Source organism: Nicotiana tabacum, chromosome 15 (assembly GCF_000715075.1).
Source record: "Nicotiana tabacum cultivar K326 chromosome 15, ASM71507v2, whole genome shotgun sequence".
Taxonomy (NCBI): domain Eukaryota; kingdom Viridiplantae; phylum Streptophyta; class Magnoliopsida; order Solanales; family Solanaceae; genus Nicotiana; species Nicotiana tabacum.
Window position 1 is genome coordinate 11,318,721 of NC_134094.1, and position 60,948 is coordinate 11,379,668.

A 60,948-nucleotide genomic window follows, 5' to 3' on the forward strand; every position below is an offset into this window, starting at 1 on the left:
GCTTATATGGAAAATTTAAAAAGTATGTCATGTTTATACTATATTTGAAGTTTAAGGAAGTCCTTAGCACAAGAATAATGGAAAGTTTATGTGGGCCCACGTTTAAAGGGGTAAAATTTATGAGGTATAGATGAATAAGATTATGTGAATTCTAAATAAAGTGGGGCCCACCTTATAAGAGAATTGATAGACTTGCTGATAAATTGAGCACGTGCATGCAAAATGTGGGTGGAGGCCCCACTTTCTCATCAAGTTTCCAGGCATAAATACAGAGGATACTAAAAGACTTAAATGCCATTGTGAAACGGGCATGTTGACGGTGAGCGTTTTTAGGTTTGAGAAATTGGAAGTCCACGCGTTGGCCAATGGCAGAAAGAGTCAGCAGTTGATGTATAAATTAATGAAAGTACAAAAATACCCCTAGACAAAGTAGAAAATTCAAGATAAAACACAGTTGACCGAGAGGTGCTTGTGTTCCCTCTTCTAATAAGTAGGAATATAAAGTTGGCTTCATTAAAAATGACTTGACACCTCTGATGAACCAAGAAACCTATTTATTTTTTCTATTTTTTTTAAGATTTTCCTTCATTTTATAACTGTTTTATCAAAGCATCTGCATGCGTTTTATTGAAGTGTAACAGTTTGTCTTTTAATTTAGGAAGTGCAAAAGCTTGTCTATTCAACCCCTTAAATAATCTATCTATCTATACTATATAAAAAGTACGGAGATAATATCGAAATTTCATTCACCTTTTTTTACCCTTTAAAAATTAATTTTATATTAAACAAAATAACCATTTATTTAAAGAGTCCGAATATTTAGGACTTAGAAAATTAATTAAGATGTTGGTAATAGGAAAATTTTTGTAAATCGCCACTACTACAGAGTTCATTATTATTTGTAATGGATTCTAATTATGCAAATGTATTGAAGGCAAAAAAAATAGGATTGTTAGTGAGAGAGTGTCTGACTTGTCTCTAAAAACTCCTTATTATCCAAACACATAATCCTCAAACCATGGTCACTTCCCCAAATGTCTCAAAAGAACCCCATGGAAGCGATTCCCCCAAAACCTCCATACATTCTCCAATGATGCTACTAATCCAATAATGGCTAACTCTAAGCTTTCTTTTAAAGAAAAGGTATTAACTTTTAATATTCCCACACAGGATCTCTACCAACCAACGAATACTACACCATTATTTACGAAGGAAAATCCAAGAATTATGGAAACCTACAGAGAATTTTCCACTGATTGATCTTGGAGCATACTATTTTATAGTCAAATTCACTAAAGACGAAAATATGGTAAAAGCTTTGCAAAATGGTCCTTGGTTTATTTTTGGATACTTTCTATCGGTACAAAGATGGGAGCCAAATTTCGTGGCCTCCGAAGCAAAGCAAATGCACACAGCTGTCTGGATAATCCTTCCACAACTCCAACAGAATTATACGATATATGGAATTATCCTCCAAAAAATAGGAAATATGGTGGGAAGATTGCTAAAGATCGACGCATGCACATCTGCTACTTTAAGGGGATGCTATGCTAGACTATGCGTAGAGCTTCCTCTTGATCAACCTGATATACTTATTGGATCCCACAGACAACAAATTCTATACGAATTGAAGGAGAAAGTTTTTTTTGCAAATCTTGTGGTAGGTTGGGTAACTCAATTCGTCAAGCTCAGGAAGGACAATGGCAATGGCAGATCGACACTATCTTTCTTCAAGCGAAGGAGCGGCAAGTCAAATTCCTAAGTAAAGGAAGCACCATCAAGATCAGAAGCAAACACAGGTATTAATGTCAAAATCTTTGATGCCATGACAGGTAAGTATCTAAACACGCAGGTACTAAAATACAAAATCCGTGATTCTATTACTTTGTTTGACAAGCACAAAAAGGATGTGCATCCAATATCTGATGCTAGGAAATCTTCATCTCAAGAAAATCTGGTTTTAGAAAACCATTTTCTGTCCTTAGATAATCAGCCCAAGGTTTTGGATAGTTCTATTATTTATCCGAAAAATGGATAACAATTGAATTTATACACGACTTTAAGGATACGTGATATAACTTGGTACAAACTTAGAAACTATATATGTTAATACTGAAATTAACTATAAAAGAGATAAATGCAAACCAAATGAATCAATTTGCTTTAACCAAATGAATCAATTAGTCTTGTCCCTCAAGTTCAATACCCTCGAAACAAGTGAAGATTCTGCTAATGTATGAACAGAATAACAAAAGAATGAAGCTTAAAGAAGGTAATGTGTTGTTTATTATACCTTTCGCTCGGGCCAGTGCTCGATTATATGACTTTCTCTAGCTCCTTGATTGTTGATTTGGTGGCGTCAGAGTCATCGGGAATCATGAAAGATCGAAGAACCCTTTGATCATCATCCTCTTCGATCTTCTGGTTATCTGGCTGGGTCGAAGCCGATATCTGTGATTGCTATTTGGTGTCCCGTTCTCCTTCTGAGCCCGATCCCTTTATCGGTGAAGGTGAGGATATTGGTTTAGCTTCCTCGACGACGAATATTTCCTTCGCGGTTGGTTGCTCTCCGTACACCGTTTTGACACCTCCTGATGTCGGGAATTTGAGGGCCTGGTGTAGGGTCGAAGGTACAGCTCTCATGTTGTGGATCCATGGCCTTCCGAAAATGGCGTTGTATCTCATATCGCCTTCGATCACGTGAAACTTTGTTTCCTGGACGGTTCCGGCCATCTTTATTGGTAGGATTATCTCGCCTTTGGTGGTTTCACATACTATATTGAACCCGTTTAGAACCAGAGTTGCGGGTATGATCCGGTCCTGTAGGCTGAGCTGTTCTATGACCTTCAATCGGATGATGTTGGCCGAACTACCTTTATCGATTAACAGACGCTTAATTTTAATTATATTCGTGAGTACGAATATTACCAGTGCATCGTTATGAGGTTGGATGACCCCCTCACCCCTTCTGCATCTTCATCATCGAAGGACAATGTCCCTATGAGTGCGTAATCTTGAGTCCGAGATCGTTTTTCCCTCATAACCGATGTTTTAGTGCGTTTAAGCACCAGTCCCTGAGGGGTATCGATGCCGCCGATGATCATGTGAATGACGTGTTGTGGTTATTCTTGCTCGTTTTGCTTGCTGGAATCCCTGTTTTTAAGATGGTTCTTCGCCCTCTCACTCAGAAATTCCCGAAGGTGCCCTTTGTTAAATAAGCGGGTTATTTTCTCTCTTAATTGCCTGCGATCTTCCGTTATGTGGCCATGGGTACCATGATATTCGCACGTTTGATTGAGATTTCTTTGGGCAGGATCGGTCTGCATGGGTCGAGGCCATTTAGTGTCTTTGATGCGTTCGATAGCCGACACGATAGCGGATGTACCAACGCTAAAGTTATATTCTAATAGTCGAGGTGCTTCTATGGGATCAACATATTTATCAAAGTCGTTCTTACTCATAAGTCCCCGAGAATTTTGCCCTCGATCAATCATTCGATTGTTCTGAACTATATTGCGTGCTGAACCGTTGTTCACCCGATCTGCGTCGTACGGTCGATATCGGTCTCTATTTGAACTTTGTTCTCTGTCGATCTCCTTTTGATTTTTGGTAGTTCTCTTGTTCCGAAGCTCGGTTCCACACGGAGCTCCCAGCTGATCATCCTCGACCCTAATTTTCGATTGGTATCGGTTGTGTACATCAGCCCACGTTATTGCTGGATACTCGACCAAATTTTGTTTCAGCCGATGTGATGATGTTGAACTTAGCTCGTTCAACCCTTGGGTGAAAGCTTGTATGGCCCAATCGTCTGTGACCGGTGGTAATTCCATGCGTTCCATTTGAAATAGGGATACGAATTCCCTCAGCATTTCGTTCCCCCTTTGCTTTACTTTGAAGAGGTCTGATTTCCTTGTTGCAACCTTTATGGCACCAGCATGTGCCTTTACGAACGAATCTGCTAACACGACAAAAGAATCGATGGAATTTGGAGGTAAATTGTGATACCATATCATTGCTCCCTTCGAGAGGGTCTCCCCGAATTTTTTCAACAACATGGATTCGATCTCATCGTCCTCCAAATCGCTACCTTTGATGGCACATGTGTAAGAGGTGACATGTTCGTTAGGATCTGTGGTACCGTTATATTTGGAAATTTCGGGCATACAGAATTTTTTGGGGATTGGTTTCGGTGCTGCACTTGAGGGAAAAGACTTTTGTGTGAATTTTTTCGAATCAAGCCCTTTTATTATTGGTGGAGCCTCCGGGATTTGATCGACCCTGGCATTGTATGTTTTCACCTTCTTGTCGTTGGCTTTGACTCGTTTTGTGAGTTCCTCGAGCAATTTAGTAATTTCGGGAGCAGTCCTCGATTCTTGATCATTTGATTTAATTACGGCGGGCTCTGTTCTGGGGTGATTTCTCGAAGTGGATTGGGAACCAGCCTTCTTTGTGCGTGAGTTTGGCTCTACAACTGAGCTATCGCTACTTGTTGGGCTTGTAACATCTCGAAGATCATACGTAAGCTGGCCCTGATTTTCCCCGCATTTTGGGTGTCTTGGGCTAGGGATCGAGTACCGTCCTGAATGCTTCTTTCCGGTTCGGAACGCTGATTCGCCTCCAAAGCTATTTGTGATTTGACGTCCAGTGGTACTTAGGCTCGAATTTTGGGTACTTCGATTCGTGCCTCGGTACTATTGTTAAGTGGCCTTCCGGCACCGGGTGCCAAGTTATTGGTTTCATCTTGAAGGCCGACTTCGTGGTCGATAGGTAAAGCCATTGCTGATTTGAAGTTGCAAGCTAGCGTGTACTTTCGATTTATATCAAACGATCGTTGTTGCCCTTAGCCCCACGGTGGGCGCCAAACTGTTTACCGAAAAAATCGGATAACGTTAGATTTTGTGTATGATTTTAAGGGTATGTGATACAACTTAAATAAATCGTGGAGAGAAGTAGAAATAATTAGATTCTTAGCTTATGAGAATGCAAATAGTAGGGAATGAGAATGAATGAGATAAAGCAAAGTAACACAAAGGGATGTCTTTCAATCTGAGAAGTGATTTTTTTTGTGTCTGCCTTTAACTTACTAGGATTCCCCCTTTTATAGAAAATGGTCATTACAAAAAAGACAATAAAATAAGGCATGTAGTGGAAGACCCATGATGACTTATCTCTTCCTTGATTCCTGCCAAGATTCTCTCTTTTGGTGCGGTCGCAGGGACTTTTGTCTGTGGGCTCGATACTGGCTCGAACTCATTACTGGGTCGGGTCCTTCGGTCTTGACTCGAGTTCGACCTTCGAGATAGGCGTCGTACATTTCCGACTTCGAAGCAGTGCCTTGCGGATCGATTCGGTTACGGGCTCGATAGAGCTATCAAACTAACTCCTTGAGCGACCTTCGGGCTCGAGGCTCGATAATACCGAACTCGGAGCTAACTCCAAAAAAAATCTCGTTCCTACTCATTCCGACTCTTTAACACTCGAACTTGATCGAACGTAGAAATGCCGAAATCTATTTTGACCGTATACATTTCTATAGCGTGGTTTTTGTTCTAGGTTGCGATGCGTTCATTGTGCCACAACCTTTGCTAAGTTTTTACGTGTAATACCATATATGTGTGAATGTGTGGGGTGGTGGGGGGAGGGTACTTTGGGAACTTGAAATTTTGTGTCAAAGGTAAATATTTCTTTTTTTAAATGTACGAGTTGAAGTGTTTTGACATACTTTCGAATAGTAGCAGAAGTTAGAAAAACGTTTTTCCCCATAAACATGGTCAAAGTGCTTCTAAGCATGGATTTATTCCTAGAATTTAACTTTATCAGTACATTTGTATTTTTTGATGAAGTATCTTTTTATTTAAATGACCATTGTGTCTATCTCTACATCAATTGCTATTACACATAATTTATTTTTATTCAATATTTTATTGATAGATGCAGAATACAGAATCACCGTTCTTTGACACAAAGTACCCAACAGGGACACCTCAAGAAGCAATTGTGCTCAACAAAGTAATGAGGAGAATTAAAAAGAAAGTTTATTTGTTGGACATTATTACTCTCTCACACTATAGGAAAGATGCACATTTAGGATTTTATAGTGATTATGCATCAGGCAACCAATTGAGAAGAAGCTGTACAAGTTAGGCAGATAAAGTTGTACAACAGTATCTGAGTACAAGTAAAACTTCAAACTCTTCAATTAGTAATCCACAAGCGAATTGAATAAGCTCTTTAATTAGTAATCTGTAAACTGCATTCACTTCCAAGATATTAATTGAATAAGTTCCCCAATTAGTAATCAATAAACTACACCCTTCTAGAAAAGTGTACTATCAAGAACAATACGACGATTAGCAGCATGATTCCCACTAGAAACTTTTAGACCGTAAAAACCAAGAACAAAAAATGAGATTTTTTAAAGAAAATTACAACTCAAAAAATGAAAAACAAGTTACGAGTTTTTAAGCAAAATTGTCACTCCTCGCTACCGGGAAGAACGTTCTAGAATAAGCTTCATATGTCTCGTAATTTTTTGAACCACTTTGTAAGAGTTCGATCCCTTGAAGTGAACCATTGTAAAATTTCAAGCTTCATTTTGAGCTCGACCCCTTAGGGTTTGCTTTATTAGTTTCCTAAATGGAGAATCCAACATAAATTAGGATTTAGTTGCCTCTTTATATATATCTATGTTGCTATAACAGTTTTAATAGCTCTAATTTTCTCTTTCATTCTACGATCTCTTTTTCTATCTTTGATAGTCAAAAGAGAGTTTGTAGTGCAATCTTATGGTATCTAAAAAGAATGGCATCACTGTATGTGCCTCCTATTTGCTGTCAAATTCATCTTCTAATCGGTCCTGGAAGTGCAATTATTTGCCATATTCAATCAACAAAAATTTAATAGAGTAGTGCTACACCTATTTTCATCAGTTGGTCGTTTCTTCCGTTAGGGTTTATCAAGATCAACTCATACTATGTAGTTTTATGCTTAATTCATGACTAAACAGAGTTTGTAGGTGTTACTCGAGATTAAAGAATAAAGATGTCTCAATAAAACTTATGGCCTAAAGCCAAATTTTAATAATGGACTTTTTTTCTGGGTCTTTAATGTAAATTTTAATAAGGGGCTTTATTCCCCGGACCTCATTTTGTGGGATTTCAATGGATTGTTGTTGTTGTTATTGTTGTTGTTGTTGTTGTTGTAATGTAGTAATCTTACAAAATATAGTATTAATATTTATGTAGGTTTCTTTTTTCGTTCTTTTTGTTATCTTATAAAATATAATATTAATATCACATTGAAATTCAAGTTAATTAGATGTTAGCCACGTATTTAATTACAATGTGTTATCTTAGATCTTGCTGTAAAAATATTATTTACCAATATGAAGATTTGAGTATCTTAATTTAAATTTCTAAAATAGTGCTATTATTAAAAAAATAGATAGTCTTTCTTTCTACTTTTATAAGGATTTTATATGTTTTACTATAAAGTTCAATATTATCTAAGCGAAAATAAGATTAAAAATTCATAACTAAAAATATTTTTGGGCTCCCGAAATTTAGGGGGCCTTAAAGCAAAGGCCTTTGAGCCGCCCCTGTAAAGGAAAGTAGATATGAGGATTTTGTGGACGACTTAACATGAGAGCGATAACAAGTCTTACACCAGAGTTGTGGGCTATACATGGCGAGTTAACTCTACCAAAAAATTACAACTTGAAAAGAGGTAATAATCGAAACTGACTTGAGTGATGCCCTAATGTGGCTAACTGTGGAAGGTAATATCGTTGAAAGTCACCCCAATCAAGTTGTGATGGACGAATGTAGGAGCCTCGTATCTAAACTTGGAATAACTCTAATCCATACTTTGAAGCAAGGAAATACGTGTGCAGACCACTTAGTGAAGTTGGGGAGAACGCAAAAAGGAAACTTGGTAAGATTGCACCGTCCACCACATTCGATGTAACAATTGTTTCCAGCGGACATGGTTCCATGTAACCTAGCGACAGAGGCGGAGCCAGGATTTAAAGTTTATGGGTTCGGAATTCTAATTTTTTTAAGTTACTGGGTTCTATAATAATATTTTATACATATTTCATGAATTTTTCAAGACAAATACAGAGTCTGCACAAAAGTTACTGGGTTCGGCCGAACCCGTAAGTAGAAGGCTAGCTCCGCCCCTGCCTAGCGAGAGGGGTAGGGCAAAAATATTGTGAAGTTGTAGCATTTCGTAAAAAGCAAAAAGAAAATAACAAACATTGAAAGATTTTTTTTTTGAATGTCTAAGATCATTACGAGTAATCTCTAATTATCTTTTTTCGGTTTTTTTCGACACTTTCTTTAAATTGTATTAGTCATTGCTAACATTTTCTGATCATTTCAAAAAAAGAGTAAAGGGTATAAACCAGTATGTCAAAATTTACTCAGACTTCGTAGTCCGCAGAGGTCATTGGGATGGATCGTTAAATATTTTCTTATTTCTTCGAACGACTTGTGTGTTGATATATGATTGAGTTGTTGAGATGCTAAATTGTGAAAATATTTAATGATCCATGTCATCATGAAAGAATAAAATCATTTGATACAAAATAATTTTCTGGTCCCTCATGAGTTCATACTTTTTGACTCATCCTCTGATAAGATTTGCACTTATTTCATTGATCATTATACCACACTCATAGTGTTCAAAGTGTAAATATGTGTGTGTATACATAGTTAGTCAGGTGCTCGCGTCTGATTAGCTAGTTGGTAAGAAAATAACTTACTAAAGTGATGATCAATAGCCATTCACCCAATCATGTGCTGCGGTAAAAAAATTCTCACGTATGGATGTTCCAATGGATGATGTGTTCAATTCATTCATACTTGTTATGGGTTGATATGGGCAACTGTCCACAACGTGGGTTGAGTCACAAATATCTGATTGGACATATTGTTTAATTTTTTTGTCGAAATACATTGATTTTATATATATATATATATATATCGGCTATATCGGTTGATTCTGTTTAAAAAGATCTTGTTTATATGTGAGACAAAAATTGTAGAAATATGATCCTTTTTGGGGTGATCTTTAACTTTTGACCCCCGCTTGCCCTATGGACAGAACTTCAAGGTTAAAAGTTGTGTTGGCCATGGGGCAAGCGAGAGGCGATACTTGTTAAATTTGAAGTTCTGCATATGGGGCAAGCAGTGAAAAAAATTGAGAAAACTATGCTCTATAGCCCCTCAAAATTTTAATAGCCCATGTTTTTTTTCACTCACACAAAATGGCCCTTCGGCCCAAACTTATTGCATCTAATAGCCCGAAATATCTATTTTGTATATTTTTTATATAGTGACAGTTTATTTTATATATTTTTTGTATATTGACAGTCTATTTTGTATATTTTTGTATAATAACAGTCTTTTTAGTATATATTTTGTATAGTGATAGTCTATTGTATATATATTGTATAGTGACAGTCTATTTAGTATATATTTGTATAGTGACAGTTTATTTTGTATATATTTTCTATAGTGAAATTCTATTTAGTATATGTTTTGTATAATGACAATTTATTTTTGTATATGTTTTGTATAGTGACAGTCTATTGTATACAAATTGTATAGTGACGGTCTATTTTGTATAATTTTTATATAGTGACAATCTATTTTGTATATATTAAAAAGATATCTTTTCTGATTATTCTCTTTCTACAACCAAAAACCCTAATCCTTATTACAAAGGTTCTTCTTCTTTGCTGTTTGATTTTTTCACGCTGTTTTTGGCTGCTGAAGTAAACTGAAATTTTATTTATTCTCCATTTTCAACAATTTTGCTTACTATTTTCAGGTTTGACTATGGCGGATGAAAACATTACCAACGTCGAGGTTTATGACAATGTGCCGGTGGAGATCGCCGTTGACGAAACATCTGATGTTGCGTCGAAAATCTCTGCACTGAAACAGAAGATAGCGGCACTGGAGCAAGAGAAATCCTAGCTTCTTCACGAGAACGATGCGAACAAACAGAGAATCGAGAAACTGAAGAGCTCAATCGAGGAATCTCAGAACGAAAAATTCGAATTGCTGAAGAAAGAAGCAGAAAGCAGTACTTTTGGGCTAGTCACTAGAATTACTTTTGGGCTATAAAATGTGTATTATAATTTTGGGCTACCGGATGTTATAGGTTTGGCCCGAATGGCTATAAATGATATTTGCTCATAAAAATTCAAGCTATTTGTGAGACGAGTTGGCCCATCTTGACTAAGTCTTGATTGTAGGGCAGGCTTTTGGAGCAGATATGTTGGCCCAATTCTAGCTGAACTAGATTTTGGTCCAAATCCAAAAATGGGCTCTTACTAAATTGGATTAGCTCTTTGGACAAGCCTAGAATGTAAGTTCATTTGCTTTCACCAATACAAGTGTAAACCCCAACGCTTATTCAAAATATTATGGCATAAGGAAGGGTAAAATATGACAGCCCGATGCATAAAACATTCCGTATTTATGTTAGGTTCGGGGAAGATACCGCAACCTAAGGAGTGTGATGTAGACAACCTACCCTAATACGAATATTAGTGGTTATTTTCACGGCGCAAACCCGTGACTATAAGTTACACAGAGATAACTTTACCGTTGCTCCAAGACTTTCGTTCTGGCATATGGAAGAGTAACCGAGCTATTTAACCTAGTCTAGGCCTGTCCTCTCCATCTCCATTTATTTGCATTTCCGTAAGTATAGATATCAGAAGCAGCACTTTTATTTGTATAAAAATTTAAAAAACAACTAATCCAATATTTGGTCTATAAATATTACGGTACTTCTTTACTAGCTTTTTTTTTTTTCCTTGAGAGGTCCTCTTACGCAGTTTTCGAATTTAAAGTTTATCGTTTCTGTAACGATCTTAAGTTAATATATATTAATAATTTGGTCCACAAATAAATATTTATAGATATTTAGTAAATTTGTATATATTAACTTAAGTTCTTCATTTTTTTTTACTAAACCAAGTTAAATTAATTTATAACATCATTAAAAATAAGATATGGTAACATAATTCATAGTCACACAGGAATAGTAATTGAGAGAGCCCACCTTGAATGCTGAGCAGACAAAGACAGCACAGCCCTCTGAGAAAGGACAGAGATGAAGCTGTTGTATTAAGTAGTATGGTCTCTATCAGAGACCAGAGCCATTGCCTCCTCTTATTTTAACAAAGATAACACGCTAAAATTTCATAAGTGGGGTACGTGGAAGGTACGCAGAACTTACCCCTACCTCGAAAGAGTGGAGAGGCGGCTTCCGAAAGTCCATTGGCTCAAGAAGACGAAAATGGATAATATACTCAGTGACAGCAATAGAAGTCAGAAAAATAATATCAGCATCGTAAAAGACAGAAAATAGATTAAAAAGCAATAACAATAACCAGTAATCCTCCTCTTATATCATATCAAGGAAATTAATTTGAGCCCCACGTACCCTATACTGCTAATCTATGTAAAATTAAAATACTTCACACGAATGCTTGCAAATTTAATTTATACATACATACAAGTATATACCTATATGTAGTGGCGGAGCTAGGGGACGAAAAGAGGGTTCATTCGTCGGGAAGTTACACTATATATGTAAGGTTAATTATTTTATTATATGTACATATATAAGATGTTTAATCCTTTTGACTTCTTCACATATTAGCTTTTTTTGTTTTTTGTACTCCTTGGTGAAAACCTTAACTCCGTCACTGTTTATATGCTGCAAAGGGGCATGGATGCAGCATCATGGCACTGAGTTTATCTAAACTAAGTACTTTCGATGCATAATGTAAATCTATATATAAAAATCCACTAAAATTATCACAAACAGTAAATATGAACATAGATTTTAAAAAATACAATGAATTGAATATAAAAATCGATTATAAAATTTATATCTTAAATCCGCCTTTAATATACTATACTATACACACAAATGAACAAAAATGAATGAAATGGGTCAGAGACAGAGGCGGAGCAAGCCTTATAGGTGCGGGTTCGGCCGAACCCAGTCACTTTTGCTTAAACACTGTATTTCTATTAAGAAATTTATTAAATATGTACAAATATTTAATTACGAACCCAGTAACTAAGACGATCTATGGGTCTGAGACAAATTTATATCTTGAATCCACTTCGCTATACACAAATATGTGTGGGGTGGGGTGGGGTTAAGGGGCAGTGAAGGTGTAGGGGTAGCTAGGTTTGGTGAAAAGTGGACAGAGAGAGGTGTCAATGATAAAGCAATAGATTGCTAAATCATTGAATGATTTTTGGGCCCTTCTAAGTTCTGAGCCTTCTCTTAAATCAATAATTAGATATATTGAGACAAAGAGAGTTAACAGTATATTCAAAATCCCATTCTTTGGTATATATTCAGACTTATGAGCAATAATGTAGACAGGACTTCAATTTGCATAGATTGTATACATTAGGGGTGTACAAATGAAACCGACAAATCGCATCAACTCGATAATCCGAGTTAAACCGAGAAAAAAAATCCGACTATGGTTTGGTTTGGTTTTAATTTAAAAAGTCAAACCAAAACCAAACCAACCCGACATTATATGTATAGAAGTTTTAAATATATTTAATACATAAAAATATTTATTGTAGTGTAGTTTATAATTATTTCTTAAGCTTTTTCATAGTTTTATCTTTTAACGTATTATTTCAAGGTTGAACTTATAATTTTTGGACGTTCCAATAAGTTTTATAGTCCATAAATGTTAGTAACTCAAATAAATCCTAAAACAAAATCAAATCAATACTAAGGCTAATAAAAGACATTCAATTCAATTGTACTATGAATGAAAATAGTGTTGGATATCTATTTTTCAATTTTTTCATGGTTTAGATAAAATGCATAACTTATTTTTCTTTTAATAGTTAGTCATGTAAATAATAGTACTTATTAGTCGTAATTTTAAATTATGTTTGTTTTCATTATGACTTATTAATAATATTTATTTTATGCGATTTTATTATATTTATTGTTGAATATTTTAGTATAATGTTATGACACATCTCATATTTATGTAATTTTATTGAAAAATACCTTATATAGTTCTGTCTTACTAGGATTAAAGAAATATTTGGAGCACAAATTTTATGTTTTGTGCTATGAAGACTTTATGAAAAATAACCCGAAAATTCAAAAAATCCGAGAAATAATGAGATTAAAAAACCCCGACTTTTATTGGTTTGGTTTGATATTTAGATTTAATAACCTGATACAATTGGTTTGGTTTGATAATTAAAAAATCCGAACCAACCCGACCTATGTACCCCTAGTATACATACTATGTGCATTAGTTGTTTTCTTTAACCATTCATTGTTCAAAATTAATGACTTGGTTAATTTAGATTCATATAAGATAAATTCATTTAAAAGGGTAAATGAATTTCAATAATTTCAAGATTTTTTATTTCTAAAACTCAAACTCGATACTTTTGATTAACAATATCAGAGAAAATTATCATGTTCTACTCCGGAGTTGCAAGGCAGAGTTAGAGTTCAGGTTACACATTCGGTTGAGTCCATTAGCTTTGACTTAAATCATATATTTGCCTTAAAAAATTTATTGAATTATGTACAAATTATTTATTTTTAAGCCAGTAATCTAAAAGGACTAAAATCTCAAACTCATAAATTTTAAATTATAACTCTACCTCTATGCAGTGATATGTGCTAATACATGTGCATTACTTATCATTTAATATACATGACCCCCTTTTGACTGTATTTGATCTTTTAATTATGGAAAAAAGATCAAATATACCCCTCTATTTTAGTATAATGTTCACACCTATCCTCCGTTATACTATCGGGACATATCTACTTTTACCGTTAACCAAACTTTTTAAAAATGCCCTCCACCTAACGGAAAGCCACCAAATGAAAAAAAAAATACCTTTTTTTTAAAACCCATTAATAACCCGTTAAATCCCTTTTATTTACTGTACTTCTTCCTTACGTATTAGTCATCTCTTTCGTAGTCACTTGTTGAACTCAAAAAGTGAAAGACATAAAAATACCCACAACTATATATTCATTTATACATTGAGTCTCAATTCTTTTAATATCCTTATTGTATGTTTATTATATTCTGCCTTTTCTAATTTCTTTTTTTTCCATCTAGCTTCTCTCTTTATTTGTTTTCACCATGTCGGATTATACCAAGTATTCATCATGATTTTCTTTGCACCATGGCTTGAATGTTTATAGCATCTTATTAGGTTGGCAGTTCTGAAGTCTTAAGGCAACTACCGAAGTATTTCTTCCTTCAACTGTGAGCCTTTATTGATGAGTATTCACGCACCATAATTTTCTTATTCTGCTTTAAGCATTTGGGCAACAAGTAACTATCGTTAAATCACCCCTTAAGAACCAAAGTTAGATTCCAAGATATAGGATGAGATACTCATAATTCTTAGTAATAACTGAACTTATAATGCACAAAAATTAGAAAATAATTAGAGAAGATTCAATTTAATATCAAACTATAGTCTGAGGAATTCATCAAGAATGAAAGAAAGTATACCAACAAGTTGAAAAGCAACTTAACAACCTAAGTACACTAACTTATTGTATTAACCAAACACAAGTATTATTAAAGTATATATCAGTTGTTACCAACATACAAACTAACTGTCAAGTGTGTATTACATTAGACAAAGGGATGCCATATTATAACCACACAAAAAAAAAAACGAAAGTAATAACATGACATCCTAATGCCACCATGAACAACTAATAACCGAAAATATAAATTCTTACTAATCTTACTTCCACCATCATTCCCGGTTTCTCTCTAAATGAATAAAATGTGTTAAGATGTCTCATAAATCTAGGTTCTGTATTTTTAAATAATGGGTTTAACGAGTTTGGGTTAATGAATTTTTTTAAAATAATTATTTTATTAATATGGTGGCTTTCCGTTAGGTGGAGGGTATTTTTAAAAAGTTTGGCTAACGGTAAGGGTAAATATGGCCTTATAGTATAACGGAAGGGAGATATGAACAATATACCAAAGTAGAGGAGTATATTTGGCCTTTTTCCCTTTAATTATTTTGTTTCTCCCTTGACAAGTCCCTTACACTTATTCGTGGGCCCTATTCATATTCTCTTATTTATGTCTATTTCATTCATTTCATTTCATATGCCTTTTGCTCGGTCTTTATAGGCGTTTGGACATAAAAATTATAATTTTTGAAAAAAAAGTAATATTTGAAGTTAAGTTGAAAAATAGTATTTGGAATTTGAAATTATATTTGAACATGAATTTCACTTGTAAAAATATTGCAGTTTTATGAGGGGGGAAACAAAATTTCTGAAAATTTTGAAAAAGTGGTCAAAATCACTTTTTGATGTTTGAAAAATTCATTTTCGAAATTTTTTCAAAAACTTGCAAAATTTTATGGACAAACATGTTTTTGAAAAAAAAAAATCGAAAAAAAAACTATGGACAAACGGGTCCTTAATTTCTTTTTCCCCACCCCCACATTTAGCGGTGGAGCTACGCGATCATATATATATATATATATATATATATATATATATATATATATATTGTTGAAGATGTCAAATACAATCTAAGAATTTTTATGTTTTTTATTTTTTTATATTTTAAATTTCCTTAGTAAAAATCCAAATTTCGCCATTACCTATACCACCGTCCCAGGATATATATGCTTATGTAAGAGATTTGTTTACATTATCATGTGAATTTAACTTGTAATAGCATGTAACGGTTTATATTAAGTATAATTATGTAATGTAGAAAATAAAGTAATCAAGTTGCTATAAGAGTCAAAAATATACAAAAAATAAGAAAATCTACGTTATACTAAGAGTCGTGTGGTTTTGTATTTCTCAAGCTACCATTTTGATAGGACTAACTATTTAATGAAGTTACACAAAAACATATGCAGTTTACTACAGTTAATTAATTATGTTGAAAGTGCATTAATACTTCAAAGAATAACAGACACAAAAAGAAATGTAAGTGTATAATAAAAAATATAAGTGTATGATTCGAAAAGTTTAAGAGCAATATTAATGAAAAGGCAAAATTTTCTTTTACCAAAACTAGCTAGAAAGTAATTAAAGTAATGATTATGACAAATAAACACTATAAAACCAATGTAATTAGATGATCACTTCAATTATTGAGTGAATGTCGAAGTCTAAAAAAGCGTTCACAATAATCATATTTTCTTTGTGCGAGTAAAGGTATCAAATTGTCAACTTAAATTATTTGCACTGATAACAACGTAAGAGACAATTTTAACATGAAAAGACTTGGAAATTAAATCTAATTAACTGTGTTTTCTCTTGGATTCACAAAGAAAATTTTGGAACACAGTCAATCAGTAGTATAATTATAAAATCTACTTGGAAAGGTGGTGCCATTTTAATCAGTACTGTTAATTGTCTGTTCCTAATCTATGATTGCTCATAATCTCATTTTATCTTGGATCAAGAAACTTTTCTAACATGTTAATTTCATGTATATGGGCCTGAAACTTTACTCACTCATCAAGTGGAAAATAATACTACATTTGTTCAAATTTGTGGCACAGTTTGGATTTTGAAAGTCAAACTTATTAATTTTAATTGTAAAATCGGACCTGAAACTAAGCGAGTAATATTTATCAAAAAGATTTACTTGTGATTACCTTATTATAACTTATAAGTAATATGATTGTTTTCTATGTTAAAGTGCAAAATAGTAATTAAAATCATAAGTCTTAGGTTGCGATCAAACAATAGAAAACAATTTGGTTTATTTTGACTCCATTTTAGACTTATTTTGTTCATTTATTTTTTTGTGAGCGCATGGTTTTAGTTTTAGAAGATTCAGTTTTAGGACTCCGTCGAGAGAAATGGAGTGGGTCGGATCAAATGAAGACTCACATTCAGTGTGTTGTGTGATAAAAATGTACCACTAAGATTTAAAGATAAGTTCTACAAAATGGTCGTTAGACCGATTATATTATATGGGACACAGTACTTGCATGTCAAGAATTTTCATGTCTAGAAGATGAAAGTAGCAAAAATGAGGATGCTAAGATGGATGTGTAGGCATACTAGGAAAGATAAGATTAAAAATGCAGATATTCAGGATAAGGCGAGAGGCCTCCATGGTGGACAAGATGCGGGAATCGAGTCTGAGATGGTACGTGCATGTGAAAAGGAGATGCACATATGTCCGAGTGAGGGGGTGTGAAAGGTTGATCATGGCAGGCATGAGGGGAGGTAGAGGTAGGCCTAAGAAATATTAGGAAGAGGTTAAATATCAATAGTATTAGCATTAGTCTCATATTTTTTTATCCGCATAATTCTATTATTATAATTGTTTCTTTCGCTTATGTTAATTTTCTTATCACCTTATCTTGATTTTGTTATAACTTCATTTTCATCTTTTCTTGAGTCAAAAGTTTATTACAATTAACTTTTTTACTTTCACAAGATACAGATAAAATCTGCATACACACTAACTTTCTCATATCACACTATTTTTGTGGTTATTGTTGTTATTTGTTCTGTTCGGTTTCCAAAACAAAAACGAAGCTTGTTTTGACAAGAATATTTAAAAACCAATGCAAAATAAAGAAAAAACAAAACATTTTATTTAAAAAACAACAAGAAGACAGGCTCGAGCTCCGAGACTCTACAGATATAAGTCATATAACTGTGAAACTCCACTTAAGAAGGTCAACATCGAAGAAACTAGTGAGATTATGACAAGTATTTATACATTAATCTGTTCGTGGACCGAGTAAGAGCGAGGGAAGTAAATGAATGATAGTGTAATGATGCTTTAATAATTTGACTTTCTTGGCCTTTTCGATCCATCTATCTTACACCTAAAATATTCTACTCCCTCCGGTCCACGATAAGTGATTTTTTATTGTTTTCACATGGATTAAGAAATTCACATTTTAACATTAATTAGTAATGAAATTGACCATATTAACCTTTACCATCTCTTCACATAAACACTCCTAACACATACTCCAACACTATTTACTCGAAGGGCAATGTAGGAAAAATAATAATTAATTCATTCTTGAAATCTGAAAAAATCACTTATTTTGGACCACAAAAAAACGCTAAAAACTCACTTATTGTGTACCGGAGAAAGTATATTTTATATCACACAGATTGCGATAAGATGAATAAGATTCTCCATTTTTAATCATAGCGCGGTCGAGGCAAAATCTTTATCAATAAAAAAAAAAGTAAACACGTGATAAAACTAAAGGAATTCAACATAAAATATAATTTTTCAACAAATGAGTACCCATTCTTTCCCCTGGCTCCACCGTGGATCTCGGGTTCAAGGAAAATATTCTTATACATAGTGCTTCCTCCTTTATCAGTAAAGACAAAACATGCGGTAAAGCTAAAGGAATCGTGTGTACGGGTAAAATCGAGCTCGATGTTCGATCGAGCTTGAGAAACTGAGGGTCCAGGTCAGTACATCTGTAACATGGTAAAAATCGAAGCCCGAGGTTCGATCTGACATCCAACATGATCATCCGAGTGAGGAATATAATATTCAAGATCGGACCCAAAGTATCATCAAAATTAGCCATCGAGAAACCATCAGATATGCCCTCGAGTTTACCGAAGGCATAACCGGTCATGTTCCAACGGCCACGAAGAAAGCTTTGCCAACTCATCCGACAGGGGTCCGTAATTCTAGCCATTAACCAGTCATTATGGCAGAAATCACGGAAAAGGGAACCAAAAGTCCTTTTTGCCTTTTATAGAATAATAAAATAATATCTTAAAAGGTAGATCTCCACTAATATATAAAGGGGACATGACAATTCATAAAGGGCATTGTAACATATACTTATAAGCAATATATCCTCCGAGCTCCTATTCTTTGATATTTTTCTGTCAATAAAAGTGTATTTGACTCAATGGTGGTTGGCATTCTCAGAATTGGAATTATCCAATTCCTGTGGTTTGCAGTTATTTTATCGCTATTTATTTTTATTGCAATCTAATTTATCGCTTTGTATCAAGTTAATCCATATGTCCTTGCAACCACTAACAAATTTAATTGTTATCCGATTTTGAGGGTAAACAGTTTAGCGCCCACCATGGGGCCAAGGATAATAGTGGTTATTTGATACAAATCTTCATAACACACACTACTTTACACTTGCTCTTTGAAGTATCTTTGATTTCAGGTAAAAAATATCAAACTCTCAATTAGCACCCATACATATCGACAGCGAATTCGGTCATTAGGGTGAGAATAACAACATAGCGCTTGGTAACGTAGGGCCACCCGCTGGCCCCGTTGGAATTTCGATAGCAGATACGATTAATGTTAATTCACATATGGCGATCGACGCCAACTTGCCTACTGACCTCGAAAATAGCCTATGTGGTGGGCCCAATCGGCGACTCGAAACACATAAAACAATAAAGCTCAACAGGTGGCGATAGCTCAGTTGCACAGCTAAAGCCAGACGTCGAGCAGGCTTTAACTCGATCCGCCCCGTGAAGTCACCCGCAAGAATGAACTAATCATAATAAGGTCAAATGAACAAGAATCAGGTACTAATCCCGATATTATAAAGATGCTCGAGGAGCTGACAAAGCGGATAGAATCAGGGAAAAAGAAAATCGAGGCAAACAACAAAAAGGTAGAAACCTACAATTCCAGAGTAGATCAAATCCCAGGAGCACCTCCGATATTGAAAGTACTCCATTCCACGAAGTTCGTGCAAAAACCTTTTCCCCCGAGCGCGACTCCAAAGCTAATCCCCAAAAAATTTCGTATGTCCGAAATACCTAAGTATAACGGAACGACCGATCCAAACGAGCATGTAACTTCTTACACACGTGCCATCAAAAGGAACGACTTGGAAGACGATGAGATCGAGTCGGTTCTATTGAAAAAATTTGGGGAGACCCTGTCAAAAGGAGTTATGACATGGTATCACAACTTACCTTTTAATTCTATTGAGGTAAGTGATGAACCACATAAGCGGAAATCGTGGCTGGGCAGTGTTTGCCTGAATTAAAAGGCTAAGGTCGTTCCGAGTTAATAAAACTCAAGGGCATAAAGCATATTTGGCATTGCCCGAATTAAAAGGCTAAGGTTGTTTCGAGTTAATAAAATTCGAGGGCGTGAAGCTTATTTAGCATTTCCCAAATTAAAAGGCTAAGGCCGTTCCGAGTTAATAAAACTCGAGGGCATGAAGCTTATTTGGCAATGCCCGAATTAAAAGGCTAAGGCTATTCCGAGTTAATAAAACTCGAGGGCATGAAGTTAATTTGGCAATGCACGAATTTAAAGGTTAAGGTCGTTCCGAGTTAACAAAATCGTAGGTTGCAGAAGCATACGAAAACCTGAACAAAATTCATTCTCGGCGAGTCATATCCTAAAAAATATGAGTATTTGGGAAGAGTTCCCGGACATACCAAATCCTATGATGCTCTAGAGACAATAAAATCAAAGGCAAAGCCTGTTCGAACATGACTATTTAATGCTAAGGCATTTCAATCTTTGCAAAAATGTAAAGTGAAAAGCAAAGGAAGAACTCGAGAAATTATCAAAAATAGAGAATTTATATTTACAAAGTGTTGTCTTTACTAAGTACAAAAAGAAACAAAATCAAACAGAGCCCGCCTCGTCATCTGGATTCTCGGGGTCTTCTCCATCCTCGGATCCGCTGGATTCCTCAGAATCCTCCTCCTTGGGATAAGCCAGCTTCCTGTCTTCGAGATTCCCACTATGTATGCTCGGTTATATTTTTCGATTGGTCTTGAGCAGCTTCGGTATCAGCCTTGTACTGGGCTACCATTTCAACGGCTTTGGACATGGCCACGATGATATCCGACTTGGCCGTTTTGAGCTCCTTGACCAGATTATCTCGATCTGAGACGGCCGAACCGAGCCGAGATTGAAGCTCCTCAACTCTTTTTGTCTGAACCTCGGCCCTTTCCTTTGTCGCTCTCAGCTGAATTTCGGCCGAAGATAGTTGTTCCCAAAAAGCCTATTTTTCCGAGGCCAAGCGATCCATTTTTATCTCTCCATTCATCTGTCTCAACTTTGATTATGTCTATTTCAGCTGGGAGTTGAGTAATCCGATCGAGTTTTTGCTGGACCTGCGAATTTTGACCATCAGTCACCGAATCAAATTCATCATCAGTTACTTCGAAAACTTTTACCTGCTCGACCAAGTCAGCATGATCCTTCTGGGCCACTTCCAGCTCGGCACGGAGGTACTCAGTCTCCCCTTCGAGCTGCTCACTAAGAAGTTTAAAGGTGTCTCTCTTCTCAGTAAGCTCTTGAACTCCAATTTCGAGTTTCTTCAGGTTATCCTGGTACCTCAAAAAAATCTCGTGATGAAGCACTGAAGCCTATGAGAAAGAAAGGAAACACTAAAGCATCTACGAAATAATCTAAGTATAAATCAAAAATTCACTTAGAAAAATGTGAAGTTACCCCATTCAGCACATGTTGCGCTTCATTGAAAAGGAAGGGTGCATCCACCTCGTTCATCTTCACTTGATTATCCTTGGTCACCAAGCACCAAAGATAGCTAGTCACCGCTACGGGGGCAGAGAGAACCCGGGCATCCTCCGAAAGTGAAAAAACAATGGTGCGCTTCCGATCAGGATATGCACTCGGGCAGGGAATCGATCAACCAATTTCGGGCTGGAGGAAGGCCCGCTTGCTTCTGAGGGAGAGCTCTTCCTCGGTATCTCTAGATCGCCAAAACCAATGGCGTCCTCCATAGCCGTCGAATCCACACCGTCGAAAAAACCACGGAAAGGATCGTTCAATCTATGGACCTCCTCGAGGGGGCGTTCTTTGGCAACCTGAGCCTCGTTAAACATCGACTATGTGAAAGAGGGTGAGTCGATAATCTCTATCGGGCCGAGTGCTTCCTGTGGGGCTTTGCCAGAATTTCGGGGAGCCTCAACTCCTGCCTCCACCTCGGTCTCCCCGACGTGATGAAATTCGGCCTCGCCTCTCCCTGGTTCGGAGGCCCCTTGCCCTTCGAGTTGGGACGGCATACTGGACACAAGATCAAAAGCCTCACCTTCCCCCTAGGATTCATCCCCCAGTCGATGGAGTGAATCCGATGACAATGCTCGACCACTGGTGCTTCCCTTGGGTTTACGAGCCAATCTTTTCTTTGGCCTTTTCTTCTTAGGGCCCGGGGAACTCGGAGCCTTTGTCCTTTTCTTTTCTTTAACCTGCTTCGGAGTAGGGAGATCGGCGTATATATCGTCATCGGCTGATGGGGCCCTCATTTCGACATCTTTTGGTATACCTGCAAAAAAGAAAGTAAAACGATTTAGAGATTGATGATGTGGAAGTAAGATCAAATATAACTTAGAGGAGAAATTCTCACCATAGTTACGGGTCTCCCATCGGCCCTTCGAGAGCTCACGCCATAAGCGCTCGGAATAAGGTCTCCGTGTCACAATGCCCTCGACCTACTTCTTGAGTCGAGGAACGGCATCCAGCATCTGGGCAACAATTGCATCATTACATAACGTCAATAAGAAGGGAGGGAAAAGAAAAGCAATAAAAGAAACCTTAAAGGCAAAATTACACTTACGTTTCATATTCCATTTCTCAAGAAATGGCATATACGCGGCCGGGATTAGGTCTGAGGTCCTCACTCGAATAAATTGGCCCAACCAGCCCCGGTCGCGATCCTCGTCGATGCTCGAGAATAAGGCCTTAGTGGCTCGACGTGAGATCTTGATTAATCCCCCCCCCCGATAAAGTCGAAGGCTATATAGGTGCATGAGGTGTTCGAGGGAAAATGGACACCCTCGAGCTTGCTCACAAAGAAACGAAGCATAATAACGATCCTCCAAAACGAAGGATGGATCTGCCCAAGCGTCATCTCATACCTTTTGCAAAAAGCTACGATAACTGGGTCTAAAAGACCCAGCATAAAAGGATAAATGTAAACACTTAAAAAAACCTCCACGTAGGTGGTGATCGATTCCTCGAGGGTAGGGACCACTACGAGTTTATATTCCCACTTGCAGTCCTTTTTGACCTTATCGAGGATGTAGGCTATAATAGTACATATGTACCTCGACACCGGCTCGCACTGACCCGGTACCAAGGGGGTTTGCTCGATCTTGAAGTCGGCCCCAGTTGGGCACCCCGAAGGGACAAACGGCTTTAGAGGGGGTTCCAGTGTTGGTTCCTTAGTAGCAGCAGATGAAATATTTTCCGATGGCTTCGAGCATGAAGGGGTTTCTTTTTTAGGAATAGATTCTGAAGTCTTTGTCATTTCTTCTAAATAGAGGAGTGAAGAAGATATTAGTAAATGAGGAGTTGTAACTAGCATGTAACTTATGAAGAAATTTCAAAAAACTCGCAAGGAAGGAAGTTCTTAAGCTTAAATCCAGAAAACCAGAAGGTGAGGATAATGAAGTTCTCTTAAAACGCAAGAGTAAGAGTTGAAATGGAAAAGGTTCTAATGAATGGGTTGAAGAAAATTTATAGTGTTCCCAAACGGCAGTTCACATCACGGCAGTTCATATCCCAAGATGGCCGACCATTGACTAACACACATTTAATGCCTCGAAGATTGGACCGACGGAATGTTTCCACTATTCTTATCACTTACGTCATGAATTCGTCTTCACATCTTAAGAAGCGGAAGCTCGAATCATTTCCCATCATTTTCCCTCTAAACAATAAGGGGATTTTGACGTGATATTTTTTTCACTTGCGTCATGATATATCGAAGTGAGAATCTTAGGCTTATATCCTTTCTCGTCATCTACTCTTCGAAAAACAAGAGGACTATCTGTGTATGGGTAAAATCGAGCTCGATGTTCGATCGAGCTTGAGAAACGGAGGGCCAAGGTCAGTACATCTGTAACGGGGTAACAATCGAAGTCCGAGGTTCGATCTCACATCCAACATGATCAGCCGAAGGCGAAATATAATATTCAAGATCGGACCTAAAGTATCATCAAAACTAGCCATCGAGAAACTATCAGATATGCCCTCGAGTTTACCGAAGGCATAACCGGTCTTGTTCCAACGGCCTCGAAGAAAGCTTTGCCAACCCATTCGACAATGGTCTGTAATTATCGCCATTAATTAGTCATTATGGCAGAAATCACGGAAAGGGAATTAACGGTCCTTTTTTCCTTTTATAGAATAATAAAATAATATCTTAAAAGGTAGATCTCCTCTAATATATAAAGGGGACTTGACAATTCATAAAAGGCATTGTAACATATACTGATAAGCAATATATCCTTCAAGCTCCTACTCTTTGATATTTTTCTGTCAATAAAAGTATATTCGACTCAAGGGTGGCTGGCATTCTCAGAATTGAAATCATCCAATTCTTGTGGTTTGCAGCTATTTTATTGCTATTTATTTTTATTGCAATCTAATTTATCGCTTTGTATCAAGTTAATCCACATATCCTTATAACCACTAATAAATTCAATTGTTATACGATTTTGAGGGTAAACAAATAAATTCAATTATTATACGATTTTGAGGGTAAACAAATCGACAGACAGTATATATAATTTTTCAACAAAGGGATACCCCCTTATGCCCCCTAGCTCCACCGCTGATCTCGGGTTCGAGAAAAAATTCTTATACGTAATGCTTCCTCCTTTATCGACGATACGCAACATGAATTCATATTTATCGAGGCCTAAAAGCAAGTACGGGCACATGATAGAAAATAAGAAAAAATATAATAATATAAATTATTGGATGTGCAAATTAAGTCTCACAGATAACTGAAAGAATTGATAGCCTGCATATAAAGTGTATTAATCTCTAAATGATGTAATATCTTTTAAGAAAAACCGTGTGTCCTTGAATCAAAGCGGACAATATCACATTATATATATTCCGGTTTAACCTAACATATGCTTTATACTGCAAGCTTTTTTCTTGTGTCAATGCCTTAACTATACGTACACGCTCTTACACAGTTGGTTTCAAGGTTGCTGAGTTGGGGGTTTGGGTTTTTTTTTGTTGTTGTGGGGGGGGGGGTTTATAGTTAAACCCATAAAATTTAAATCCTGGATCCGCCTCTGATAGACTCGATGCCTTGGAAATGATATAATGCGTTTACTTAATTACTACTACTCCCTACCAATTTTTAACCTGCCGTTTTAAACTTTAGTACACTCATTTTTTTAATTATCAAAAAGGAATTATGCAACATTTTTTTTCCAAAGTTATTATTGGAGTAAAGAACTTAGGAATAGTTTGTTATATTTTCAATGAGTAAATCAAAATTAATATAATCATTAATTAATGCTAAAATGTGAATCTTTAATATGTATGAAAAGAACCAAAAAATCACTTAAAGTGGACCGCAAAGAATACTCCCTAACGATTTGTAACCTGTCATTTTAAACTTTAGTACACTCTTAAAAGAATTATTAGAAAACGATCAATACTTTCTTAATTTTGTATGTGACAAAATTTTGAACCATTTTTCTTAACTAAAGTAACAGATACAAAGACCAGAGAGTAGTGTTTTTATGTTTTCATATAGTAATTACTTTAATTTTTTTCATAAGCATCAAATAAAGGTAAGTTTAATTACGCAAAAAAACAATCTACAACTAATATTATAAAAAGGAAATAAAAATAATAGATTGATCTCTAATAATTGAGTTATATATGATCAATTATTAACTTTCCTTCTTAAGGTCAAGGTAGCTTTAGGTGGGGTATATATTAGCCTTTATGAAATCTTTGAACAAATGGAATAAAAATGAAGAATTATTTCATATTCCTAGTTGCTATAAACCCTACCTATACTTATTTTCTTTTTCTTTTTTTATGTCGTTTTCTATACCCACCCATTTCAATGCTTTATTATCTCATGTTTTATTACTATAGATAAAAAGGAAATAGTATAATGAGTTATATTTTACACGTTTTAGCACTTTTGCCTTTCCAAAGACGAAAGTCTAAAAGTAATTTCTACTCTTTCTTTAAAAGCAATCTTACACCCAAAGGGCAAGTCCTTTTTTGCAGCTGCCAAAGATGAACGTCTAAAAATACAACAAATTAGAGTCCACAGGAAGTTTTAAAAAAAAAGATGTAATGTAATTTCTCAAAAACTATGGTGAGAGTATTGAATGATTATGATGCGATGTGAACCTCAAGAATTGTAGTGGAATGGATAGGATCTCTTGACCGATAATCAAAGGTCATGGGTCGAATCATGAGAATAAAAAAATTCCAATATAAAGCGTTGCCACCTTTAATGGATCTTACATGACATGAAATCAAATTAGATGAGGCTCCAATACGAACAACAGGTAAAAAATAAAATAAAATGATTGAACGATATGTCTGCCTTTAAAAAGTAGTGTTTACCTTTAAAAACAGATAACAATTGAATTTATACGCGGTTTTAAGGATATGTGGATTATTCAATAAAAGTGATCAATGATGTTAGATTAAGCAAATAAAAGATATAATAAATGGCCAAACCAATGATAAGAGTGAGTCCGAGCTCGGTTAATGGCTTAACGGGGAGCCTGCCTTCGGTTCCGAGCTTGCACTTATAAAAAACTTATAACCAAAAACAAGAACTTTGAATAACTTTTAGAAACAGGAGAACAAAAGTATATTGCCTTAGTATGCGTGTTATAATGTCTGACGAATAATAAGTTTCCCTTTATATAGTAGGAGAGTTTTATCTTAAGTACAATTCTAAGAAAGGTAAAAATCTTCCTTTTCGTGAATTATTGATTTTCTGCCGATACGGGCCGAGATTAACGTCGTGATATCTGGTTGGGCACGGATATCACACCCCTTTGTTAGTCGTGTGGTTGTTTGGTAATGCTCTCCGAAGTCTTGGGACTCGATCCGGACTTGGACCCGGAGGACGTGGTCCCGATGCCTCCGAGGGTAGGTGTTTTGCTCGAGCCTGATACGAGGGGCTCCTCGCTCTGATTTCGATTCCTTACGGTCACGTCCCAGCTCGGCTTGCCTCACCGAAAAACCGAAGCGCTCAGTAGACTCGGTTTTACCCGTATACAAGTAGGTTGACGAAACTTTGAAAATATAATTGGAGAGAACTAAGCAATTAAAAGGATAATTATATGAAGGGGAAGGGAAAGTTTGTTAATTTTGACCAAGACTTAAAAAGATTTTCTTTCTCAAGTGGTTTAATATGATTGGGGAAAATAAGGTATAACAACATAAACTTTTTAAAAGTAGTGGAAAACAAAAAAAATAAAGTATATACTTTGGTTTTTTAAAAAGACACTATATTCAAGTAATTCAACTCATGTTTTAACCATATACATTGTCTTTATACAACAATTAACAAATAGAAAGATGAAGGAAATTGAAAATTCTTCTTAAAATTCAGGAAAAGTATATATTATGAGAATATCTTGGAAAGTCGATGTTTAACCAAAGAATTAGACTCTCAGTCAAAACCTATTTTTAGAAGTACTCGGGTTACTGATAATCAAGAAATTCAATATTCTCTCAGAAATAAGAAAGGAAATTAGAATAAGAAATGGCAAAATAATCAATAGAAAGCACGAGAAAGTAATTATATTCCCATAATAATCAGAACATGTCTGTACAAGTGACATCTCTTTCCCTTATATAGGAGTCTATAAGTACAATATCTTTTTCCTTTTATGACCGAATCATTATGAGCATTAATGATATTAATGAGACGTTATAATTGATAATCGTAACTGTTCATGAAGATTCCGTAACGTTTGTGATCATTCACGCTCATTAATTGACAATTCATGAATCTTTCCTCTTTATTGTCTTGATTCATTCCACCGATGCCTCTTCATTTAACTACTTAGACTCGAGCGACCATATCCTTTCATCTCGTGGGTGATTTGCTCGTATCTGTTATGACTCGTATATCTTTTAATGCATCTCTCCAGCTGTCATTTTTTTAGTGATCCACGTGCCTTGCCATATCAGCCACATATTTAATTCCACGTGTAATATTTATTTTTACCAATACAGATAGTCCTATCTGGTAGAATTAATCGAGGGGTCTTAAGCTGGTTCGGGCATCACTATCATAACAACAACTAACTACTATACCTTAGTCCCAAACATGTTGGGTTCGCGATATGAATCCTCAATTCTTTCATTAAAATCAATTCATATCATTATTATTACGAAAATATAATTAAGTGCAAGTAAAAAAATAAATATATAAATAATGGTAGTAGTATATAGTAATAATAACAACAATAATAATATTAGAACTTTATATTTAAGAAGGAGAACAGGTTATTGATAAAGAGAAAAGATACTCATACAAAGAGCATAAAGGGACTACTACTGATTATAGCCTTCACTTATTTTCTTGCCTTTTTCTTCTTGTTATTTTTCATTTTCTATGTCTGCATTCTTTCAGTTCTTTTATCAATAATTCTTGTTATCCATTCCTTTCCTTTCTGTCCAATTCCTTTGTTGGAAAAGTGTAAAGCATGTGACAATGCCTGGGAATAAATAGTCATTCCTCCCAAAAATTAAATAGTTAATCCTCCCAAAAATTATACTCTCTCAAGAAACATTATTTTATTATACAACACTCTCTAAATAATAGAAACTACTTCAAATGGACTATTAGAGAAAAGATAAGAGAAGAAAAATATTTTCCCCTTAAAATATTTTCCAATTTTTTTAGTGTTTGATTGCCATAAAATAACTTATTTTTTGAAAATATTTTATGTTTACCTTCGTACAAAACATATCCTCGCCTAAATATTAGTTATTTTTACTTACGGAATTTCTTTCAGAATATTCAAGATTTTAAAAGAAGAAAAACTCATTCGTCACTTGTTATCCAAATTTACCTTTATTGTTTCAAGTTTATCAGTGAAGTGTTAATTAAGTGAGATATTTAAGCAGAGATAACAATAATTTAAACACATGCTTATGCTAAAGACCATTACATATCTTTTTTTAAGAAATGTGCGAAAACCTTTAAAAGACAGATAATATAAGAAAGAGATATTATATTTCTTGCTAAAGGTAAATGATCATACAATTGTAACAAGGGAAAGAGATTTACTTCTTCCTCTCTCAACTCTCTCTCTATATAGTAACTAATCTCTTACTACTATAACAATACTAAAATCAATTAGATTTCAAATATGCTTTCTTCGTTTTTCCTCTTTTGCAGGGAAAGAAAGGAACAATGTAAAATACTGTTTGATTTGGAGGTCACAAGAATATTATAATAGGAATAATTACATGCACTTTTACTTTTCCCTTCTTTTTTTCTTTCTCTTTTTGTCGTTCTTTAGCTCACTTTTGCCTTTCCTTTCTTTCCCTTTTCTTTTTATTTTTATCTCAGTGGGAACCTGATTCTCTCTTCTTTTTTCTTTTTTCTTTTTTTTTTTGGTTCTTTTTACTACTCTCACTAGTCAAAATCAAAAAGTATATAATGATTTCAAAATGAGTAGTACTTTTGCTTTCTTTTTTAGTACTATGAAATATTAGGCCTTATTCCCAAAGTGAACTCCAAATTAGGCTTCTCTGGACTTGCTTCTGTTATAGTTGATGAGCTCACTTCTGCTGATATTCCCTCATAGCTTAAGCATTTTGCTTCAATATTATCTTTCTGCTGTATAATTGTTTTTTTTCAAATAAGAAAAAAATGAATTAGTACTAAGGAAGTATAATAATAATAAGTAGAAACAAGAGAAGTGTGTGTAAATAAAGGAATCAAAAGGACAGATTTATATTTGAGGAATATATGTAACAATGATGAAGCCTGCTTCCCTCTTACTGATACACTGCATGTGTGTATGTACTTCTATCTAAGAATTAAAATATTTTTTTAGGATAACAGCGTGTTCGGGTCAGTTTGCGCCTACCTCGACTTATTTTATGGGACGTCTGTTAACTTTCACTAATAACTCTGTTCACCAATACTAGCTTGGACAGATTAGAAGAATATTATATCCTATATATCCATGCATTAGAAGCATAATATGCATTTATAGTTTGATAAGCTTGATCTTTTCCACAAAATCAACAAGTTCATCAAAAGAAAAATAAGGAAAGAAAGAATTTTGACTATTAATTCCAGAATTTAAGTTTTATATATTGACGGAAACTGTAAAAATTATTTTAACATTATTAGTTTAACATGTGATACCAAGTCAATTACTAGTTTTACCGAGTCATCCACTAATGCTTATCATAGACAATTTAGTACTAGTACTTACCTTTATAAGATTGTGTAAATATTTTTTGTATATTATTCAATGCATAGAACTTAAAGTTTTCTAAGTTTAATTTTGATATATTGACAGTGTACAGTTTGCAAACTAGAATAATAATAATAATAATAATAATAATAACAGTACCTCTAGAGAAGGTATGTTTCCTGGATAATCTCCTTGTTTGCCATGCAACTGCCAACTTTCCCTGCTATATAACACAAATATTGCCAATTTTCAAAAGAATATTTTTTCATCAGTGGAGGCCATGCATGCAAAAGAAAGAAAAAGTGAGACTGAGAAACAGAAAGCTATCTTTTTGTATGTCTTATTTATAGCTTCATTTTATCTTTTTCTACTCTTTTCATCTTCTTATTATTTCCCCTTTTGCTAAAACAAAAATAAAATAATACACCCATGTGAAGAAAATTAAATTTCTACTCCTATATGGCCATAGGCCCTTTGCCATTGACACAAAAAAAAATAAAGGCCGATACAAAGTATTTCCTGTTCACATAAAATATTTTGCATTTGCACAAGGTCCGTGGAAGAATCATATCCTAAAGAGGTGTGATGTAGACATCCTACCCTAATACAAGCATTAGTACTTGCTTTCATGGCTCAAATCCGTGACGTATAGGTTATACGGAGACAACTTTATCAAAACAATTAAACAATTTTAATAATTTACATACAGAATTAGCTTTGACGCTAAGTTTCCTAGTAAAGGGTCTTCTTTCAAATGCTTTATCCGAGCCCACATTATCCATAGGAAAGTTATATATGCGTATCTTTTTAGGTTGATTTTTGTCATTTTGGTACCTTTCTACAGATTTAAGTTGTATACACACAGCATATATAAAGATTGTTAAACTGCCAATGCAAATTATCTGATACGTAGTAGTAACATGTTATATTTATTTTGTTTTCCAGGTTACGTTACTGATACAACTTTTGAATATGTTTGGCATAGGAAATTCACTTCTTAGGCCAATAATTGTTAACAAACTACAAATTTTCAATCTTTCTAAAACTTGAACACAAGCATTTAATTTTCACATTTTTAGTCTTTTTTTTTTTTTTTTGCAGAAATATCTAAAAAGGGAACATAGGAGTTTGTAATTCATCTTTTTTTCCCTCTGTGGTTCCAACAGATTTTTGGAGGTGTAAAAGTGATTTTGTTTTAACTGGACACGTGTAGGTTGTTCTTAATTTTCTCTCGTTATTACAACGATAACAGCAGCAACAACAATTAAGCCTCACTTTTAAGTTAGTCAGGGCGGTCTATATGAATTTTCACTAGCCATTTCACATTTGTTATTCTTTTTTAAAGCTATCCTCTCATTAGTTCTAGGGGGTTTCAAGCATAAATAGACTTCGAAAAGAAAAATGGAAAAGAAATGCCACGAGTATATAACAACTACTACGTCTTAATCAGGAATGTACGAGTATATATACAAACAACAACAACATATATACCAGTATATTTCTAACATGTGGGGTTTGGGGAGGGTAGTCTGTACGCAGACCTTACCTCTACCTAGTGAAGGTAGAGAGGTTATTTCCAATAGACCATCGGCTTAGAAAGAGTGAGAAGAGGAAAAAGACGAGGGGGAAAAATAAAAAAAAAAATTAAAAAAAAATAAAAAATAAAAATAGTTACGCTAAGACTCCCTTCACACGAGTATATATATCTATAATAATTAATTAAGTTGCATAGAGAAATGTTTACCTTGAAGAGTTACTCCAAAGACCACGATAATTATCTTTCTCTTCTAATAATTCAGACTTTCCTGAGTTTTGAATGCCAAGCACTAATTCCTCTGAATTATTATCCCCAGATGATCCATTATCAAACACCTCCGATTGGCCTAAAAACGTTCAAACGTAAAGAAAAAAAAGGACGACATATCAATTTTGCTTTACATACAAAAAATATTACTTAAGAAGTATATGAAATGAGTTTCTACAGCAATATAATCTCAAACTAATACTACAATAATAATCAGGTTCGCAATAAAAAATTTGTAGGTATTTAGTGAATATCTTAATTTATATATAGAATCAAGAAAAAACTATCGTATTCACGTGAACTTGTAACCAACACTCTAAATCCGCGCTGCTAGCTAGTACTCATACTTTATAGTAAAATTTATTCTTAAAAATACCTTGTGAACAATTAGTCATAACGAAATTAAAAAACAATCAATACTCATGTTACTCGGATTTTTCAAAAATATAGTCGGATCGTATTGGTTTCTCCAAAAAAGTATTATTTTTGGAGAATTTGATACGTATGCGGCAATATTTTTTGGAGTCCGTGCTACGTAGCTTGCTAGTACTCATGTTTTATAGTAATATTATTCTTAAAAACACCCTATAATGAACAACCAGTCTCAACGAAATAAATTATATATCAGTCATACACAAATTAGACTGTATTTTGCACCTGAAGAAGCTGCTACTGCTGCTGCTTTATCAGTTGTCTTCACCGTCCGTTACATCTGCAAATATATAAACCATCACCGTCGGATAGTATTTAACTTTTATGTACTGATAATAAAATAGAACTCTTACACTATCATATATCATTTAAATCATCACATAGTGAAAATTCCCTTTTGTTGGTTTTTTACAATTCCCAAAATCTCCTATATGTTAAAGTACAATGATATTGCGAATGTAAATTATGTAAGTTAAAATCTTAAAATATAAACACTCTTTTCTTTTATTTTGTAAAGTAACGCCAAAAATCATATACTTATCATAGAGGAGATTTTGGGAATTGTAAAAAACCAACAAAAGGGAATTTTCACTATGTGATGATAGCTGTTTGTACTTTCTTATTATTAGCCATATCTTTCCTTCAGTAAAAGATCCAGAGGAGAATAGTACATTTATAAGTGGTCCTAAATGCTGATTACTACAGTGAAAGTAAAAATAAGGATTTAAGTTATATATTATGATGTTGATAGTGTAATTGTTTTAATTATAATGTTATTAGTGTAGTAATATTTTATTGTAACAAGTATTTGTTAGATCTTCTACGTTACCAAAAATTGACTTATGCTGTGGAATTATATTATTGTAGATCAATTTAACCTAAAAAGATCATACTGTACCGATGTACATAATTCAATTATAAAAATAATGTGTCTAAATTTGTCTTATAAGCTCCCACCTCCACAAGCTGATGTAGCCTTTTGGTTATTGATTCATATATTTTCGACATGATAAAGTACAACCCGATATACTAAGCTCCCATTATACGCGGGGTTCTGAGAAGGACCGGATTACAAGAGTCTATCGTACGCAATCTTACCATATATCTATATTTTCGACATGATATAGATATATATAGATATAAAAATTTATTAAAATTACAATAATTATTATAATTAAACTTATTCAATGTCAAAAATTTTAGAGGTCGAACCCGTCAAATATCAATCCTGAGTGCACACCTCCCTCCCCCACCCCCAACACCCCCCAACCCCCAAAAAAGGCATAATGACTCTTCTCCATTCCCTGAGACTTTTGCAGTTTAAGATAATCTTTAAACTGATGTGTCTGATGTTATTATTGATGAATCATTATAAATGGGACTTTCTCCATCCACTCCCCCCCCCCTGCCCACACACACACCCCGCCAAAAATCTCTCCTTTTATTGAACTGAGTTTTTCTTCTTTTTTCTTTTCTTTTTCTTACTAGAACTCGTACTGCTACTACATCAGTCTATGGTTCGTTCTCCCAGGCGAAAAAAAGCTGCAAAAATAGGGTTGCAGATTGCAGAACCATCAGATCTACTAAGTAGAAAAAGAAGTTCTGAGAATTTTGATAGAGAAAAAAAAAACTAAAAACAAAATGTATTAAAAAGAGTCATTGGAATTTGAAATGTCTGTGGAAATAAACATCTTTCTGATGATGTAGGCTATTGTCCAAAGTAGTAAAGAAAACCATAGCCTTTTGTTAAGACTCCAAAAAGATAATTTTACTCAAACACATTACTATTGAAATTCGAAAACATTGCCTTTTGTCAAAACTCCAAAAACACATTATTTGGACATCAAAATGAAGAGAGACCCTTAGGCGTCGCTGAGTTGGTTGAGCAGGGAACTTCCCAAACGGGAGTTCTGATCTAAAGTTCGAAATCTACTTGAATTTGAGTCTATCGCACGGAACTTGCCTAATACGATTTACTCTCCTGTGTAATTTGCCGGCTGCAGCACAAGAGCGGGATTTACCCAGTGCGATCCGAAGGAAAGCGGCTACGGATTCTCTTGTTAACCAAAAACAAATGAAGAGAGAGAATGAATGAGAGGACTTTGTACAAGAATTTACCTGTAAATGGGATTTAACATGTGCCAAGGTGAGATCTTTCACGTCCATAAGCTCAAGAACTGACTTGGGTGTTGCTCCTACATTCCCAAAAAACAAAAACAAAAATGAAATTTAGTTAATTAAGCTCATAATACTAGCTTTTCTCAGAAAATCTAACTACTACACACTACCAATAACCGTCCATAAAGACTGGGATCAATAATCTGAATAATAAGATAAAAAATTTACCATAATATTTAAAATAAACAGATAACGCCAAAGATTTAAGCACTATTATATATAAGTTAAATTATTTTTTCGGTGAGTTTAACTTTTTTACACCGATATTAAAATCTGAAAAATAATTTATACAATCAAATCACTTATATAGCATTCCATAAAAATTGGGATAAGTAATGTAACCTGAAAAATAAAACAGATTACTCAGTACAACAGGTTAAAATACACAAACCATATCAAACACCGTGTATATAAGCTAAATCCATTCTCAATAATAGTGAATTAAAGATTAAATAAAACACTAAGTAGAAAAAAACCTACTTTCATGTCCACCCAAAAGCTCAACAGCATGAATAAAACGAGCATGAAGAGTACTAGTCCACCTCATTCTCGGAGCTCTCATACTTCTTTTAGCTGGAAATCTTGACATAAATCTTGATCTAATTAGCCCATTTTGATGATAATGACGGGATTGAAAATGGCTATGGCTATTTGATGAAGAGATTGTATGATTATAATTGAAAGAACTAACAGAAGATGGTATAGGTAATGTAGTTGTAGTATTAGCATTATCATATGGGAAAAAAGGGTTTTGATTATAAACTGGAACTCCTCTTATAGGGTTTAGTACTTGATTTTGATGTAAAGAGTGGATGATATTTGTGTTAGTGTTTTGGAGATGATGGAAATATTGGCTAGAGTTAGGTCTTGGATTAATATTGGATGATAAAGATAGCTCAAAACAAGAAGAATTGTTATTATTATTATTATTATTGGATGAGTTTCTTGATTCCAAAGCTCTTTTCCAAAAACCTAAATCCATTTCTTGATTTTCATTGGTACTATTACTTGTACTTCTCTTCCAAGATGATGATGATGAGGGTTTGTTGTTTGGAGGGCTAATTTGTAGGGATAAGTCCGGTTGCGCTGGGAATAACTCCATCTTTTTTCAAGAAATAAGCACATACAGAATTAGTAACCAGAAAAATAAGACAGATTACGAATAACTCATGATCTTTCTCCCTTTTCAACCTTTCTTGTTGTTGTTTCTTGTGTTTGTAAGTAGGTTATAACAAGGACTATTTATCAATAGTATATATGAGTAGTGTAAAGATAACTAGAGAGAAAATTTGGGATTTTCTTGAAATGGGGTTTGATGATGATCAATTGAAGGAGAGTGAGTAGTTGTTGGGATTTGAGATTGAGAGAGAAAGGAGAGAAAAAAGGGGAGGAGGAAATGACAAGGTGTATGAAGTGAATGGTTGTTTCTTTTGTGTGAAGTATATTTGAGAAAATGACACTTGAGGGGCTGTTTTGGAGGGGGGGCGGGGTAGGAGGGGTAGTTTGCGTGGGGGGGGGGGGGATTCTTCTGTGGACAAGGGGTAAGATGAAAAGGAAGAAAAAAGATGAGGAGAAAAAGAAAAAGTAAAATGAGTTTTGGGACTTTGTTTCCTTTTTACTCTTTTTTCCTTTTTTACTTTTTTGGTTTTTAACCTTAGCATTCTTTTGGGAAAGAAAAGGAATATTTTTGTGCAAGCTTTTATGTGTGCATTTGTCCCTCAATTATTCATATTTACCTTTTTAATAAAAGTTAGCTAGTATTTATAACTTTAGGAGTTTAAGTCAGTGCACCAATAATTTACAACTTATTTTTACACTATCAGGTAAAATTATATATATAACCACACGGTAACTAAATATAATTATTGTAATTCGGTAACCTAAAAAATATATTAAATAACCTGTAATAACTGAAAGAATTGATAGTATAAAAAGTATCCATAGTGTCATTGAATATAAGTTAAATCTTTATTTTATAATTAGAAACCAATGGTTGTTGAAGCGCCTGTATCAAGTTAATGTACATGAAAGTAATGATTAGACACAATTTTCCAAGTATTAATGACTGCTAAATCACCTAATTATAACAATTCTTCCTCATTCTGATAAACCCTAAAATAGAATATTTATTTCACTGTTTCTACGCTATCTGTTCTCTTTCCAATAAAGCTCAGAACATTTGGGACATAATAGTTAAAATGTTTCATCAGAAGCTTGAACATATAGGAAAGTTAAACTTCAAAAGGGAAAAAAACCTTCACTTTTAATCCCATTCTGTGTGTTTGGCATGACGGAAAATATTTCATAAAAAATATTCTCTGAAAAATATTTTTAGTAGAAACTTTATCTCACTATTCAACATTCTTTAAAATTTAGAAAATATTTCAACTAGACAAAAAACATAAGCCAAGAAAGTCGTTTTTCCCATTTTAACAGAAAAGATTTTTGGTACTTTGGTTGCCAAAAAGTAACTTATTTTCTCGAACGCATATGTTTTCCTTCATACCCACACAACCTTAGTTTGTAAATTGGTAACTTGTTTTAAACCTATTTTACTCGTAAAGTATTTGGCTAACTACTACTACTACATATAAGTATGCAGATACAGAATAGGATAAAGAAGAAACGATATTATGCTTCAAAAACTTGCCAAAAAGAGTTACAACAATCTTACAATTTCGAGAGGGAGACACATCAACTTATCTTTAGCAATCTTAAACCTTGTTTTTAAATGCAAAATATCCCATTTTAATTGGAATAACACGTTATTGTGACAAACCAAAAATGGTGTAAACTTGATTATTCCTGAAATATATACCAAATATTTCAGCTAGAATCTAATCCCCCCCCCCTCCCCCCTCCTTCCCCTCAACATAACATTGGTGTTCGATCGCGGTAAGTTTTTACTCACCTTGACTATTTTATTATGTATATGTTATCTCCTACTAACAAAAGTACCGGGTAATATATACTGACCACCAACAATGGTAGAGACATGATTTTTATCGAAGGGATTCAAAAAAAAGCAAACACGTGAAAAAGCCAAAGAAATTTAATTTTTAATATATATATAGCTTTTAACTTTATATACATAATGCAGTTTTCTAGCAAAGAAGGTTCGGATGAACCCTTTCTGCTCCCCTAGCTCCGTCCCTAACCACCAATAATTATGCAAATAAAAATGAATCACATAGTATTTTGTCTTTGTTGAAATTTAAATCTTAATTTTCCATAATTATCATCCAATTATTCATCCACATTGAAAATCTATTTCACTTCTTATTTTTGAAGTCAACTACTAGTTTAATCTGTTTACAATAACTCATTGTTATATTAATTAAGTGCAACTAATAATTGTAGTAGTATTTGTTACCGTTTCTTTTCAACTTGAGAAGGAAATATCGATGTTTAAAACCAAAGCAATTGAAATGTAAGTATTCTTTAAGCAATAGATTTGAAGTAAAAAAACAAAAAGCAAAACTTTTACTACCCTTTGTCATCTTCAGAAAGATAAAGAATAAACGTAAACGTAACTAGAGTTATAATTATTGCAATGACTATTTATTTGGTGCTTCACTAATGGTCCATTATATTTACTAGATATAAATGACTGGTCCTATAACTATTCAATTTATATGGAGAAAACGTAAGTCCGAATCAATCGTTTTCTCCCAATAAGCATGTTAAATTAATTCTATTAACCAATTGGAAAAAAGAAGAATAAACTTGAGAAATTAAAAGAATAGATATAAAATTGCCTAATAATGGATAAAAGAGAAGAAACCAATCTTAATTAAGTGATGTCAAAAAGGCGGATTCAGGACATGTATTGTGGGTTAATTTAACTGCGATAAACGATGTATGAATGTGCAAAAAACATTCAAAATTTAAATATAATACGGTCACGTTCGTTCTTAATCAATTGACTTTAGATCTTAAATTTGCGCCTCTTTTTTTGGGTCATATAACATTTCCAAGTCGACAGAATGTAAAATAGGTAATTGTCCCTCTTAATATCATCCCCTTGTTTCGCTAGTTGCATAATTAAAATCTAACTTTTTCACATACTGTTCTCCTCAATGTCAATTTTATGCATCTATTAAAGAAAATGGTACATGGAGTAGATAAATTCTTTTTTTAAGAATAATTATAAGGAAAATATTCTTAAATTAAAAAATTTATATTTAAAATTAGTCTTAAATGCAGTGAACCCTCTTTGTGGATAGACTTAGGTCCTCCCTCCTGAGATGAAACGTATTTAATCACGGGACATTTATATAAAATCAAGCAATTTAATCTTAAAAGAACTAAAATATTGTAAAGAGTTTGTCGGTTGTCCCTTTTTGTTTTAATTGTTTAGGAGTAAATTTTATGGGTGATCATTCAACTTTGTGTTCATTACGCAAAAGTCATTTTTCTTATTTTTGTTACGTAAAAATCATTCAAACTTTGTGTTCATTACCTAAAAATTATTTTTCTTTCTTTTGTTACACAAAAATCATTGTACTTTGTTCTATTTATCACAAAAGTACTTTGGCCAGATTTTATAATACTTTTACTTGAAAAGTCTATTATGCCCTTAACATTATAAATCTTCTCATTTATGTCTTCTATATTATATACTATATAATATATTTTTACCTAGGTATTTTCTTATAATTAAAATAACTTTAAATTATTTTATTTATTATTTTTATAATATATTCATGTATTTAATTTTTTTTCGTGGCACTCACTTTGTTTAATCGTATTTAAACATGAACATATTTTAAATATAAAAATAATAAAACAATATTTATTTTTTAATATTTATTTGAAATAATAACAAACAAATTTGTTTAACTAATGATAGTTTTTTTTATAGTCAATAAAGATTTTTAAAAAAATCAAAGATATTTGTGTTTAATATTAAGGTTTTTAAAGCTTTATCTGTTAATATTATTTATTTGAAAGTATTAATCTGATGTGTCATTGTGCTAAATGTGGGTATTTTATTTATTGGATTAATGAGTATGGCTTGGCTAATAAATCAGTAAGCTTTGATTTTATAATTTTTGTTAAAAATATTTTATTAAGCTTGGTTAAGAACATGGACTTGAGTTTTGTTCACGGTAATATTACTGACAAATTTAATAATACTACTTATGCATCTTAAAAATTAACGTTAGGAAAAAAATTAAATGTGCAAATATATTATAAAAATAGTAAATAAAATAATATAAAGTTATTTAATTATAAGTATAATACTTGGGTTAAAATATATTATATACCATATAATATAGAAGGTATTACATAAATGGGATGATTTATAATGTCAATGGCATAATAGACTTTTCAGGTGAATGATTTATAAAATCTGGTCAACATGATCATTGTGATAACTAGAGCATAGTAAAATGATTTTTGTGTAACAAAAGAAAGAAACATGACTTTTGGGTAATGAACATAAAGTTGAGTGATTTTTACGTAACAAAAGAAAGAAAAGTGACTTTTGGGTAACGAATACAAAGTTAAATGACCACCCATGAAATTTATTCATTCTTTAATAAATGATCTTCCTTTTTTTCTTTTTTTAATTTCTCTTGCAATTGATGGACCTTTATACCATGGTCTAAAGATTTTCTTTTAAGCAAACTAAAATTCTTATGGGAAAACATTCACTTTAGTCTAAAATTTTGTTAGTTATGGCAAACGTGAGACTACAATCTAATATTTTGTGTATAAGCTTAAATTTTGTATGAACAAAATTAAAATAGGGATAAAATCTTAATATTGGCCTAAAAATAGGACATTTGCGTAAATCAGCCTACCAAATTAAAGTAAGAGTATATCTTTCGCTTAACCACGATTAATTGATAAAAATGACACATCTTGGATTAATTTGTTTGATATAAAGACAGATCACGAATAATTTTTTTCTAGTACACATTTACCCTTAACCCCATTCCTCCCCCGTTCGATAAAAACTTATTTGTGTCGGGTGTTTACATCAAACAAACAGATGTGTGACACATATTTACAAATAAGTATTTTTTTCATCTAACTATAGTAGATTAATGTATAATTTTACCTTATTAAATAACCTAACCATGATAAGTTAATGTGAATTTAGTGTAAAATATAAATTTTACGTGCCCGCCCTTCAAAACCCTCTTTTTTCTCCATCATTTAAAGGACGGTCAAACTCTCAACCAACATCCTTTATTAGGCATCAATATTCAAACCCTCAATGTCCATTTTCAATAGCTAGGCCATGCTATTTGGAATTTTTTACTGCAGTGTCAAAATTGGATTATAAGGAAGTACATAAACGATATTATATAAGAGATAAATTACGAATTCTACAATATTTTAAATAATAAAAAAAAAATCAATAAACAACTAATGTCTAAGGTTAACCTCGTTACAAATTGTCATTAAATAAACTTCTTTTTCTCTCACTCAATGTTCGATGTGTAATGGAGCCTCGACTAATTTGAATTCGCGTAAATCCATGGAATAAATTTTCACATGAGAAATTGCATGTTTTAATTAGCAAAGAGTAGCTCGAGTATTGGCCATTACGTTGTGAGTCAAATATATTTTATTTAATTTAATGCAGAGACAACGTAACATAGGTACATTCTAAACTTTTAATGCAGCTAAGGTTATGGTTTTATAGAGTCTAAGGAAGGGTATTATTTGTCTCTTGCTCATGTTCAAAGGTAGACTAGAATGAAATAATTTATTTAATACACAATGCTTTTGCGTGGAAAATTTTAATTACAAAGTGATCAAATCCAACCCAGAATATTATTATATGTCTAAAACAGAAGACACGAAAAACAAAGGTTCTAAAAGACTTTCTATTTCAAGGAAAATTATTGATTTAAATTTCAACTTTTTAAAATCCCCGGAGAAAAAGAAATCCTATGAGTTTATGCTATATATATATTGAGAGTATAAAATCTTTTATAATGTCAATGCAATTTAACTGAGTATATAATAGGTTATTACTTTATTTTTTATGTTTATCATAGTAGGTTTGCTACGAAGTATTACTAATTAATTAATTATATATCAATTTAACCTGATAGTTTAAAAATATTTATATAGAATTAATGCAGAAAACTTAAACTCTTTTTTACATAGCAAAATGTTGATTGTAATTACAAGTTGGATTTCCTAGAGTTCCCGACAGCATTGGAAGCAACGTAAAGACACAGATTAAGAAAATTTATAAATTAACCTAAGATCAATCTTTAATTAATTTTTTTGATTCAAAATTAAATATTTAACTTAATATCGTGGAACCGATCAATGCGGGAAAATAGAATATTAGAAGACTGACAACATTGGTTTCTGCAGCAAATGGAATTGATCTCAATTAGAAATCAGTAGCAGCAAGCAACGGAATTCTAAGTATTAACACAAGTGTTATCCTACCATTTATGTTTGTTTATGTGAGATTATTTTTTTTTTTTTTGATATTTTGTACTTTTTTTATATATATAGTGGATTGCTCATCTTCGTATGTAGACGTAAGTCAATTGATTGAACCGTGTTAAATGTTTGTGTCTCTTTTAATATATTTCTCTATTGATGTCTGATTTATCATCATTGAACGATTTATCATCGTTGAACGTATGCTTTGTTAGCTTTCGTATGATAACTGATTATTTAAATTCTAACGATAACATAAGTTAATTATGAGTAAGTAATATATTGAGATAAAAATAACACATCAATTAATCATAATTTAATGATTATAAACATGTATGTAAAAGATAGATTGATTTAGTGTAAATACTGATTATAAGTGAGTTTTTTTTTTCAATCTAGTTTACTAGCTATATGGTTCAAGGTAAGAAAATCACCGAAGGTTATGATAGAGTAGTATTTTTTTATTCTTAAGCAGATGTCCTGGTTTAGACATCAAGGATAAGGAGTGGCTTTTGTTAGTGGATGCTTATGGGACTTTTCGTCGCAAATTTAAATTTAATCGAACCTCAATATGCGTATAAAACATCGGGTGAAAAAAGAGAGTGGGATTAATGTCTTCGATATTGAGAATTAGAATCATATATTCCAAATTTTAAGGGGTTTCTAAAAGGAAGAAGAAATGTAGCTTGGAAGCATTCAAGCTTGTCTGTAATCAAGAATTCTTTTAATTATTTTTAATGCTAATTAATTCTCAGCTTCCCAATAAATTTGGCTATAGATTATGGTAGAGACACAAGAAGGAATCTTATATTAATACCGTTATTGTTTCAATGTACAAGCAATTATATCATATTCTAAATGTGATTATTTTACAATGAGATCCGTTTATTCCTCACAAAATTAGACAAAAAATGACATAAAAATTCAGTTTTAGACTATACGATAACTATGTACTCAAACACAAGTGACGTTTGAAAGAAGTATTTTCACATAGTCTTATATTCTTTTATAACGATAAAATTATTTTTGTGTGACCTATAGGTTACGGGTTCAAGTTGTGGAATGAGCCACTGATGCTTGTATCAGGGTAGGTTGCCTACATCACACCCCTAAGGGTGTGGTCCTTTTTCGAACCCTTCGTGAACGCGAGATACTCCGTGGCGGACTGCCCTTTTCTTTTGTCTAGACTAGCTAGTCTACACACATCCTGACCATTTCGTTGAGTATTTTCTTCCTCGCACTCACACGTGTCAACTGACCCATCATCAAGGCTTGAGTAGATGTAAAAAATCACCTAATATTTGCTCTCGATTGTGATTTGAACACTAATCTTCAATAATTTTTGTGGACTTTATTGATCACCAGATCACACCCGGAAGTACTATATACATAATTTGATTTTGGATATTTCTTTATAATAGTATAGTTTATGAGTTTTTCGAATAACGCTGACAAGACCCATATATGGTGCAAATGTCTTGTGAATTGAAGATCTCTTGAACTCATTCTATTATTGAAAATTAAATTCATAAGGAGGATCTGTTTGTGAGTTGAGGTCACGTGATAGTGTTAATGAAACAAATAACGTTAATATAAAGACTGGAATATTTTGTGGAAAAGGGGGTGGGATGTTAGTGTAGTTAATTAACCAAAAATGTAAATCACAAGTAAAGAAGAAAAAATAATAACTAAAATATTCGACATATATAATGATGGAAGATAACAAATACGTAATTAAATTAGTCAAAATATACGCAAGCTAATTCGAATTGTGGTTGCGGATTCGAGCCGTGGAGCTACGTAAATACTAATGCTTACATTATGGTAAGTTATCTACATCACACCCTTTAGGATGCGACCTTTTTTCAAATTCTGTGTGGATGCGGGACGCTTTGTACATCGCAATGTCGTACAAGTTGATTCAGACCACACCATTTAAAAAAAATATGAATTTACCGACACAAAAATTAGATGTCACTATCTCTAGCTGACAAGGTTTGTAATTGATAAGTGAACAAATGGGTTAACATGTTCATTCACTAGCCAACCTTTGAGCCACAAAATGGCAGTGAATTTAAACATATATGGACCCAATTTCAAGAATTAATAGTAATTTTGATTGATGTCTTAATGAAATGTCATTCTTTCTCTTTCCTTCTTTCATTTTCATTCATTCACTCATAATATAACAAGGAGTTGTCATAGAATATTGTGTAACGAAAAGAGACATAAATTATATTGTGATGCATGCACCGCTCAAATAGTCTGAAGATTTAGTGATGAATGTGTGCAAAGTTATCCGATATTCATACTCGTGGACGTTAGTTGGTACTTCATAAAATTAGTTCAGTGGACGTAAACGTAAAATAATATGAGTGAACATTAGTAGTACTTCATGAAATTAGTCGAGTTTCGCGCGAGTTAGTCCGGATATACCACAATTATCAATAAAACCATTGTTTCTTAAAAACATATACTCAAAACTTAATATTTATATTACTTTTCGAGATTTTTTAACATATATATCAAGTTTAAGTTGAAAATGGTAGGTTTAATTGAAGCCATCCTCTACTGCTTGTTAGAATTATGCATAACAGGTTCATAAAACAATGTGAAACTCAAAATAACTTACAGTCACTAGAACTGACAATACAATAGTGTAAAGATCTCGCCAGTCGTTTTGAGAGTTGTAGCCCCATTCCCCTATTTACTGCACAATTTATGCTTTACAGTTATTATGTGACTTGTCGGAGTGATTAGTTTGGGTCGATGAGGTTTTAGGAATGAATTGGAACACTTAGTTCCAAAGTTTAAAGTTTAAGTTGAAATAGTAACCAAATATCGATTTATGTGTAAACGATCCCGGAATAGAGTTTTGATGATTCTAATAGCTCCATATGGAGATTTTGGATTTAAGAGCATGTCCGAAAAATTATTTGGAAGTCCGTAGTGAAATTTAGCTTGAAATGGCTAAAGTTGAAATTTTGGGAAGTTTGACCGGGGAGTTGACTTTTTGATATCGAGGTCGGAATCCAGTTTTGAAAATTTTCATAGCTCCGTTATGTCATTTATGACTTGTATGAAAAATTTGAGGTCAATCGGACTTGATTTGATAGGTTTCGGCATCGAATGTAGAAGTTGGAATTTCTAAGTTTCATTAAGTTTCAATTGGAGCATGATTCGTGGTTTTAGCGTTGTTTGATGTGATTTAAAGTTTTGACTAAGTTCGTATGATGTTTTAGGACTTGTTGGTATATTCGGACGTGGTCCCGAGTACCCCGAGTGTGATCCGGATCGAAATCGGATCAATTTTTGGACTTAGAAAAATTCTGAAATTTGTAGCTTCTGGTGTTATCACACCTGCGGAGGGACTGACTGCAGGTGCGGACTCGCACAAGCGAGTTGTGGCTCGCAGAAGTGGACAAAGGGCTGCCCAGTTGGAGCCGCAGAAGCGGAAAGAGCTCCGCAAAAGAGAAGTCTCTTCTGCGATTGAACCCACCGCAGAAGCGAAGGACGCACAGAAGCGAAAGGCCTAACAGTACTATCACATAGCCTAAGCATGATTTCTAACATGATTCACAGTCAAATTTTATCAACACATAGAGAGCATATAGCTAACAAAAAATTATTCAACTTTACAGTTTTTCGGGACGGACCAAGTCACAATCCCCTTAGTGCACGCCCACACGCCCGTCACCTAGCATATGCGTCACCTCCAAAATAATCACATGATACCAAAATCTGTGGTTTCATACCCTCAGGACCAGATTTAAAACTGTTACTTACCTCAGAGCGTGAAATTCTTTACTCTGCTATGCCTTTGCCTGGCAAATCGGCCTCCGAATACCTCGAATCTAGTCACAAATAGTTTGTTTCAGTCAATAAAATTTATTGGAATTAACTCCATAAGAAAATGCTAATTTTCCATAAAAATCAGAATTTTAGCTCAAAAATTGCCTGTGGGGCCCATGTCTCGGAACTCAACAAAAGTTATAAAATCTGAAAGCCCATTCAACCACGAGTCTAACCATACCAATTTTATTAAAATCCGATCCCAACTCGACCTTCAAATCTTCAATTTAAACTAAGAGGGTTTTCAAACTTTTCCAACTTAATTCACCAATTAAATGATAAAAACAATCATGGATTCGGGTAATTTAACCAATATTGAGCTAAGAACACTTACCCCATCATTTTTCTTGAAAAACTCCCGAAAATCGCCTCCTCCCGAGCTCAAATCCGTCAAAAACTTTTCAGAACTTTAACTCTCTGTCCAGACTTCTCTTTTTCACGAACGCGACCGTAGCTTCGCGAACGCGAAGCTTTACCAGCTTTACCAGCTCAGACCTTCGTGAACGCTACCTCGTGAACGCGTAGAATAAGGACTCGGGGGTCCCCAATAGCCTCACTCCTCTTCGCGAACGCGACACCTCTCACGCGTTCGCGATGCACACACAGACCATACCTTCGTGTTCGCATCCTCCCCTTCGCGGACGCGAAGAACAAAACCTCACACTTAGAAAACACTCTTCGCGAACGCGAGGGCCCACTCGCGAACACGAAAGAAAGAAACAGAAAAATGCACTAATAGATATCAACAATCTCACCAAGGCCAAAAATAATCTGTTAACCATCCAAAACTCACCCGAGTCCCTTGGGACCTCAACCAAATATACCAACAAGTCCTAAAACATCATACAGACTTAGTCGAACACTCAAATCACCTCAAACAACGCTAAAACCATGAATTACACCCCAATTCAAGCCTAATGAACTTTAAAATTTCTAGTTTCTACAAACGACTCCGGAACCTATCAATTCACGTCTAATTGACCTCAAATTTTGCACACAAGTCATAAATGACATAACAGAGGTATTCAAATTTTCAGAATCGAATTCCGACCCCGATATCAAAAAGTCAATCCCCCGGTCAAACTTCCCAAAAAAATTAACTTTCGGCATTTCAAGCCTAATTCCTCTACTGACCTCCAAATAATATTCTCGACACGCTCCTAAGCCCAAAATCACCATACGGAGCTATTGGAATCATCAAAGTTCAAATCCGAGGTCGTTTATACATAGGTCGATATCCGGTCCACTTTTCTAGCTTAAATTTTTAATTATGAGACTAAGTGTCTTATTTCACTCCGAATTCCTTTCGGACCCGAACCCACTAATCCGGTAAGTCATAAAATAACTATAAAGTATAAATTTAGCAGTAAATGGAAGAACGGGGTTATAATACTCAAAACGACCAGCCAGGTCGTTACATATAATTATGTGAATTGCAGATTTATTTATTTCAGATTTCTATTGTTATTTTGCATTGATAGGCTTACCTAGTCTTAGAGACTAGGTGTCATCACGACATCCTTCGGAGGGAATTTGGGGTCATGACAAATAGTTTCAATAAAACTTTCAATTACTCAAATATGATCAATTTTAATTTGCATTGTTATAATGTTTGTCCTTTTTTTGGGTTCTTTACACAAATAGTTGGTCGGATTCACTATTTACTTTTCTTATTCGATAAACATAGATTATACGCTGATTATACACGGTTATACATAAATTATACATGAATTATACATATATTATACATCCACCAGTTGTATTTAGTTTAAGCGGTTGGGTGGACGTCTATTTAGGTCAATTTTTCATTTTTTTCATATTTAGCAAGTAACCACCAAAAAGGGAAAAATCACTGTATGGTACATGGATGGAGTGTCTGACCATTTTATTCATTGTAAGGGGAATATAATTTATTCATTGTTAGAGAAAGTTTATAGTCTCATTACAAAATTACCTCATATGTTTTACAAAAATTCAAGTACATATATACTTTTACGTATATTACTTCAGCTTTATAAATCATTGAGTGACTTTCTGTGTCTTTTTATTTTTCACCCTTCTTGCTAGAAATTGAGGAATATATAGATATCCTTTTTGCTTTTCCCAAATGTTTTTTTTTATAGGAGAGGATCCGTGAATAGTAAGAGAATGGATAGAGATAACATGTAAAGGTGAACTCTTAATTAGCGATTCGGGTTCGAGCCTTAAGAATGAAAATAATAGGAAACGTTTTCCCTTTAAATGATCTTAGGCGTCGCGAAAGAGAAACGTGTATATATTCTTTCAATTGAAAACAAAAATACATCCAAATCCAAGTGCCAGGTACAAAGGATTCATATAAAATGCATGAATAACTTTCAAGGGAACATCCAGTTATTACCTTAGACTTAGCCTAATAACACATCTCCAAAAGGACTCATAGTTACCTCACAAATTGGATATCATTATAAGATCAAATATTTTCATAACAAAAAAGGACAAATATTCTGATTTTTATTCCTTCCGTTTATGATCTCCAAACTTTGAAAGGAACTTTTTTTTTTTTTTTGATTTCCGACTCGACGTTCGATACTTATAGTGGAGCCCCAATTAGTTAAATTCGTAGAACATAAAGATCTTAAAGGGAAGCGTTTCATACAAAAAAAATTATTTTTAGAGCTCGAACTTGTCATCATAGGCGTCATTGCTAAAGGTCAATAACGACTAGATTTTATTGATCACTCAAGGAAAAATTATTGTATTTAGCTTGAAAATATTGTGTTTGCTAGTTCAAGATTGAAGTTTCTAGTTTCTTTTTTTTCATTAATTTATTGTATTTATTTTCATCAACCAAGCTCCCAGACATGTTATATATCATGAGTCAAGATTGAGGAATATTTGTACGTACTATCTTCCCCTTTTATGTCAATTATTGTTATGATAAATATAATGATATCAATAACAATAATAATAATAATGGCTACTATTAAAAATAATACTCCATCTGATCCATAATAAGTAATTTTTTGGTTTTTATCACACCCCTTAAGAAAATACTAACTCCTAGAGAGAAAAAAATTGACTAAATTACCCTTAATTAAAATTTGCATAATGTTACCTTGACATATTGGGATATGTAATAAGGGTATATTTTGGAAAAAAAAATTAATTCCTTCTTGATTATGCAAAATTAAAGGACACTTATTTTGGACCAAAATAGAAAGGCCAAAAGATCACTTATTATGGATCGAAGGGAGTAACAAAGATAACAATAAGAGCACTAAATTCTTAACATACTTAGTAGCAGAGACAGAGCTAGAGTGTCGAGAGCGGGTTAGAACGAACCTAGTAGCTTTAGTTCGAATTTTATATTTGTCTTAAAAACTAGACTATATAAAAAATTATTACTAATTTAGAATCAAATAACTCAAAACAATTAAAATACCGAACAATAAAATAAAATTATGGTTCCGTCTCTCCTTGGTAGTCAAAGAACTTGTGGATTCCAAAAGGTGAAAAGGAATAAAAGAGATGTAAGAATTGACAGCTTGACAAGATGCTGTTAATAAAGTGATAAGGTTTAACAATAATCAGTGCACATAATTAATGATAGGTGAGAAAGGTATCTCTATATATAGAGGGACATATTTTCTCATTGGCACATAATTTTGACTTACTTTATCATTTGTTTCATAATCATTTAAGTGTTGTATCTGATATTCAGGTTATATAATCAAAGATACACAGTTTTGAACTTTAATTACTTAATTACTGTATAAGTCAAAATCCATCTCTAGAATACTTAAGTCAAAATGGCATTAGCGAAACGTTCCTAGGACGTCACATGTCGAAGTGATCTAAGAAACAATGAAGGCCGCTGTCGAAGAGTCAGCAAGGGCTGAAGTCGATGAATCATCAAGGATCGAGGCCGAGGTTGAATAGCCTTGATAGAGTTATAACGGCTAGTTTCAAGATAGGACATTAAAGAGAATATTCTCGTGGATATTCTCTGCACTTGTACTATTAGGATTTCTAGGAACATGTTCCATATAAATAGAAAGAGACAATGATAGGAGACATGGGATATTTATTTGTGAAATATACTTTGACTTTATAGAGAAAATCTGGTCTTATTGCAAGCATACAAAAGTAACTTTTTCACTAAGATTCTTGTACACATTTTTTCACTGGATCCAAAGGCTTATCCATCATTCATCATTGTCAGAAAAAATATCTATTGATTTCATCCTTTCTCGGGTGACTCATTCGTTCTATTTACATAAATGTCATTTATTGCTATTCATCACTATTTAATGCTACAATACTTTTGTTTGCATTCTTAATTATTGATCATTGAGTACCGTCATAGTTTTTGGAACAGATCTACGTGTTATTTATCATTTTACCGAGAATTTCATATTTGGGATATTATTATTAACTAAGATTAACCCTCATTTATGTAAATTTAATTAGTTGAACCAAGATCTATATTATTTTGTCAAACAATTTGGCGTTATCTGTGGGGATTTTTTAGTTAATTTTTTAGTTTTCTTTAGATCTACGGCTAATGCAAATCACTAACCTTACAAACCCCAAGATCTTCTTCTTTCTTTGTACGTGCGAAAACCTACATGGCAGGTAACCAAGGAGAAAAAACAAAACTAACAGGGGATTTCCCTAGCAACCTCATGAACGTTATCAACGAAAGCTGTGAAACAGTAGGCGATGACGTGACGCATGCCACTTTCTCTAGGCGCGAGAGATCACCTCTCCCGCCCATTGTAGCATAACAAAACCCAGCGGAAAAAGGGGCCTCCACGTCCGTAGAAGAAGGGACCCCCCGCTGTGAAAAAGCTTCACGAAGAATGGCTGACCGATATGCTAATGAGCGTGCTCAATAAGCCCGCTCTAGGCACGACCACAGAAAACCGCAAGAGCTTGCATGATACAACGAGCAGACGAATAGTGTAACCGACCAAATCCTCCAACAACAGTTATAACTCACAATATTATTAACAGTGCAGGTGACAGTGCCCTCGCGGTCGTTTTAAATAGGATGGATAAAACGGAGAATGAAAAAAAAGTACTCTGTGACTAGATGTAAGAACACCAAGAACAAGTCGACAAGATACCGGCCGCTCCTAAGCTGTTGCCGAAAAAAGACGCTGGCATGTTTGTAGAGCCACCGTACAGCGACAAAGCAACCCCGCATGCCATACCAAAGACCTTCAAAATGCCGCCCTACCTCAGGATATACGACGGAATGACCGATCTCGAAGATCACGTGACCCATTATGTCACCGTTGTGAAAGGCAACGACCTCGCCAAGGAACAAATGTCTTCTATTTTGTTGAAGAAGTTTGGCGAAACCCTTACGGGAGGAGCATTAACATGGTATTCACAGCTATCAACTCGTTCTATAGAAACTTTCGAGGAAATGGCTGATAAGTTTGTAACTGCACATGCTGGAGCCAAGAAGACCGAAACAAGGGTAAACGACATATTCGCCGTCAAGCAGTCCTTGGGAAGGGACTTCCTCACCCGATTCAACAGAGTAAGGATGACTTTGCCAAACATGTCTGAAGGGATGGCGGTCGCTGCTTTCCAAAATGGGTTGGGTAGAGATAGTTCAAGAGCAACTAGAAAACTATTGAGCCGATTGATGAAATATCCTCCAACCACTTGGGACGAAATCCACAATTCTTATTGTGCCGAAGTCCGAGCATATGAGGACGAACTCAACGGACCAACTCATCGGCTAATCTCGGTACAAACTAAATCCCGAAAAGAATGAAGAGACAACATCAGTCGGGGACACCGGCCATATGTTAGGGCGCCTGTCACACCTTCCCTCCGGTATGAAGAAGGCCCATCTAGGGACTCCCTCGGATGAGAGATATATGCCCCCTTATTATCAACTCATAATTTTTGTGTGTCACCTACAGAAATAGTCTATGCTCTTGAGAAACTCGGAACAAAGGTAAAGCGGCCGCCAAAGATTTGATCCGATCCGAACACCAGAAAATCCGATGCCCTCTGTGAGTTCCACCAGGAACGTGGGCACAAAACGGAAGATTTCTTCGCCCTAAGGTAACAAGTCGTAAACATGTTGCGTCATGGGAACCTCAAAGAGTTGTTAAGCGACAAGGGGAGAAATAACTTCGCTAGAGGATGTGAACACCAAGGCCCGAAAAAGCCGCCATCACCAGCTTGTACTATCAACAAGATCATCGGCGGCGGCGGAGATGCCTCTATCAATGGCGTGAATTTCACCACCACTCACAAGCTCAAGCGATCAATCACCCACGAACGGTACGACAAACTCGAAGAAAGTAACATCTTCGATGAGTCAGATACCGACGGTTTGACTTTCCCTCATAAAGATGCCCTTGTCATTACTTTACGCATTTTAGATACTGATGTAAAATGTATCATGGTGGACGATGGAAGTGGAGCGTGCATTATCCATCCCCGAGTCCTCACCCAAATGATACTCGACGACAAGATAGTGTTGCGCTGCATCACGCTAACCGGTTTTAATAATGCAGTTGAGCGAATGTTAGGGGAAATTACATTCCTCGTCTTGGTCAGCAGCGTGACTCTGGAGACGACATTTCACATCATGGACCAAGCCATTGCGTACAATTCCATAGTGGGACGACCATGGATACATCTCATGAGAGACATCCCCTCTAGCCTATACCAAGTAATTAAATTCCCAACACCATAGGGAATATTCAACATACGCGGAGAACACCGTACATCCCGGGAGTGCCACCGCATTGCCTTAGACAGCACGGTGACCAAACAGAAAAAAGACAAGGCAAAAGGAGGCATAGCAATCAACAGGGCCGAGGTCGACACATGAAGAGACCGGGGACATCATGATGGATCCCGACACGGTCGGGGCTGCATATTCGACCATAGAAGACCTCAACCCCATTCAATTGGACCTCAATGACCGTAGCAAAAAGGCCTATATCAGCTGCAAATCCGGGAGCCAGGTAAATTCAGTCTATTCTTAATATCTAATGAAGATTTGTTTGCCTCCAGCCATGCAGATATGTCGGGCTTCCCCAGGGAAATCGCCACACGCAAATTAAACGTCGGCCCGTTCTACCTCCAATAAGGCAGGTCAGGCATAAATTCAAACCCTCCATCAACGATGCAGTCCGCGAGGAGGTATAGAAACTGTTAGAAAATGGCTCTATCAAGGATTCATAGTACCCCAAATGGATCGCCAACGTAGTAATGGTTCAAAAGAAAAATGGGAATTGGTGGATATGTGAGGATTTCACAGACTCGAACAAAGCATGTCCGAAGGATTCGTTCCCATTACCCCACATCGATAAACTCATCAACGCAACGGCCGGGCACAAGCTATTGAGTTTCTTGGACGCATACTCAGGCTATAACCAAATACTTATGGAGGAAGAAGATCACGTTCATCACCCACCAAGGAACGTATTGTTATAGGGTCAAGCCGTTTGGGATGAAGAATGCGGGGGCTACATATCAAAGATTGGTCACAAAGATGTTCAAAGACCAGATCGGCAAGACCATGAAAGTATATATAGATGATATGTTGGTCAAGTACGTAAAGGCAGAGGATCACATCGATCATCTGAAGGAAGCTTTCGACATACTAAGACAGTACGGGAAATACGTAGCCTCGGGAAAGTTCTTGGATTTTTTGGTGTCACAATGGGGGATTGAGGTCAACCCAGATCAAATCAAAGCCATCGAGGGGATACCGGAGCTCTTGACTACCAAAAAGCAAGTCCAAAGGTTAACCCGTCGAATTGCTATCCCATCGAGATTCATCTCACGGTCGTCAGATAGATGTCATAAAATATTTTGCGTACTCAAAAAGGACAACGGCCTCGAATGGACTCCCGAGTATGTCCAAGCTCTGCGAGAACTGAAGGCGTACTTATCGCCACCACATCTGCTTTCAAAACCCAAACCTGGGGAACATCTCCTCGTCAATCTAGCCATCTCTGAAGTAGCGGTAAGTGCAGTCCTGATCTGCAAAAATAAAGATACGCAATCTCCCATCTATTACATTAGCAAAACACTCATTGACGCCGAGATGAGGTACCCGCACCTCAAAAAATTGGCTCTGGCATTGGCCGTAGCTTCACAAAATCTTAGACCCTACTTCCAATACCACCCCATCTCGGTCGTTACAACATTTCCCTTGAGGAGCATTTTGCATAAACCCGAGTTATCGGGGAGGCTGGACAAATGTGCCATCGAGCTAAGCGAGCACGATATCACATACCAGCCGCGAATGACGATAAAGTCGAAGGTGCTCACCGACTTTGTCACAGACTTCAGTGCAAAGATAATGCCTGAAATCGAAAAGGAGGCCGCCAAGCTGCCCTCCAAACACAAGACTTATGGGTCCTATACACCGATAGCACATCCAACGCATCAGGATCCAGGCTAGGACTCGTACTCGAGGTCCCCACAGGTGAAGTAATTCTCCAGTCCATAAGATTTTCGAATATGACTAACAATGAGGCCAAGTATGAAGCCCTAATTGCAGGGTTGAGGCTAGCACTCGAGTATGGGGCGAAGCGGTTGAAACTCTGTTGTGATTCCCAGCTCGTAGTTAACCAAGTCATAGGGACTTTCCAAATCAAGTAATAAAGGTTGCAAAAGTATCAGACCGAGATCTGCAAGCTATTGCCTGAATTCTACGAATGCCAGCTTGACCAGATCCCACGTGCGCAAAATGCCGAAGTAGACGGCCTCGCCAAACTAGCCGCAGCTACTAGAAGCATCACGACTGGGGATAAAAGTGTAGTCCATCTCCTTAACTCATCACTAGACTAAATTGAGGTAAGAACCGTAAGCTTAACTTGGGGTTGGCGCAATCGTATTATTTCCTATTTGTAGGACGGCATACTCCCAGACGACAAAACAAAGCCAAGAAACTAAGAATGCAAACAGCCAGATACAGTCTCCTCCACATCGAACTGTACAAGAGAACTTATGGCGGCCCTTTGGAGAAATGTTTGGTCCCCAACCAGACCCAGTGCGTTCTTGCAGAAGTCCATGAAGGCCATTGCGGTGCTCACTCCCGCAATCGAGCACTCAGCGGGGCGAGGTAAAGTAAGGAAATGTGCAACATACCAAAATTACGCCCCAATGATTCAATAAGCAGGCGAACACCTCCACTCGGTCACCTCCCTGTGGCCGTTCATCAAATGGGGAATGGACACAGTGGGCGCCCTCCCAGCGGGGCGAGGTAATGTACGATTCCTTTTGGTTTTAACTGACTATTTCTCTAAGTGGGTGGAAGTAGGAGCATTCTCCCAAATACGGGAACAAGAGGTAATGACCTTTATATGAAGGAACATCATCTGCCGATTCGGCCTACCCAAGGAGATCAACTGTGACAACAGACCATAGTTCACGGGAAAGAAAACTGTCGGATTCTTCGATAAATGACATATCAAGAGGCTACTTTCAATCCCATATCACCCAGCGGGTAACAGACAATCAGAATCCTCCAACAAGTCCAAGCTAAACATCATGAAAAAAAGCTTAAAGATGCTAAGGGACTGTGGCCGAAAATACTGCTAGAAGTATTATGGGCGTACCGAACAACTCCGAAGACTAGCACAGGAGAGACGCCCTACTCTTTGGTCTATGGGACCGAGGCAGTAATATTAGTCGAAGTCGGAGAATCCACCCTAAGGTACTCCCACGAAAGCGGTACGAGTAATGATGGGAGTAAAAGGCAGGAAATCGACGAACAAAGAGATATGGCGTACATAAGAATGATCACCCAAAAATAGTGAGCAGAACTCTATTACAACAAGAAAGCAAATGTCCGACCGCTTAAAGTCGGGGACTACGTGCTAAAAGCCAAAACTCAAGCGAGCAAATACCCCAGGAAGGCAAACTCGGAACAAACTGGAACAGTCCGTACAAGATCACAGCCAAAGTAAATAAGGGTTCCTTCCAATTAGATACATTGGAAGGAAAGCAACTACAAAATAATTGGAACATCATCCACCTCAAATACTTCAACTTCTAAGAGCAAAAGTGTCCCCCAAGTCGTACTTTGTTTCCCTCACTTGAGTTTTGTCCCATTTGGATTTTCTCAAGGAGGTTTTTAATGAGACGGCGAAGGGAACACCTCGAGTCGAAGTACGCGAGGGAGGGACTATTTTTACTCTTTCATTGCTCGACTCCTCTATACTCTCCAAGTCAAACAATGAAGGTAGACTGGGATTGGGACTGGAACGCCAGCCAATACTCAAATTCTGTAATTCTATCCAAGTATGTAACCAAAACAAGGACGTCGAAGTAATAAGAAACTTACGTCTATCATGATACCTTTTGTGTTAATGTTATGTTCGACCCCGCTCGAACAACACCTATCGGCCCTCGGCCACGATTATGAAAAGGTTATGTTCGACTCTGCTCGAACAACACCTATTGGCCCTCGGCCACGACTGCGAAAAGGTTATGTTCGACCCCACTCGAACAACACCTATGGGCCCTTGGCCACGACTACGAAACGGTTATGTTCGACTCTGCTCGAACAACACATATCGGCCCTCGGCCACGACTATGAAAAGTTTATGTTCGATTCCGTTCGAGCAACACCTATCGGCCCTCGACCACGACTATGAAATGGTTATGTTCGATTCCGCTCGAACAACACCTATCGGGCCTTAGCCACGACTATGAAAAGGTTATGTTATATTCCGCTCGAACAACACCTATCGGCCCTCGGTCAAGATTATTAAAAGATAAGTTCAACCAAGTACGAACAACGCCCACCGGCCCTCGGCCACGATTTAACGAAGTAAAAATTTGACCAAGTTCGAATAACGCCTATTAATCCTCAGCCTCATTCCGATAAACCTTGATATATATAAGAACAACGATAAAAACATGAAGGAAAAAATGCGCAAAGTACAGAAATAAACCACATCAAATAAGAAAAGTGCAAATAAAAGTAAAAGCCAACTCTGATATTATAAACAAAAGTTTCTTACAAACGCTCGTAAAGACGCCAGCAAAAATATACAATAACTTCAGAAAAGGCAAAAAAATAACTACTTCAGAAAAGGCAAAAAAAGAACTACTGTTGATCACTACCATCACGGCCCGCAACACCTTCATCGGTCTGACCCTCAGCGCCCTCTCTATCCTCGTCCAGAGGGTATATAGAAACATACCAGGCCTCGTCCTCGAGGCGATCTATATCATCCCCATCGCCTTCATTTTCCTCGCCAGGACGAGGAGTAGTCGAATTATAGCCACAAGCAATCTGAGCCTCGTGAGCCTTGACACGAGCACCCTCGAAGTCTATGGCAAAAACGGAGCTCGCTATATGCAACTCATGAAACATATCCAGTCAGGCTTTGGCGCGAATCCACTCTTCGTACAAATCACAAGGAATGTTGGGGAAGCCATAAGTCACAGATGAAGAAGGCCGATCAAGTAGTTTGACCTTCTCGGCCTCAAGAGCAGCAACCCGATCATAAAGGTCAGAGGTCTCCTTCTCCAACTCTCCAATCCTTTCATTAAGCCACTCTTCTTTAATCCTTACCGTCGACAAGTCATTTTCCCACTCAGAACGTAGAGTTCGGATCACCACTTCAAGGGACTCTGCCTTCTCTAGCTCATCTTTCTTTTCGGCGACCTCTCCACTAAGAGCCTCCTCCCTAAACTAACATTTTTCGAGTTGGCCTCGCAGCAGGACCACTTGGGCTTGGAGATCACAACACTAGGCTCCTACGCCCTTGCTAAGCTCGAGCTCCTCCTCTTTGCCCCTCAACGCCCCTTCCAAGGCTCTGCATTTCTCCACGACCCGCATTAACTCCTCTTCTCGCTCAATCAAATCCTCCATCAGCTGTCGCACATCACCGCCCTCGCGGACCCGACACCGGAGCTACCGGTACTTCTCAAGACATTTGAAATACTTGTCTTTCAACTTCACGTAAATATCTTTACACTTCTGTTCCCAGCTAGCACTCTCGATCTCTAAAGTAACCGTCTACAAAACAAAGAATAGAAATTAGAGCTTACGAAAGAAAATAAAACATAAAGAAAAAGAACGAACAGTGGTTGTACTTACTCGGAAAGCAAGGTCAGGAATGTTATTAGACAAACTATTGTCATCTATCATTTCGAGGGTCGTACCCTCAATTTAAGAACAAAGGGAACCAAGGGCTGGGAATATTTCCTCGGTGTTTACAAGTAGGTTACGATCCATCAGGATCGCAATAGTCCTTGAACCCCCTTCCAACCTCACTTTCGAGTTGAGTGAGCCCCTCATCGATCATCCTCAACTCATTCATATCCATGTCGGAGTCAGATCTAACGTCCTCCTCAGCAACGACCTTCCTTCTATCATCAGTCGAAGAAGGCACATCCTCCGCGACCCCGGAAGATGAGGCCTCATCGTGCCTCGGAAGTGCAGGGCCATCATTATGCACCACGCCCTCGACCGTGTCCCCCACAGGACGCATGATCGTTTCCTCCAAGTGAGGGACCTCGGGACTTGCCTCGGGGCTCTCTCCAATATGCACTATGGCCATTTCTCGAAGGGCAAAGCCACAATCTCCCACATCAACGGTTGTCGGCCTCTATCCCCTCGTATCCACGGCTCTCCTCTTACGAGGCATTAGACCACCGTCATCAGGAGAGGCGTTGTCCTCATCACCTAACAAGAAGAGCTAGGGAGTAGGAGTTATAGATGGGACGTAGACGGGTTCCCGAACTATGACAGCTGAGGTTAAGACCTATACGGACGACATAGTAGTCGCAACATGAGCTGAAGTCGACGATGCAGCATCCGCCTTTCGTAAAGAGAGCACTGGTGCCCGGCTCCTCCGAGAACCCTTGCTTAAGAAAAAGACAACATTAAGTTGCCAAAAAGAATCCATACACAATAGCAAATGGAGCAGTCATGATCAGAAATTACCAGTCGAAGGGAGAGCATGCTTGAATTTCTTGAAAAAACTTAGCCAGTCACAGATCCTTACGATGTGAGGGAGAAGTCGCTCGACCCAGTCAGAGATATGAGGGACCAGAGGAAGAGGCTGTCTGTCGGCTGCAAAAGAGAAAAAATATCAAAGTTCGGAACCAAAAACGAACGCAGAAAGCGACAAGGCACTCACGAGTGTAGTTCCAAGCTTCAGGAAAGCTGTTGACTTGGCCACGACGTCCTTGGTCCTGACAAAGAAGAAGTTAAGCCAGAATAGACATTTGGCTTTGTCTTCCATATTTACCACCAAACATTTGCCTCCTCGATAGCGAATGTTCAGCATCGTCCCTCTATAAAAGCCAGGGGCGAATAGGTATATCAAGTGCTGTAACGTTAGATCCACCCCGGTCAGCTCGGCGAATTTAGTCAGCATCTTAATCACCTTGTAGACGTACGGTGCAAGCTGAGCCGGACAGACGCCGTAGTGACGACAAATTTCCTCCACTATAGGGAGGAGGGGGAAAGAATAGCCAATGAGGAAGGGATAAGCATAAAGAGCACAGTACCTAGGACGATGGACCTGTACTACGTCCCCCTCAGTTGGTATCAGCTCAACATTATTGGGAATGCCGAGTTTGGCCTTAAGTTCCGCCAATTCCTTAGGCGTCATCATTGATTTAAAAACTCCAAGCGCAACGTCCAGTACTTTGGTAAGATCAGACCTGGAATTGGGATTACGTGGGATTATTTCCTCCACCGACGGGAAGGTTTCATCCTCAACAATGGCAGAAGCGCTCTCCCCATGGGAGGGAAACACCACTGCCAAGGGAGCAACATGACTCCCCTCATCAGCATCCGAAGGTACGTTAGACATGATTCAATATAGTGAAGGAGAGTGACGAACGAGAGGGAATGAAGAACAATATAGATCACTGAGACGGAGAAAAGAAATTCGGAGAAGAAGAGAGCAAGAGAAAGGTATGGTGTTTCGAAACGTTAGAAGGTTAAAGCTCCAAAATCGGGTTCAAGGATCTCTATTTAAGAAGGTCATGGCACCGAAATCGAAAACGGTTTATCATGATTTGCACCGAAACCAAAAACGGTTTATCATGATTGGCACCGGAACTGAAGCGGCAAGTCTAATCAAAGGTCACACCCGAAACAAAACGACGCATCGGGAATATGCATCATCACGACATCATCCCGACATCATCCTAACCCGTGGACAACATAACTCCAGCAAATCACCCAGGAAATTCAAAGCATTTGAAATGTGCGGCACACGGAGGGCCACGTCGCCTGCTCGTCGCAATAACTACGACCCGTGTAGTCCGCTTGATCAGCTCGACTACTAACAACATGATCCGCTCATCAAAACCTCCCGTGACGCCAGCCTCAACAAGCGGAGGGACTAAATGTATGGGTCAAAATTTATCTCTAGAATACTTAAGTCAAAATGGCATTAGTGAAACATTCCTAGGCCGCCACGTGTCGAAGCGATCTAAGAAACAATGAAGGCCATGGTCGAAGAGTCAACAAGGGCTGAAGTCGAGGAGTCATCAAGGATCGCGACCGAGGTCGAATACCCTTGACAGAGTTATAACGACTAGTTTCAAGATAGGACATTAAAGAAAATATTCTAGTGGATATTCTTTGTACTTGTACTATTAGGGTTTCTAGGAACATGTTCCCTATAAATAGAAAGAGACACAATGATAGGGGACATGGGATATTCATTTGTGAAATATACTTTGACTTATAGAGAGAATCTGGTCTTATTGCAAGCCTACAAAACAACATTTTCACTAAGATTCTTGTAAATACTTTTTCACTGAATCCGAGAATAACTTGGATATCCAAAGGCTTATCCATCATTCATCATTGTCAGAAAGAACATCTATTGATTTCATCATTTCTCGGGTGACTCATTCGTTCTATTTACATAAATGACATTTATTGTTATTCGTCACTATTTAATGCTACAATACGTCTGTTTGGGTTCTTAAATATTGATCATTGACTACCGTCATAGTTTTTGGAACAGATTCATGTTAATTGTGTAACTACTTAATTTTAGAGCTTC

General features: G+C 35.8%; 1 protein-coding gene and 1 pseudogene across 1 annotated transcript; one reads left to right on the top strand and one right to left on the bottom strand.

The window, feature by feature from the left end:
* Positions 1-29,030: 29,030 nt before the first annotated feature.
* LOC107828587 (putative transcription factor KAN2) lies at positions 29,031-36,072 on the bottom strand (annotated as a pseudogene).
* A 15,941-nt stretch (positions 36,073-52,013) lies between these two features.
* LOC142169528 (uncharacterized) lies at positions 52,014-52,637 on the top strand. Its single transcript, XM_075231398.1, has one exon. It carries the CDS (start codon positions 52,014-52,016, stop codon positions 52,635-52,637), a length of 624 nt encoding a protein of 207 aa, XP_075087499.1.
* The last annotated feature ends 8,311 nt before the right edge of the window (positions 52,638-60,948 follow it).

Excerpts from the sequence above, each read along its gene's own strand:
- LOC142169528 (XM_075231398.1), top strand. The coding sequence starts at position 52,014 with ATGTTGCGTCATGGGAACCTCAAAGAGTTGTTAAGCGACAAGGGGAGA.